This window comes from Oratosquilla oratoria, chromosome 12 (genome assembly GCF_046742065.1).
Source record: "Oratosquilla oratoria isolate Oo_2021 chromosome 12, ASM4674206v1, whole genome shotgun sequence".
Lineage (NCBI taxonomy): Eukaryota > Metazoa > Arthropoda > Malacostraca > Stomatopoda > Squillidae > Oratosquilla > Oratosquilla oratoria.
In genome coordinates, this window is record NC_134788.1 from 47,302,720 (window position 1) to 47,363,667 (window position 60,948).

Here is a 60,948-nt window from a genome sequence, read left to right on the forward strand (position 1 = left end):
AAATTTCTGAAGTTTGATGAAACTTTTGAACCTACTAAACATAGTGTAGAACTTGCCAATGGCAGCAGAACATCCGGCATTGTATCAGGAAAGGGTACAGCTATTGTGAAACTGTATGATGTTGATGGTACTGCTCAGAATGTGGAATTAGGGAGTACACTTTACATACCTACCTACAAGCAAGACATATTTTCAGTGAAAGCAGCTACTGATAAAGGTGCCAGTGTCATATTCACTCCAGATCATGCTGAATTAATTGCTCCCAATGGTACAAAATTTAGAATAATTACTAATCAGCTGTATTTCTTGAATATGCTTGAAGGATGGTAACCATAGCCTGGAAGAGTGGCACAAGATTTTAGGACATTGTAATGTCAAAGATGTGTTAAAGTTACAAGATACTGTGGATGGTATGAAAATCTCTAAGAAAGAAAAATTCAATTGTGAAATATGTACACTTGGTAAGATGACACAACACAGAAATAGAATGGCAGATGAAAAAGCAAAGAAAAAGCTTGATCTTGTACACTGTGTTTTAGCTGGACCTATTGATCCCCCTGCAAGAGATGATTTTAGGTATTCAATTTCTTTTGTAGATGACTATTCTGGTGCAGAGTGTATCTACTGAAGAAGAAGAGTGATACCCTGTCAGCCACCAAAAGATATTTAGCAGATATTGCCCCATATGGTACAGTTAAGCAGATCAGGACTGACAATGGAACAGAGTTTACTTCATCTGACTTTAGGAATTTAATGGTTAAAAATCACATCAAACAGGAATTTTCAGCACCTTACTCGCCCCACCAGAATGGAACCGTTGAATGCTCTTGGCGAACTTTATATGAGATGGCAAGATTTCTCTTGTTAGATGGCAAGTTACCAAAGATGATGTGGACCTATGCAGTTAAGGCAGCAGCATACATACGAAATAGATGCTACAACCCAAGAACTGGAAAGACACCTTTTGAGATGATCACTGGACACAAACCAAATCTGAAGAACATGCACATATTTGGGACGATATGTTATGCATATATGCAGAATAAAAAGAAGTTGGATGCATGCTCAGAGAGGAGTATTTGTTGGCTATGATACACAGAGTCCAGCATACCTCATATATTTTCCTGAGCAAAATGACGTAAGAAGAGTAAGGTGTGTAAAATTCAGCGAGACATTTGAAAGCGAGAAGCAGGAGATACCTCAAGTTGTAGCAGATGACATATCTTCAATGTTAAAGCTACCTGAAGAAGAAGAGACCAAGCAAACAGAAGAAACCAAGCAATCAGAAGAAGCAGAGCAACCAGAAGAGCCCAAGCAGGCAAGGTACCCTCAACGACTGTGAAGCAAACCCAGATATCTGGAAGACTATGTGACAGAAGAGGAAGATGTATCAGAAATTGCAAAGTGCTCAGTTGACTACTGCTACACAGTCGCTGATGTTCCGCAGACATATGAAGATGCTCTACTATCTCAAGAATCTCACCAGTGGCAAGAAGCAATGAAGGAAGAAATATCAGCACTTGAAGATAATAACACTTATGAACTGACATTGCCTCCTAAAGATCACAAAGTTGTTGGAGGTAAATGGGTTTATGCCAAGAAATTAGGGCCAGATGGTTCAGAAAAGTTTAAGGCAAGATATGTGGCAAAAGGATACTCACAAGTTAAAGACATTGATTGTAGTGAAACTTTTTCCCCGACTGTGTGTCATACCTCAATTAGGATGTTAATACATTTAGCAGTGCAGAATGAAATGAAAGTACACCAAATGGATGTAAAAACAGCATATCTTAATGCAGATTTAGACTGTGAGATATACATGCAACAGCCAAAAGTTTTTGTAAAAATAAATGAAAATGGTGAAAATTTAGTTTGTAAGTTAAAGAAATCTCTGTATGGGCTAAAACAAAGTGGAAGAAATTGGAACAATATGGTTCATAAATTTCTCATTGAACTAAATTTCATTCAATCTAAGGCTGATCCCTGTCTATACTCAAAGCATGAAGAGACAATGTTACAATGATTCTAATTTGGGTTGGTGATTTAATTATTGCAGCTTGCAATGGTGATTTACTACATGTCATTAAGAAATCACTCAATACTAAGTTTAAAATGAAGGATATGAATGGTACAGTAAGAATGAGTCAAAGAAAATACTGTAATAAAATTCTTGAGATATTTCCAATGAATGAGAGTAACCCTAAATCTACTCCATGTGATGTAAGTAAATTTGTCTCAAGTGATTCTACTGAATTAACTGATGCAAGACTTTATAGAGAGATAGTTGGAAGCCTTATCTATGTTATGATTGCTACTAGACCTGATTTAAGCTATGTTGTGACAAAACTATCTCAATCAATGGCCAAGACCACAAAAGCTCATCTCAATATGGCAAAGCATGTGGTAAAGTATATTAAAAGTACAGTGGATTACTGTCTTACATTTAAGAAGTCTGATACACCATTGAATTTATTTGGTTATTGAGATTCAGATTGGGGAATGTCAGAAGATAGGAAAAGTATCAGCGGATATAGTTTTCAGCTTTGTGGACATGGCCCACTAATCTCTTGGAAGAGTAAAAGACAGAATGTAGTGGGACTTTCAACCTGTGAAGCTGAATATATGGCAATGACTTGTGCTGTACAAGAAGCAAAATTTTTGAAACAATTATTTTATACATACATACATACATATACCAAGGCTTTCTCCCCCTTACTAGGGAGGTAGCCAAAAAGGAAAAGGCGTAAAATCATTCCCACCCATTTCATCCCCGAAAACACTCCACACCCCTCCACCCTCCCTCACATCTTAGCACCTCCTGGATGACAGGTCATCCCTGCACCTTGTCCACTGCCCTGGGTCAGAAGCAGTGTCGCAAGACACAGCACATCCACAGCAAGGCCGCTTCATTAAATTGGCAACCCCCCCATATAAAGGAGAAGACGGGGAGAAATCCCTTCAGGCTGCTTCAAAAATTTTGCTAACATACACTACCTCATCCCCCATCCATTCCATCTCATGCATCACATCATCTTTCATATACAACCATTCTCCATTCACCCCTGTCTTCTGTCCTCTCCCGTCCTTCCTCAACAGACATTCCCCTCTTCCCCAAAGACCCCTTCACCCCATCCATCCATCTCATCCTAAGACGTCCCCTCATGTTCACTCCCTCCACATCTGCCTTCCATACCTCTTTTACTAGTCTTTCTTCACTCATTCTTTCCATGTGTCCAAACCATCCTAATACTCTTTCATCAACCCTATCTCCCAATTCCCTTTCCACCCCTGTTCTCCTCCTCACCTCCTCATTTCTTACTCTATCTAGCCTAGTAACCCCCATCATACTTCTCAGACACTTCATCTCAAACACATTCAAGCTCCTTCTCTCTTCCTCTCTTATGTTCCATGTTTCTGCTCCATACAGTGCTGTTGGCACAATCACTCCTTCATAACGTCTCCTCTTAGATTCCATTCCCAAATGTCTATTCCTCATTACACTTTTTAATCCACCAAGGCATTTACTCGCTTCTCTCAATCTACATTCTACCTCCACCTTTTCCTGCCACATTTGCCCCCAAGCATCTAAAACTATCCACTTCCTCCAGTTGCTCTCCCTTAATGCTCACTTCCAGATTACTGCCACTTTCACCCCTTGTACATCTCATCACCTTACTTTTACCCACATTTATCTTCAGCTTTCTTCTATCACACACTCTCCCAAACTCTGTCACCAACTTCCTCAATCCCTCCTCTGACCCTGCCACAAGCGCAGTGTCGTCCGCAAACAGCAACTGGCTCACCTCCCACCTTTCTCCATTTTCTTTAACCATCTCCAATCCCTGACCCATTTACCTCTCGCACTACCCCATCCATGTATAAGTTGAACAGCCAGGGTAACATAATGCATCCTTGTCGAAGTCCCACCTTTACCTCAAACCACTCACTCTCTCCATTTCTAATCCTGACACAAGCTCTACTACTCTCGTAAAAACTCTTGACAGCTCCGAGAAGCTTTCCTCCTATCCCGTATATCCACATAACCTCCCACAGTGCCTTTCTGTCTACCCTGTCATAAGCCTTTTCCAGATCCATAAAGGCCCAAAAAACATCCTTCCCCTTTCCTATAGCTTTCTCACATATCTGTCTTACCACAAAGATCTGATCTACACACCCTCTACCTGTCCTAAATCCACACTGTTCCTCACCAATTACTCCCTCTGGTCCCCCTAATCCTCTTAATCAAGATCCTCCCATAAGCCTTCCCAACTACACTTAACAAGCTAATCCCTCTGAAACTACTACATTCACACTTGTCCCCCTTTCCCTTGTAAAGTGGAACTATACAAGCACTCCTCCAGTCCTCCGGCACTCTACCTTCTCTCCACCAAACATTAAATAACCTCACCAACCAGTCCACCAACACTGTACCTCCTTTTTTAAGACATTCTGCATGACATCCATCCAGACCAGGTGCCTTACCTGCTTTCATCATCCCAACAGCCGCCCTCACTTCATCCTTCCTTATTTCTCCTCCATTTTCCTCACTCATCACGGTCATCTTCTTAGCATTTCCCACTGCAGCTATCTTTCCCTCACTATCCTCCTTCACATTTAGCAACTCCCTAAAATATTCTGCCCATCTTCCCCTCACTGCCTTATGATATGACAAATTTTACATGCAGATAATAAGGGTGCAATAGCATTTGCAAAGAATCCAGTTCACCACCAGAGAACAAAACACATTGATATGAAGTATCACTTCATAAGGTCACAGGTTGAAGATGGCACAATAAATTTGGTATATATTCCCTCTGAGGAGAACATTGCTGATATATTTACTAAACCTGTCTCTAAACAGAAGGTGACAAAATTCAGGCTAATCAGAGGAGATATATAGCTTAAGTTGAAGGGCGAGTGTTGAGATTTAAACTTAAAGATATAATTTTACTATATATTTTTGTATAGTATTCTGTAATTTGGGTAATATGTAAATTCACATTACTATATTTTTGTATAGTTGGGATGCATAAAATGAGGTTTGAATATAAATATTATTTTGTTTATTATGTATCGTACTGCACATGGCATTTCTCTTTTGTTGACGCAACTGCCCTCTAGCGGTTGTTCATATAATATTTGTTGTTATTGTTGTGAACTTGAAGCCGACAATACAGAGAAGAGAAGCAGCACGTGTGTATTCTTTTACCCCACAGTACCTCCTATATTAGGTTACCAACGAGTGCAAACAGTTCAACAAACAGGAAAAGTGTACATTAAATACTGGTACAACAAAAAATGTAGTGAGGCAAAAGATAGAAGAGACAAAGCTTGGAAAAGATGGAAAAAAAAATGGGTAATGGGAAATATATATCAAACTAAGAAATGAATATGAGAAAATACTCAGGAAAGAAAAATAAAACTATGAAAAAGACATAATAGACAAATGTAAGGATCAACCAAAATTAGTGAGAATGCAGAGTTGCACAGGTCACACTGGAAAGGCTTCTCTCCTGTGTGGGTCCTCTTATGCTTTGTGAGATGACCCTTGCATGAGAAAGCAGAATCACACAGGTCACACTGTGTAGGTTCAATAAAGGTGGTAAAGAAACGGTGGAGTGTTCACTTGTTCACAACTTTTAATCTCACAGCGAAAATAATAGTATGTGTCTCACACTCTCTCACTCAAGTTACTAGAATACCCACTTGTCTCTGTCTGTCACTGCGTGACGCTTTCACGCTGTTCGCGTGCCCAAGGCAGTTGCTAATTTTAATTTTCCACAATTATTCCTTGCACAAAGAATTTTACATTCATATGTATTTCAGTGACACAATAATTCAAATTTTGATATTAATAATTTCATTTATTCAACTTTTGCATTATAAAATAAATAATAATTACTTAATAGGCAAAATGGCAATTTGTAAGTTCTCGAACATTCACGCTGACACGCATGTACATACACACATACAGAATTCTAACAACACATTTATTTGAATCTCCTGCATGTCTACACGCCTATAATCTATACACAATGTTAACAGAAATTAGAATACAATAACTGGAGAGGCTTCTCTCCTGTGTGGATCCTCATATGCTGTGCAAGATGACCCTTTTGTGAGAAAGTAAAATTGCACAGGTCACATTGGAAAGGCTTCTCTCCTGTGTGGGACTTTATATGCTTTAACATAAGAACATAAGAACATAAGAAATAAAGGAGACTGCAAAAGACCATAAGGCCTACACTAGGCAGCTCCGTATCCATCACCACCTGTCATCCCCATCCATAAAGTTGTCTAAATCGAATTTTTAAAACAACTGATAGTTTCAGCGCTTACTACATGGTTACTAAGTTTATTCCATTCATCGACCACCCTATTAGTAAACCAATTCTTGCCTATTTCCTTCTTAAATCTAAATTTGTCCAGTTTGTACCCATTTACTGCGAGTCCTGCCCTGTTGTTTTATTATGATGACCTTGTTTGCATCACCCTTGTTATAGCCTTTGATCCACTTGAACACTTCTATTAGATCACCCCGCACTCTGCGTCTTTCCAGAGAGTGTAAGTTTAGGTGCCTAAGCCTCTCTTCGTAAGGCAAATTTCCGAGTCCTTGTATCATTTGGTCCATTCTTCTCTGTACTGATTCTAATGAATTTACGTCCAGTCTGTAGGACGGAGACCAAAACTGTACCGCATAGTCCAAGGATGGGTCTAACTATCGCTAGGTAGAGTTTAATAATTACCTCTGCACTTCTATTCGTTTACCGTCCTAGCAATGAAGCCTAATGCCCTGTAGCTTTATATTTCTGGCGCTAATACACTGCTTCCTGGTTTAAGGTCCGGACTCACCAGAACTCCCAAGTCCCTCTCGCACTCAGATTTTTTCTAAAAACGTGTTATCTAAGTTGTATCTATTTTCGGGGTTTGTGTAGCCCTACGTTTAACACGCTACACTTAGAGATATTGAAGTTCATTTTGCCACTTCACCGACCATGTTAACAGCTTATTAAGGTCATCCTGCAGAATCTGGGCGTCGTCTCCTGACCTAATTAGGCGTCCTATTTTAGTGTCGTCCGCAAACTTACTAACATCACTATTTAACCCTTCGTCTAAGTCGTTTATATACATAATGAACAACAAGGGACCCAAAACCGAGCCCTGGGGAACCCCGCTAGTAACATTGCCCCACCTAGATTTTATTCCATTTATGGTGACCCGTTGCTTTCTGTTACTAATCCAAGCTCTAATCCATTCTAACACTTTCCTCCTATGCCATGGGCTTTGATTTTATTTAGTAGTCTCTGGTGTGGCACTTTGTCGAACGCTTTGCTAAAGTCAAGGTAAATAACATCGTAATTTTCATTGTTGTCTGCCGCCTTATATACCTTAGTGTAAAAGGATAGAAGATTAGTCACACATGGCTTACCCTTGGAGAAACCATGCTGTGAATCACGAATAAAATTGTGTCTTTCGATGTGGTCTCTGAGTCTATTTACTATTATTGATTCAAGCATTTTTTCCTATAACCGATGTCAAACTGATTGGCCTGTAGTTGCATATAGACGATCTATCTCCCTTCTTAAAAACAGGAAAAACGTTTCCCTGCCTCCAAGCAGTTGGAACAGAACCAGTGTCCTACCGATTTATTGAATATTTCAGTTAACTGGTCGCAGATTTCAAATTTACACTCTTTAAGCACTCTCGGAAAAAATTCGTCAGGATCCGGGGATTTTGTAGCTTAAGTCTTTCAACCTGCTTGACTACTTCCTCTTTACTAATGCTGATATTAGTTAGACTACTTTCTTCATCCCCTCTGAAAATCGGATCGCAGTCAGGTACTTTATCTAACCTCTCATCAGTAAATACCGATAGAAAATAATTGTTAAACTCCTCACTCATTTTTTCTTCCGATTCAATCATGACATTTTCATTGTTTTTAATTGGTCCTATTCTTTCTTTATTTTTTGTTCTATAAGAGGTGAAAGAAACCCTTTGGGTTGGATTTTGCTTGACTGGCAACCTTGATTTCATAATTACGTTTCGCTGAACGTGTATTCCTTTTAACCAGCTTTGCCATTTCGTTATATCTTGATCCAAGGTGTGATTCCCCGTTTTCATTTTACGTAAAGTCCTCTTTTCATTCCGATCTCATGTTTCAATCTGTCCGTCATCCATTTGTGAGATAATCCTTGTGTGAGAAAGCAGAGTCACACAGGTCACATTGGAAAGGCTTCTCTCCTGTGTGGGTCCTCATATACTCTGTGAAATGACCCTTCCGTGAGAAAGCAGAATCACACAGGCCACACTGGAAAGGCTTCTCTCCTGTGTGGGTCCCCATATGCCGTGTGAGATCACCCTTTTGTGAGAAAGTAGATTCACACTGGTCACACTAGAAAGGCTTCTCTCCTGTGTGGATCCTCATATACTTAGTGAGATAACTCTTCCTTGAGAAAACAGAATCTCATAGGCCACACTGGAGAGGCTTCTCTCCTCTGTGGGTCCTCATATGCCGTTTGAGACTACCCTTCTGTGAGAAAGTAGATTCACACAGGTCACACTGGAAAGGCTTCTCTCCTGTGTGGGTCCTCATGTGGTCTGTGAGATTACTCTTGTGTGAGAAAGCAGAATCACACAGGTCACACTGGAAAGGCTTCTCTCCTGTGTGGGTCTTCATATGGTCTGTGAGACTACTCTTGTGTGAGAAAGCAGAATCACACATGTCACACTGGAAAGGCTTCTCTCCTGTGTGGGTCCTCATATGCATTGCGAGACTACCCTTTTGTGAGAAAGCAGAATCACACAGGTCACACTGGAAAGGCTTCTCTCCTGTGTGGGTCCTCATATGCATTGCGAGACTACCCTTGCGTGAGAAAGCAGAATCACACAGGTCACACTGGAAAGGCTTCTCTCCTGTGTGGGTCCTCATATGTCGTTTGAGACTACCCTTCTGTGAGAAAGTAGATTCACACAGGTCACACTGGAAAGGCTTCTCTCCTGTGTGGGTCCTCATGTGGTCTGTGAGATTACTCTTGTGTGAGAAAGCAGAATCACACAGGTCACACTGGAAAGGCTTCTTTCCTGAGTGGGTCTTCATATGGTCTGTGAGACTACTCTTGTGTGAGAAAGCAGAATCACACATGTCACACTGGAAAGGCTTCTCTCCTGTGTGGGTCCTCATATGCATTGCGAGACTAATCTTTTGTGAGAAAGCAGAATCACACAGGTCACACTGGAAAGGCTTCTCTCCTGTGTGGGTCTTCATATGCATTGCGAGACTACCCTTGTGTGAGAAAGCAGAATCACACAGGTCACACTGGAAAGGCTTCTCTCCTGTGTGGGTCCTCATATGTCGTTTGAGACTACCCTTCTGTGAGAAAGTAGATTCACACAGGTCACACTGGAAAGGCTTCTCTCCTGTGTGGGTCCTCATGTGGTCTGTGAGATTACTCTTGTGTGAGAAAGCAGAATCACACAGGTCACACTGGAAAGGCTTCTCTCCTGTGTGGGTCTTCATATGGTCTGTGAGACTACTCTTGTGTGAGAAAGCAGAATCACACAGATCACACTGGAAAGGCTTCTCTCCTGTGTGGGTCCTCATATGCATTGCGAGACTACCCTTTTGTGAGAAAGCAGAATCACACAGGTCACACTGGAAAGGCTTCTCTCCTGTGTGGGTCCTCATATGACTAGTGAGAGAACTCTTCCATGAGAAAGTAGAATCACACAGGCCACACTGGTGAGACTTCTCTCCTGCATGGGTCCTCATATGGCGTGTGAGACTACCCTTGTGTGAGAAAGTTGATTCACACAGGTCACACTGGAAAGACTTCTCTCTTGTGTGGGTGCTCATATGCTGTGTGAGAGTATCCTTTTGTGAGAAAGCAGAATCACATAGGTCACACTGGAAAGGCCTCTCTCCTGTGTGGGTCCTCATATGCCTAGAGAGAGAACTCTTTTGTGAGAAAGCAGAATCGCACAGGCCACACTGGAAAGGCTTTTCTCCTGTGTGGGTCCTCATATGGTGTGTGAGATGACCCTTTAGTGAGAAAGCAGAATCACACATGTCACACTGGAAAGGCTTCTCCCCTGTGTGGGTCCTTATATGCCTAGTGAGAAAACTCTTTTCTGAGAAAGCAGAATCACATATGCCACACTGGAAAAGCTTCTTTACTGTCTGGGTCCTCATAAGCTGAGCAAGAGAAGCCATTTCCAATAAAGGAGAACACACAGGTCACACTGGAAAGGCTTTTCTCTTGTGTGTGTCCATGTATCTTTTGTGAGAGCATCCTTTTTTGAGAAAGCTGAATCACACAAGTTACACTGGAAAGGATTTTCTCTCGTGGGCCATCAAGTTATTTTTTAGGTGACAGTTTTGTGTGAAAGCTTTATCACATAAGTCACACTGGAATGGCTTTTCTCCAGTGTGGAGAAAGCTACATTGCACAGGTCACATTGGAAAGGCTCATCATGTACTTTGTGAGAGAATCCTTTTTTGAAAAGGCACAACTGCACAGGTTAGACTGGAAAGGCTTCCCTTCAGTGTGGGTCATTATGTGATATCTAAAATAACCAGTGATACAATTGTGGCACAGATGTCACACTGGGTCTTTTTCATCGTATGACAAGTACAGAATCTATAGATAGCTCATCCAAAGCAGTGGTGATATTTACCTTCAACCTGTAAAAAAAGAAAGAAAAACATGTAATCATAACATTGACATCTGTCTCTGAAAGTGTGCAATATACTTTAATAAGATAGTGGAAGATTTGCACACAATATATTTCATACTCAATTTTGTACTTAAAGAGACCCTTTGTACATGCCATGACCTATCATAGAATAGAGTGAAACACAAACAGATATCCTGCTATCATATATTCCATTCTACTTTGTCATTAGAAATGAGGTGAAAATGATCCTATAGCTATATGCATACTCATTCCCCCACAACCACAATGACTCAAATTTTGCTCTAGGCTTTTCATCGTGTCATGAAATTTGGAAGTGGTCAGTGGCCAGGTGGAGAACACAGTCATATTTCAATACAACTTCATAACATACCATGTTTGGACTCACAAGATCTGAACCTAAACATGACCAACTCAAGGAAGGTTTATTCAGCTCATCTGACTCAAATAAGTTATACAAGTCACATCGTTTAAGACACACACACACACACACAATTCAACGAACGGACGGCTTAGAGGACGTTCTGAAGAAAAAGTGAAATTTCGTGGATCCCAAAGCAAAGGAAGTACCTATTGTATTTACAGGGTGGGGGGAAATTGCTCCTGGTGTAGGGGAAAGTAAGGAAAAAGGAGAAGGGGAGAGATTACTGAGGGAAATGGAAGGAAATGAGGAAGGTGAGGACTTGGCCCAGGCAGGCAGACGCCATCTAAACAAACGAGGTGCGTACCAATTTAGCGATGACGAAATGTCTAACAAAAATGTAAAGATTAGAAGTATAAATAAGAGCAATACAGTAGAAGGTGATGAGAATATTTTCCAGGGATTTAAAGAGGGTGGGGGGGACACAACCCCCCCCCCCCGATTAACAAGACTAGAAGAGAAGCTCGATAAGATGATCGAGCACTGGGAATTTAGGTTCGGTCACGTTAACAACATTGTGCAGAGAGTTGAAAAATTGGAAGAACTAGAGAAGGCGGACAAAAACTTAACTAAGGAAATTGAAGAATTAAAAAAAGTTAAAAGAAGTAAAAGAAGAGAATAAAGTCTTAAAGGAGAATAATAAGGAGAACAAGGAGGGTTGGAAAAAATCCAAGAAAACAGCAAAGTTGCATTTACTGACATAATCAAACAGCAAATGAAAGAACAAACTGAAGACTCAGTTATTAAAGTGATGAGACAGAAGGAGAATATAGTAAGAGACTTAGCAGATAGAAAGAAATGTATAATTATATTAGGAATGGAAGAGAAACATAACCCAGATAGAACCACAAGAATCAAAGAGGAAAATGAAAAAGTAAGAAATTTACTATAATTAGTTCAGGAAGATGAGCCAGAAATTATGAAACAAACCAAAGAGAAATTCAGGCTCGGGAAAAATAGTACAGGCAAGACCAGACCAATTAAGATTAAATTCAGGTCACAAACTACGGCTGAGAATATCTTATCCAAAACAGGGAAACTAGCAACAAGTGAACAATATAAAAAGGTATGGATAAAAAGGGAAATGAATAAAGAGGAAAGAGAGGAGGAAATAAGGAAAAGACATGAAGCTAAGAAAAAAAACGAGACCAGAACGGAGAAAGAAAAACAAGAATTCTACTGGAGAGTAGTGACTATGAAATTGAAGAAATGGAACATAACAGAGAGAAACACAAAAGAAACAGAGAATACAATGGAAATAACAGAAAGTTAAGAGTATCCTACACAAATATAGATGGATTAATAACAATACTGAATGAACTGAACAAATATCTGAAAGAAAAAGATCCGGACATAATGGGAATTGTTGAAACAAAATTAAAAGGTTCACTACCACCCAACAGCATAGGACACAATACATATAATTATTGGATTAGAAACAGAGAGAAAAAACAAGGGGGTGGAGTTATGTTCCTGACTAAGAAGGATATAAGCGTGAAGAATGTCACATATGGAAACAATACAGTAGAGATGATTATGATAGAAGTAGAAGATAGAGATAAGAAGAGCAGAAAATTTGTAATAAACTACGTGCCCCCAAAAACAGCCTCGTGGGAAGAGAATGAACATAAAAGTATGTTAGAAGACACAAGAATAACACTAAACAAGATAATGGAAGATGGAGGAAGAATAGTTATGATGGGCAACTATAATTGCAAAGAAATATGCTGGGAAGAGATGACCGTAAAGGGTGGAGAAGACTCATGGGGTAGTGTTCTACTTGAGATGATTACTGACCACACAATGACACAATGGATCCAAGAGAACACCAGGTATAGAAATGAAGAAGAACCATCGAGACTAGACCTAATATTCACATCAGAACCTGAAATAGTGGAAAAGATAGAATACCAGGCATCAATAAGCAAAAGTGACCACATATTGGTAGAACTAGAACTAAATGAGAAAAAATACATGAAAAGAAATTAACAATATAGAAAAGGAAGATTGATGTATGAAAAAGCAAATTTTGATAAAATAAGAGAATTCTTCCAAAATGAAAACTGGGAAAGAATACACAAAGATGATACAACAGTAGAAGAGAAATGGAATATTTTGACACAAATCTATAAAAAGGGAGTAGAAAAGTATGTCCCAAGACAAAAACAGGAAAAAGAATATATAAAGTGCTGGTACAATAAAAGTTGTAGGGAGATAAAAGACAAGAGAGACAAAGCTTGGGCCAAATGGAAGAAAAACAAAAGACCAGAAAAATGGAAAATATATAGTTGTTATAGAAATGAATATGTACAAGCGTGCAGAGAGGAAAAGAGAAAATATGAAAAAGATGTCATAGAAAAATGTAAAGATCAACCAAAACTATTCTACAGATTTGTAAACAAACTGAAAAACAAACAAGATTTGGAGAAATTAAGACAAGGAGGAATTGAATACACAGAGGAAATTGAAATGGCGGAAATTATGAACAAACATTTTAAATCTGTGTTTACAAGGGAGACCATACAACCTGAAGAGATTGAATGGAAAGAAAAAGTCCCCCCTATGAAAGAAATAGAAGTAACAAAGAATGAAATATTGAAACACTTGAGTAATCTTGATGTCAGAAAATTGCATGGACCAGATGAAATGGCAAACTGGATTTTGAAAGAATGCAGGAATGAACTGGCAGATATAATACATAGCATAATAATCAGTTCATTGAAAGAAGGTAAAGTTCCAGAAGATTGGAAAAAAGCAAATATAGTACCTATATATAAAGGGGGAAATAAAGAAGACCCTAACAACTATAGGCCAGTCTCTCTAACAAGTACAATAGCAAAAATTTGTGAAAGTATTGTAAAAAAAAAAAAAAAAAAATAGATGGGTAAAATATTTAGAAAAAAAACAACGTGCTAAATCCAAGACAATTTGGATTCAGACAAGAACGATCATGCGTCACCAATTTAATATGTTTCTATTCAAGGCTAATAGATATAATACAAGAAAGAGATGGATGGGCTGATTGCGCATTTCTAGACCTAAAAAAAGCTTCTGACAAAGTACCACATAAAAAGTTGCTTAAGAAATTAGAAACTGAAGGAGGAATACAGGGCAAACTACTAAATTGGATGGAAGACTTTTTGCAAGAAAGAAAAATGAGAGTAGTGATAAGAGACCAACACTCAAAATGGGATGAAGTAATAAGCGGTGTTCCACAAGGAATGGTTCTGGCCCCAATAATGTTTGCTATATATATTAATGATATGGAGAAAGGAATTGAAAGCTATATGAGCTTCTTTGCAGATGATGCAAAACTATTGAAAAAAGTGAACACAGAAGAAGATTGTGAATCACTACAGAGAGATCTAAACAAAGTACAGGAATGGAGTAGGAAGTGGGAAATGGAGCTCAATACAAAGAAGTATAGTATAATGGAAGTTGGAAAAAGTAAAAACAGAATAACAGGATCATATAAATTGGGAGAAGAAGGAATAAAAAAAGTAGAAAATTAAAAGGACCTGGGAGTCATTGTTATGAATAATATGTCACCTGAGAAACATATAAATAAGATTTTTGGAGAAACCTATAATTTAATAAGAACAATCAAAGTTGCTTTTACATATCTGGATGAAGAAATGGTGAAGAAAATTCTAATCACCCTGATAAGACCAAGATTGGAATATGCGGCAACGATATGGTCACCAAGTACAAAAAAATGTATAAAAAAACTTGAAAGAATACAAAGAGCAATTACAAAATTGGCACCTACACTCACAAAACTATCATATGAAGAGAGACTAGCAAAACTTGAGCTACAGACACTAGAGCAAAGAGAGAGAGGAGATTTGATAGCTATTTACAGAATCATGAAAGGCATAGAAATTACTGATAGAGAGAATCTAATAAAATGGGATGACAGAAATACAAGAGGACATGGAAAGAAAATAAAAAAGGATACCTATAGAAGAGACCTGAAAAAGAACAGCTTTCCTCACAGAGTAATAGACAGTTGGAACAAGTTAGATGAGAAAGTGGTGTGTGCAAAAACAATACATGAATTTAAAAATAGTTTAGATAAAATGAGATATGAAAACGGGACACCACGAGCATAGCTCCCCTTCTCGTAAAATACAATTAGGTAAATACACTCACTATCCGAGTTACGACCTAGATTGGTTCCGACCAACCGGTCGTAAGTCGAAACGGTCGTAACTCGGACCGTATACATTCGAGGTGTAAAAAAAAAAAAAAATCCACTTTTTGGTTGTACACAAACTACAGTCTGGAACAGAGTGCAGCGCTTTTTTGATAAGTTGGAGGAAACACCTAGTTGGTAATGTATTGGTATAGGGGAGATTTGTTTATCGAGTGACCGAAAGGATATAATAAGAGTAAATCACTTGGTAGTTAAAATATAAAATGGATGATGAAGAAGATAGATAAAAATAGTGAACCAATGAAGAAAAGATTAGATGTTAGCAGGGTCGAATCAATGACAGACATCATCCCAAAAAAAGAGAGTTGCAACAGGAAAACGCCCAAGAGGAATCAAAGGTATGAAAATATATCATTTTCAGGGTTTGCAAAAGAAAATGGAATACTAGGTAGAGGTATAGATTAGGAAAGGGAAACAAAGTATGAAAATATTCTAAGAAATCAAGAGATTACAGAACTAGTAAATGAAATTATAGATCTGAAAGCTGAATACAGGGCAATATATAAAGAAGTGAATGTGTTGAATAAAACAAAATGCTGAAATTAGCAGGGACCTTAATGACCTAAAAAAAGAATTAAACATAGTCAAAAGTGAGAAAGGAAGAATGAAAAATTAAGATACTAACAAAAGTGAGGCTTTCAAAAAAGAAGTAAAAGAACAAATACTAGCGGTGACCGAGAAAGTTGGAGAAACCATAAAAGAGAAAAATATTTAAGAAATAAAAAATCAATGGAAAGTGGAACAAAAAATAATAATAATAATAGATAAATGAATAAATAAATAAATAAATTAATAAATTGTTCAAGTGGAAGAAAATGCAAAAGAAACAGTCATTAAAGTAATTAAAGAGAAAGAAAATTGGGTCAGAGACATAGTTGATAAAAGAGTGTATAGTAGTTTATAGTATTAAAGAAAAACACAATGTAGCTAGATCAATCAATCAAATCAGCCATTCTGAGTCCACTGCTGAACAAAGGCCTCTTTCATAGTGCTCCATGACTTGCACAACCACGCCATCCTCTGCCATGTCACTCCTGCAAACTTCTCAGTCTCGTCTCTCTACCTTTTGTCTGGTCAACCTCTTCCATGATTCCTATCTCGTGGCGTCCACCCAGTAATACACTTGCTCCATCGCTCTATCAGTCGTTCACACAAACTTACCTGCCCAATTCCACTTCTTCTCTTTTACTGCCTCCACAATATCTTTCACTCTAGTCTGCTCTCTCACCCAACTTGCTTTCTTTCAGTCTCTCAGCACTATTCCCATCATTGATCTCTCCATTCTCCTCTGTGTAGTCCTTAGCATTATTTCCATTGCCTTCGTCAGTTTCCAAGTCTCACGCGTGTAGATTATTGCTGGTACAATGCATTGATCGTAAACTTTACGTTTCGAACATAAAGGTAGAGAGCCTCTAGGATTTTATTATACTTACCAAACTCTTTCCAACCAATTGTAATGCGTCTTTTTATTTCATTGTCATGATCGTTTGTCACTTTCACCATCTGACCTAAATAATTATACTCTTCAACTTCTTCAAGACTCTTACCATCAAGTACAATCTCTTTACTTTGAACTTTCGTGTTGAACATTACTTTGTTTTTACTTTTATTCATTTTTAAACCTACTTTAAGACTTTCTTTGTATAGATTGCTCAGCATATCTTACAAGTCTTCTGCTCTTTCTGAAATAAGAATAATGTCATCCTCAAATATTAGGTGGTTCAAATATTCGCCATTAATCTTTAAACCTTTATTTTCCCAACTCAACCTTCTGAAAATATCTTCCAAGCAAGCTGCAAGTAATTTGGGTGAAATTGTATCACCTTGCCGTACTCCTTTCTCGATCTTGATATTTTTTGTATCTTTATGTAGTCGAATTATAGTGGTACCTTTCGCATAAATCTTTCCTAAAACCCTTACAATCTGTTTGTACCCTACTTATGTAGCGAGTTTAGTATTGCTAATTGTTCTACCGAGTCAAAGGTCTTCTTTTAATATACAAAAGCTAAACACAGAGGTATATTGTATTCTGTAGTTTTCTCGATTAGTTGGTTTATCACCTGCAAATGGTCTAGAGTCAAGTATCTGTTCCTAAAGCCTGCCTATTCTCTCAGTTGGTTTTCATCTAAAACTTTACCTAGTCTATTTGTAAGGTTCTTGGAGAATACTTTATTTACATTTGATAGTAAGCTAATTGGTCGATAGTTACTAAGGTCCTTCTGGTCTCCTTTTTAATGGAGCAAAATCACTATAACATTGCACCACACATTAGGAATGCTTTCTTGATGTAAGCACTGGGTATACAACTGAGTTAATTTAATATCAATTAATCTACCTGCGTCATTCAAGAGATCTATTGATATACCATCTTCCCCATGTGCTTTTCCTTGTTTCATAGTTTTTAGAGCAAATTCTACTTCTTCCTTTGTAATCTCTGGTACACTACTAATGTCTACACATGAATTTACTGACTCAACTACAGTCTTTGATGAGTAAAGCTCTTGGTAAAATTCTTTTACTCTTTTTACCATTCTGTCTCTGCATTTAACGATTTCTCCATTTCTATCTTTCACATGTATCATTTGTTGTCTTCCTAAAGCATGTCTGTGCTCGGTCATTTGAATACTTTTACCTTTCTGAATAGTTTCCTCTATTTCATCCATGTTTCTTTTTCTTTTCTCTAATCTCTGCCTTTTGTTGATAAGCTTGTTTAGTTCTACTCTTTATTTTTCATCTCTCCTGCTTTAAATTTGCATGGTCCTTCTTCTTTTAATTAGATAATTTGTAGCTTTGGAGTATTTGTTTTCTCTAATGTTTTTTGTATTTCCTACTTTCTCTGTTGATTCCCTAATGATATTCAATAAATTCAAATTAATATCTTCCACGGTGTCCTCATTAGTCCTTAGAGCTTTGAATCTATTTTTCATTTCTAACTGAAATTTCCTCTTATCATCCTTAACCTTAGCAAGACTGATTTTCTTTCTTAAAATCAGTTAATTTCTCTTGGCTCTGAAACTGAATTTAGCTGTGCAATCTACCTTTCTATGGTCAGTACCTATGTTAACTCTATTTATCACTGTAACATTACTAACGCTTATACTCTCATCTCCTAAAATGAAGTCTATTTCATTCTTTATTGTTCCATTTGGACTTCTCCATATCCCTTTACAATCTACTCGCTTTTGGAAGAAAGTGTTCATTATCCTCATGTTGTGGTTTTCTGCAAAATTGACTAACATCTCACCTCTGTCATTTCTTTCACCAACTCCAAACTTCCCAATGCATATCTCATCTCCCATCTTCTTATCATCACAGAAAGACTCAATTTCATCGTCTGAACTCTGCCCATAAGCACAGGAGGTAATGTGGTTGGACCTTTAGGAGACAATGACCCACCAGGAACACCTGGTTTTCTTTTGGTTGTGCTGTTCATATTGGCTATGATGGGGGGTTGGCAGTAATCTCACCTCAGTACCAACTGGTTTCTGGTGAGATATTTCTCTGTTGTCATCTTATTATATTTGGTGAAGCCCTATATCTATAGGGTGCCCAAAGGTCCACACCGTCATTATGAATTTCCCTGTTCGCCACCTGGGACATGCCAATTAGCAGTGGGTCCTGTGACTGTGAATGTGAGCTGCTCTTTGTCTGATCTTTCTTACAAAACCTGTTCGATATGGGTGACCCTGCAGAGATTTTCTCTCTATCGACATGGCTTTTGTAGTCATTAAGATTCTCAAGCCTATCTACCAAGTCAAGGTGTCAACTCTTGGATAGCTAGATACTTAAGAGAAAAAGAGAAAGAAATAGCAAAAGTAACTCTGAAAGAGATACAGGAGGAGGGGCAAGAAATGGAAAAGGAAATAGAGGAAGTGCATAGAATGGGACTATACTCTAAAGAAAAAATATAGACAACTAAAATTTAAACCAAGTCTTCAAATGATAACAGAAATACTAACAAAAACAGCAAAGTTGACAAAAAGCGAAAATTACAAATACATATATGGATAAAAAGAGAAATGAGTGATGAGGAAAAAGAGAGGGAAAAGACACTATGAAATGAAGCAAATGAAAAAAAATGAAAGAATAACAGACACCGCAAAGAGCGAGTTTTTTGGGAGAGTACTGGACCTGAGGCTGAGAACAAAGGGAAAAAAAGAGGAAAAAGGAAAAAATTAAAAGTAGCATATACCAACATAGATGGGATGATTTCAGGACTAAATGAATTAAACAACTCTCTGGCAGAAGAGAAACCGGATATAATGGGTACCGGGGAGATGAAATTAAAAGGTCCACTTTCACCACTGTCACCACCACTATCGGTCCTCGACCGTTTACACTTCTATTAGTCTCGTAATTCCACTCACAAGGCCCCTTGCCTTCGTTACGTCAGTTTCACTAATTTTAAGTTCATCTTATTCAGAAGGCCCCATGCCTTGTGCTTCTCATACTTCAGTCGAGTCCTTAGGTTAAGTAAAGTGATTTACTTCTTTTTCTTTTCTTCTCACTAGTTTACTCTGTCTTTGGTTACACGATCTCTCTCCGTCTGCCTCGAGATCTCTATACCATAAGCCAAGCCACCTTCGTCTGACGTCACTAATTTTTCTAATCCAATCTCCTCTTACTTCTCAAATAAATGTCACTCCTTATGGGTGTGACTTTGAATTCATGCACCAATAACATTTCTCCTCCTCCACCTTTTTCCTCCAATCCGGAAAGCTGTTACATTGTCACAAGCAATATCGTTTACCTCAGCATTTGTTAAATGAAAAATAGCTTTGTGCTCACAGCATGTATGTTACATCAGCAATTATTACAACAGTCACCTCCCGTTGGCCATGTTTACACAGATTGAACGGCGTCTCCAGTCTTGTTTATAAAAACAGTCAAATCCGAGCTACCGCGAGTCTGCCTCAGCTATTGTTGCTTGTCGGCGACTAAACAACCCGCGGACTCAGCATTTCAATACCCTAGTGTTTCATAACATTATTAGCATTCGTACTCCGGTCCTCTTCATCTACTGAAGTTTCTACCTCCATCTACCGGCCTCTTACATCCACTACCACCAAATACTGTGGGACAAGGTTTATATAATCACTGGATAAGAAATAGAGAAGAAACAGGGTGGAGTCATGTTTTTAACTAAGAAAGGCTTAAATGTGACAGAGATAACAGAAGGAATAATATGCAATTGATTATGATACACACATACATACATATACCAAAGGCTTTCCCACTACACAGATGGTAGCCAAAAAGAAAAAGGCATAGAAACCACTCCCACCCATTCTATTTCCTATATATTCCACTCCCCTCCACCCTCCCTCTTATCTTGGCACCTCCTGGATGGCGGCTCATCCCTGCATCCTGTCCACTGCCCTGGGTCAAAAGCAGTGTCACAAGACGCAGCATATCCACAGCAAGGCCACTTCATAAATTCGGCGACCCCTCTCTGTCCCCTCATGCAGAAAAGGAGAAGACGGGGAAAAATCCCTTCAGGCTGTGTCAAGTTTTTTTTCTCATACATACTTCCTCAACCCCCCATCCCCCACTTACTCCCCCTCATGCATCACAGTATCATCTATACACAACCCCTCTCCGTTCACCCCTATCTTCTGTTCTCTACTGTTCCATGTTTCTGCCCTGTACAATGCTGTTGGCACAATCACTCCTTCATATAACCCCCTCTTAGCATCTATTCCCAGATGTCTATTTCTCATTACACTTTTAAATCCACCAAGGCATTTACTTGCTTCTCTCAATCTACATTCTACTTCCACCCTTTCCTGCCACATTCGCACCCAAGTACCCAAAATTATCCACTTTCTCCAGTCTTTCACCCTTAATGCTCACTTCTAGCCTGCTGTCACTCTCTCCCCTTGTACATCTCATCACCTTACTTTTACACACATTTATCTTCAGCTTCCTTCTCTCACACCTTCTCAAACTGTCACCAACTTCCTCAATCCCTCCTCTGATCCTGCTACAAGTGCAGTGTCATCAGCAAACAACAACTGCACCTTTTATCTTTTCTTCTCTACTTGATTCGCCTTCTTTTCTCTTTTAATTTCCAAAACATCTTTATATTGTTTTCAAAATTTTTTGTCATACTTTTACCCCATTTCACATCTGCTCTCCTCTTTGCTTCCTTTATTTTATGCTTAACTTCCCTTCTCTTTACTTTGTAACTCTCATACAATTCCCTTGTCCTTATTTGCAGCCAATCTATGAATGCCTGCTTCTTGTCTTCTACACATTTCTTTGCTTCCTCACCCCACCACTCACTACCCTTTCTTCTATTTCCTCCCGCCCTCCTTGTTCCACACACCATCTTTGCACACCTTATGATTCCTTCCTTGAACTATCTCCATTCCTCCTCCACTCCTAGTTCTACTCTATCCTTTACTCCATCCCACTCCTCTTTCAGCTTCTTATACTCACTCTCCTTTTTTTCCTCATTTAAGCAGTTCACTCTAAGTACCTCCCTACATTCTGCCCTTTTCCTCTTTCTCCACCTATTCTCCATTATGATAAAAGTTGAAAACAATGACATGAAAAGTAGAAAATTTGTAGTGATATATGTGCCCCCAAAAACATATTCTTGGACTGAGAGTGACTATTCCAAAATGTCAGAAGATACAGAGCATGCATTAAATGAAATACTGAAAGGAGGAAACTTAGTAATTATGGATTACTTTAACTCTAAAGAAATATGTTGGGAGATGACAGTGAAAGGTGGAGAGGACCTTTGGGTAAATATAGTACTGGACATGACCACTGAATACACAAAGGGTAAAAGAAAATACCCGGTATAGAAATAATGAAGAACTGTCAAAACTCGACGTAATATTTACATCTGACCCTGAAATTGTGAATGAAATGGAATACAAGACACCAACTGGGAAGAGTGACTACATACTAATTGAGTTTGAACTACCGTAAAAGAGGAAATTTATTTAGGAGGAAATAAGAAACACAGAAAAGGAAGACTAATGTACAACAAAGCAGATTTTGAAAAACTCAGAAAATTCTTTCAAAAAGTGAATTGGGAAAACTTCTTTAATGAAGAAATAAAGATGGAGGAGAAATGTATAATATTAAAAGAAATATATAATGAAGTAGACAAATATGTACCAAAACATAAACAGGAAAAGGTGTACATTAAATACTGGTACAACAAAAAATGTAGTGAGGCAAAAGATAGAAGAGACAAAGCTTGGAGAAGATGGGAAAAAAAAATGGGTAATGGGAAATATATATCAAACTAAGAAATAAATATGAAAAAATACTCAGGGAAGAAAAATAAAACTATGAAAAAGCCACAATAGACAAATGTAAGGATCAACCTAAATTATTCTACGGATATGTAAATGATAAATTAAAAATATACAGAAAATAGTGAAACTGAATCAAGGTAATGTGGAATATATAGAAGATGTAGAAATTGCTGAAATTATGAACAAACATTTTGAATCTGTATTCACATATGAAACTACATACAATTGGGATGAAGGAAAGGGAGAATGATCCCCCAAATGAAAGAAATAATTGTGACAGAAAGAAATAAGGGACCAAATAATAAACCTTGATGTCAGGAAATCACACAGCCAAGATGGAATTTTAAACTGGATACTAAAAGAATGTATAAATAAACTAATAGTCAAAATATATAAGATAATAGATTGCTCACAAGATTGGAAAAATGCCAATATTTAAAGGGGGAGATAAGGAAGACCCAACAAACTATAGACCAGTCTCCCTTATAAGCACAATTGCTAAAATATATGAAAATTTGATCAAAAGTAGATGGAGTAAACATCTGTAAGAAAACAATATACTGAATCCCAAACAAACTGGCCTTAGACAAGGAAGATCATGTCCCACAAACTTCATTTGTTTTATTTAAGGTTAATAGATATAATTCAAGAAAGGGACGGATGGGCAGATTGTGCTTTCCTGGATTTACAAAAGGCTTTTGACAAAGTACCACACAAAAAGCTATTAAGAAAACTCAAAACAACAAGTGTGCAAGGAAAGTTATTGAAATTGATGGAAGATTTCTTTGCACGGGAGGAAAATGAGGGTGGTACATAAGAGATCAATGAAGAAATGATAAATGGAGTCCCATATGGTTCAGTATTAGCTCCAATAATGTTTGATATATATATATATATATATATATATACGAGAAATCACATAAACTCATGATTCTAAATATGCGGAAAACCACCATGAAAACAGAAAAAGCACTTTCGTCTATTCAGACATCCTCAGGGTACATAGAAACGAAAAAGGACACAAGAATATATACACAGAGTATCAGGAAGGGAACTGTGAAAGGTTGTGAGGCTCTATTGTCAACCTGACCCGTTTGCGGCAGCAGATGTTTGGGCTACTACCTTTTTCACAATAAAATTGTCCAGTTTATATGTACCATGACTTAAATTTATGTTATTGACAAATGTATCTTTGATCAGAATGGATTCTATTATATTTCTAGTCAAATATGACTTATTTTTAACAATTTCTTTAGCACCCTCCCAATTTATGCAATGATTAAAATCCCTTAGGTGAATAAATAATGCATTAGAAATTTGCCCACTCTTGACGCTATACTGATGTTGTTTTAACCTTACTTTTAATACTTTTCCAGTCTGAACAATTTAGCATTTGTCGCAATTTTTACATGGCACTGAGTATATAAGGAAGAAGGATGTATATACCACCCAAGCCTTGCTGTTGGACCTCCATAGCCAATCATATGTAATCATGAGTGTCATGGGACTCTGTCAATCAATGTTTAACCTGCAGGGCCATGACTCCTGTCTTTAGTTTAAACACATACATACATACATATACCAAGGCTTTTTCCCCCTTACCAGGGAGGTAGCCAAAAAGGACAAGGCATAAAATCATTCCCACCCATTCCATTCCTGAAAAAACTCCACACCCCTCCACCCTCCCTCCCATCTTAGCACCTTCTAGATGACGGGTCATCCCTGCACCCTGTCCACTGCCCTGGGTCAGAAGCAGTGTCGCAAGACACAGCACATCCACAGCAAGGCCACTTCATTAAATCGGTGACCCCCCTCTCCGTCCCCCCATATAAAGGAGAGGACGGGGAGAAATCCCTTCGGGCTGCGTCAAAATTTTGCTCACACACACTACCTCATCCCCCATTCCCCCGTCCATTCCACCTCATGCATCACAACACTTTCCATATACAACCATTCTCCATTCACCCGTCTTCTGTTCTCTCCCGTCCTTCCTCAACAGACATTCCCCTATTCCCCAAAGTCCCCTTTACCCCATCCATCCATCTCATCCTAGGACGTCCCCTCATGTTCACTCCCTCCACATCTGCCTTCCACACCTCCTTTACTAGTCTTCACTCATTCTTTCCATGCGTCCAAACCATCCTAATATTCTTTCATCAACCCTATCTCCCAGCTCCCTTTCCACCCCTGTTCTCCTTACCTCCTCATTTCTTACTCTATCTAGCCTAGTAACCCCCATCATACTTCTCAGACACTTCATCTCAAACACATTCAAGCTCCTTCTCTCTTCCTCTCTTATGTTCCATGTTTCTGCTCCATACAGTGCTGTTGGCACAATCACTCCTTCATACAGTCTCCTCTTAGCATCCATTCCCAAATGTCTATTCCTCATTACACTTTTTAATCCACCAAGGCATTTACTCGCTTCTCTCAATCTACATTCTACCTCCACCTTCACTCCACCTTTTCCTGCCACATTTGCACCCAAGTATCTAAAACTATCCACTTCCTCCAGTTGCTCTCCCTTAATGCTCACTTCCAGATTACTGCCACTTTCACCCCATGTACATCTCATCACCTTACTTTTACCCACATTTATCTTCAGCTTTCTTCTATCACACACTCTCCCAAACTCTGTCACCAACTTCCTCAATCCCTCCTCCGATCCTGCCACAAGCGCAGTGTTGTCCGCAAACAACAGCTGCCTTCTCCATTTTCCTTAAACATCTCCAATCCCTGACCCACTACCCTTGCATTTACCTCTTGCACTACCCCATCCATGTATAAGTTGAACAGCCAGGGTGACATAACGCATCCTTGACGAAGTCCCACCTTTACCTCAAACCACTCACTCTCTCCATTTCTAATCCTGACACATGCTCTACTACTCTCATAAGAACTCTTGACAGCTCCCAGAAGTTTTCCTCCTATCCCGTATATCCGCATAACCTCCCACAGTGCCTTTCTGTCTACCCTGTCGTAAGCCTTTTCCAGATCCATAAAGGCCCAAAAAACATCCTTCCCCTTTCCTATAGCTTTCTCACATATCTGTCTTACCACAAAGATCTGATCTACACAACCTCTACCTGTCCTAAACCCACACTGTTCCTCACCAATTACTCCCTCTGTTCCTCTCCTAATCCTCTCAATCAAGATCCTCCCATAAGCTTTCCCAACTACATAACTACATATAACAAGCTAATCCCTCTGAAACTACTACATTCACACTTGTCCCCCTTTCCCTTGTAAAGTGGAACTATACAAGCACTCCTCCAGTCCTCCGGCACTCTACCTTCTCTCCAGCACACATTAAATAACCTCACCAACCAGTCCACCATCACTATACCTCCTTTTTTAAGACATTCTGCATGGCATCCATCCAGACCAGGTGCCTTACCTGCTTTCATCATCTTAACTGCTGCCTTCACTTCATCCTTCCTTATTTCTCCTCCATTTTCCTCACTCATCACTCTCATTTTCTTAGCATTTCCCACTGCAGCTATCTTTCCCTCCCTATCCTCCTTCACATTAAGCAACTCCCTAAAATATTCTGCCCATCTTCCCCTTACTGCCTTCTCCTCCATTATCATCTCTCCATCTGCACCTTTTACCTTTTATTCTCTACTTGATTCGCCTCCTCTTCCTCTCTTAATTTCTTTCCAAAACATCTTTCTATTACTTTCAAAATTTTCTGTCATACTCTTACCCCATTTTACATCTGCTCTCCTCTTTGCCTCCTTTACCTTTTTCTTTACTTCTCTTTTCTTTTCTTTGTACATCTCATATGACTCCCTCATCCTATTTTGTAACCAATCTGTGTAAGCGCGCTTCTTCTCTTCTACAACCTTCTTAATTTTCTCATCCCACCATTCACTACCCTTCCTTCTATTTCCTCCTGTCCTTCTTGTTCCACACACCATCCATGCACATTTTGTGACTCCCTCCTTGAACCATCCCCATTCCTTCTCCACACCTACCTCTACTCTATCCTTCACTCCCTCCCACTCCTCCTTCAGCTTCTTCATGTACTCCTTCTCCTTTTCCTCTTCATTTAAAGAGTTCACTCTAAGCACCTCCCTACCTTTTGTCCCTTTCCTCTTTCTCCATCTGTCCTCCACTCTCAACTTACCTTCCACCAGAAAATGATCTGATATTCCCCCACCCTCTCCCCTAGCACATGTACATCCTTGACTCTTCCTATCATAATCCTATTTACCACTATATAGTCCATTAACGCTCTACCACCCTTCCCTCCACCACCCTCTCCCATGTGTACTTATGCTTGACTTTCTTCCGAAACACTGTATTTGCTATCATCAACTCTCTTTCTAGACACATTTCCACCATCAACTCTCCACTACAATTCTTTCCTGGAACTCCACATTTCCCAACCACTCCATCAATTGGCTCCTTTCCTACCCTAGCATTAAGGTCTCCCAGTACCATTACATTTACACTTCTCCCTAAACCCTCTATGCACTCATTTAAATCTATCCAAAAGGCCTCCCTTTCTTCTACACTCTTCTCACTGCCAGGCCCATATGCACTTACAAAGACCCACATCTCCTTTCTCAGTTTCACCTTCATCCACATTATCCTTGAGGAAACCTCCTTCCACTCCACTACATGTTTACCTATCTCTTCACTTACTAGTATAGCCACCCCTTCCCTCTCTCGCCCTCTCTTCACTCCTGATAACCTCCCACTTACACTCCCAAACTTACAATCACCCTTCTCTTTCAGCTTTGTTTCACTCAAAGCCAACACATCCATCTTTCTTCTCACAAACATACTACCTATCTCTTCCCTTTTACTCTCATCTGTACCACATCCACGCACATTAAAAGACCCAAACCTTAGGGTGCTGGTCCGAGAACTTCCAGCCCCTCTTATGCCTCTGCCTTTACTTTTAGGAATTTCCCCTGTGGGGCTACAAGGAGAAGGATGCCTAGTCCCAATCCCCGTCCCTTTCTTCTCGCCTCTTACGATCCAAGTGGGAATACTTGGTGGCAGTATTCTTTTCCCCCACCACAGAAAAAGAAATACTCAGAGAAATGGTACAGTATAGCAACAAGGGGTTGGGGGACAGCATAACGGAGGGACAGTCGTAGTATAAAAGTGTCATCATTTCTCTATGAACAGAGTTTTCCTCTATCATAGACAAAATGATGTGTGGCTCTGGTCCATAGGGGCGCCCCATATAGACCCTAAAGTATTGACTGCATGCTACTTTGCCACAATAACAAGCAGCCAATACCCCAGACGGGTATAATGGTAGGTTATGTATGTGTGGGACTGGGTAGGCTAGGTTAGGTTTAGTTTAGTTTGTTAGATTAGAATTACCCACTCATCTTTTACTTACCCCTCCCAAAAAAACAATTCCCAACTTCCAGGCTCCCGTTCCCAAAATGAGGGATGACTGTAAATAATGGAATATGTGTGGATTAACCTCTTCCATAAGATGACACCTACATAGGTGTCATGAGATGCAAGTAGGCATTTGAGGATGCCAAAATCAGCATCTTGATATTTATTTTGTAGTTATAGAGAAGTTATCCCCGACTTCTTTGAAATAGCTTGATCATATTTTTTGTGTTTATCATTACTCAGTGTGAAAGAGAATGAGTAATGCAGTGGTGACTTTATACTTCAACATGCAAGTATAGCAATGTATCATTGTACATAAGACATCCAATGCTGCGCGCAAGAATCAGAGTCATATTGAACAGGCTAATGGCTTCATTGATTCGAGCTTTCCAGAACATTCCCCTAGTTATCTTAAACTTTTGTTAAATCTGCTTTCTGCTAAATGGGGATTCACTAAATTGGGCTTCTACTGTAGTACAATTCAAAAGGAGACTTGATCAATTCTGGGTGAATCAGGGAATTTAATATGATTTTGTGGATGGAAGGTCTTATACTAGCAGACACACATGGTCAAGGTCAATTGGGGGGGCGACACAAAGGACACAAATCAGAGGAATGACGTACCTAAGCTGGATTTGATTTAGTCATATGACCTGTGTCCAGTATCTATGTAAAATTATGTAAGGGAGGGTATAACTACTCATATTAGAATGCAATGACCTGTAATTAATGCAATGTGGACTTGTGGAGTGAATATATATTTTACTCAAAAGAATACTATAATAAGTGCAAAGTGAATTCACTGCAAACTTCATGATTTTTTTTTTTTTTCGTACTGCAGAAGACAAGATGGAGCTCCATACCCCAATGAGAATGTAAGAACAATTTAAACAAATACGATATACACACTGATACATATAAATATGCTTGCAAGTCTTCATTTTTTTTTTATAAATCTAAAGTACTTGTATATGGGGGCTCAAAATACTCAAAATTATGAGTTAGACAATGATATAGGTAAAAATTGCAGCTGTGTGACCAGCAAATATCTTTATGATGTAATTTTGGAGGTCTCAATTTTCAAGAAATCTCTACCATCATTACTTCATTTTCTAAATTTAGGCATAGAGTTCAAAATACTTGATGATAACAGCTAGACAATGATAGGGGTAAGGATTGTAGCTGTGAGATCAGATCTGATCTGAGCTGACCTAACCTACCCACTGGTATATATGAAATGTTCAACCCAGCTCATTTTTTGGGTAAAATTTTAGAAATGCACACCTATGCAATATAGCATTAGAAAAGTAATTAATTTTATAAATTATAATACATCAACATAATATATGTTATTCTTGATGCAAAGCAATAACAGAAAAAGTTGCTAAAAGCTATACATAAACACAATGAGGCACTTCAACTGCTTAAGACACCATCTGGTAAAATTCTATTTCTGCACATCTACACAATATAGCAGTAGAAAATTAATTATTAATTTTGTAAATTAAAACAGATCAACATATGTAACTTTCTTAGCGGAAATCATTAACAAAAAAGTTGTTAAAACCTATTTACTAATGAGCGAAGTTGCGGCGGCTCAATGATATGCCGTTTGTTTTGATAGATGCCGAGGACGAAGAAATGAAAGGATGATAAATTAATATATTCTATTCCAACCTAACCTGTATTTAGTAATTCAGTACCTTAAATTCTAACGATCATCCTGGTCACCGTCACGGATGATGACTGCCTGATTATTATTGTACCTCGGGCAATTAACAGACGGAGGCAGAGCCCCGAATTCTCTCACAAAGTCCAAGGAAGCCCTACTGTCTTTGTAACGGCACTTTTCATGTCACCGGAGTCAGAGAACACCCGGTCCACAACATGAAAGCTATCGTCTGATAGTGACTGCACTGGCATGGTGTCTGGACTGTACTCTAGTGGCTTCATTCATTAGTCAATTTGCTTGTAGCAAGATTTTTTTTTTTCCACCAAGAAAATCGCCTAATATGTTCATGTTGTATTATAATTTACATTTCTTTTATTTAATTTTCTAATGCTATATCGCATAGGTGTGCACAACTAAAATAATACCCACCATCTTTGGACAAAGGCACGACGCACCAACACCCCAGAACAAAGACCACACATGACACCCAGAGTCACAATCCCCTATATCAAAGGAGCATCGGAGGTTACTGCCAGAGTTTTACGAGAGAACGGAGTGCAAATGGCACATAAACCCCTCAATACCTTAAATCAAAATCTCACCAAGGTCAAAGACTCTGAAGAGCATACACAACTGGCCGGTGTAGTTTACCGCATAGGCTACACGGATTGTGACACGGAATACGTAGGAGAAACGACAGTTATTCAATTTCTTTATTTTGTTTGGTTCTTATTTCCATTTGCCTGATTTTAATTTAGTCGTTTGTTCTTGACACTTCATTTCGGACATTTGGTCCACCTCCATTTGCGTCTTTGTCTTATGTTCTGGTGTTTTTACGCTTGTGTTACGTATTGATGCTTTTTATACACTTGTTCTATGTTCACAGCCATATGACTTATTCTATTTCATTTGTATATTTCATTCTATTTTTGATTGGTACCAATATTTCGTTTCAATTGTAGTGTATCTAATATTGTAAAGAGGTTTGCATTGTACATGTAATTGAGAGTGTGAACCATTCCCAGGTTTACCACTTTGACGATTTATATTTGAGTTCACAATCTTGTAACCATTATACCCCCTGTAGACGATTCCAGGACGGGAATCGAAACGTCGGGCAAATAAACTCTTCACTTGAGTCTGGTGTTTACAATTTTCCAATGTGGATACCAGACTCCAAATCTTCACGTACACATATTTTTCCCTATTTCTACTTTCTACTCTATGTTTTACATTATGTAATTAATATCTCGTATCATACATTTCGCTATTTATATATCATATTCTATTTTCTATTTCTAGTTTTTATTCGTATTTTCATGTAAATTTTCTGTGGGTGTGCTGTGTCTTGCTGCATTGCTTCTGACCCAAGGTGGTAGGTAAGATGCAGGAATGACTGAGAATATGGTGACACCGTCTGGGATCCACACACTAACAATGGCATATACATATTAGTCCACACAAAATAAAGCAGCAAGATGGATCAGACGTGATTACAGACACACTACATCAGTTACTAGGCTAAAGAAAGACATTGAAATTGAAGAAACAAAAAAAGACGAATACACAAATAACAAATGATGTACACAAGCACAAACGATTTAGTCAACATAAAAAAAAGAAACTTACACTATAACTAGACAGTCAGCAAACGGCCCGTTCGCTCTCCTTCTAGACGGTGACAGTTGACCCCGTGCCGGGGTGCCAACTGTACACCCGTATCCGTATCACATTCACCCCCCCCCCCTTGGTCTCGAGATCAACCTATTCTTCGTCTCCTGCTGCGTAGTCCTGCAGCCATTTTGGAGGACGTCTCTCACGTTGCGTTCGTCGAGGTGTTGCTCCCCCATCCACTGCAGCGTCGTGACTTTATCCCTTTTCCGTCATCCACCACATGGCAAAGATCCAGTATATGTCGCGGCACTCCTTCGACAGAGATGTTGTTCCGTGAATTTACCTCCGTCAGTCACGATCCCCCTCGTCCACTGTAATGTGCACTTACCATCCTTCGGCTTCACCCATACCTCCTCCCCCACCTATACTGAGGCAGCGCCCTCTTCGTTCGACAAGGTGTCACGCCAGAGACTACTAAATAAAACCAAAGCCCATGGCATAGATAGAAAAGTGTCTGAATGGATTAGAGCTTGGATCAGTAACTGAAAACAGCGGGTCACCATAAATGGAGTAAAATCCAGGTGGGGCAATGTTACTATCGGGCTCCCCAGGGCTCGGTTTTGGGTCCTTTGTTGTTCATTATGTACATAAGCGACTTAGACGATGGGATAAATAGTGATGTTAGTAAGTTCGCGGATGACACCGAAATAGGACGCCTAGTTAGGTCAGGAGACGACGCAGAGTTTCTGCAAGATGATTTTAACAAATTGTTCACATGGTCGGTGAAATGGCAAATGACCTTCAATGTCTCTAAGTGTAGCGATTTCCTCCTCCAGGAATTCCTCACTGCATATCCTGTAGGCACGCAGGAAGAAGCCCATGACTACCCCCTTTTTCGTCCTCTCATTATGTGCCGACAGGTAGTGTATGAAGTCGTCACGGTTCGTAGGCTTTCTGTAAACCCTGAATTGGAGGCCCTCAGTTGTCTTTATTAACAGGGTATCCAGAAACGGGAGCTTTCCCTCTTCTTCCTCTTCCATAGTGAATTGGATCTGCGGATTCACTCTATTTAATTGTCTCCTGATGTCATCCAGGTCTGTCCTGTTTGGAGCGATTATAAGCACATCGTCCACGTACCTGAGCCATATTGCCCTCCTGGAGGAGGAAATCGAATACGTCATCGCGGCCTTCTTGAAACTTGGCTACCCCAAGGGATTGATCCTGAGCTTAAGACGAAGAGCGGGAGAAATCATCCACATAAGCAAATTAAAAGAAAGAGAGGGCAACGCCACCAACAGAACATCGTACATGGCGCTTCCTAACTCCGAGAAGATAGGAGGTATTAATAGAATGCTCAGGAGCACGGAAGTAAAAGCAGCGATAACATCGGGAACGAAGATCGGTGATATACTAAAAAGCGGAACCAAGATGAGGGGGAGTGAGGACAGCGTCGTGTATAAGATCCCATGCACATCATGCGATAAAGCATATTATGGAGAGACGAAGAGGGGGCTTAACACAAGGATCAGGGAACCCAAGGCCGACCTCCGTCACCATAGGCTCACCAACGCAATGGTGGTGCATGTAGACGAATCTGGGCACCTCCCACAATGGAACCGAGCCGAAATATTACACAAAGCTGCTTACATCACTACTCATCCTAACATCAACGGTAAGGCTGGAAGCTTCACCTGGGCTAAATCCTGGGCAAGTATAGCGCTTTACGATTGGCTGTCTCAACGGGCCAATCAGAACACAGCATTCTACACTCGCATACCACCTTGAGCCCCAAAGCATGTATATAAACTCTGCACGTATCCAGTGAGCTCATTCCTTTAAGAAATTCAATAGACGAAACGTCGGCAGACGGGTTTACACCACCCGCCCGCCTGCCCCCCCCCCCCCCCTCGCACCGCCACTGGATCAACTCTACAGGATTTCAAACCCAACCTGGAGAAAAGCAGGCTACTCAGACCCCACCTGTGGCTTAACAGGAACGCGCTCTACACACGGGAAGTGAACTCTACTCACTTCCCGTAAGGTACACACACACACCTCTCACGAACATAGCCACGCCACACGCACAAACATCTACACTTCCTTTTTTTTCGACTAAAATTCGCTTCCTTTCTAACTTTCTCTTATACTACATCTTCTCACTTCAGTTTACCTCCCACCAAAGATTTTTCCGTTTTTCCACCTCTCTCTACTACTACGCCTCCTACCATTATCTAGACTTTCGTTGGTGATCCTAATCCCAATCCCTGCGTCGGCGCCCCCGTCCAAGCTCCCAGTCCATTTCTCCCGAGCCACGACCACCAACTGCCCCAAATCGCTCGCTAATTCGCCCGGTGGCAATAGCCCTCTTTTATACGCTACTATCTTTTCATTTTCTTACAGACATTCTTCCCCTCCCACAAAAACCGATCCCGCGTAAGCGAGTGGTCTTTCCTAGGAATTTAGAATTCAGAATTCCTTTGAGAAAGTCAATAGACGAAACGTCAGGAACAAAAGCTTCACTTCCAGTCCATGTTTCCTTTGCCGTGTTGATGTCATAGATCCAAACTCCAAAAGGAACAGTAAACAAAAGAAAAGTATGGTAGTTGTAGCTTCAGGAGCTCTTGCTGGATTAGGAACATCCAATTTTGCCTTCTTTGCTGATTTAAAGGTTTCTATGAATAGGCTGAATGAGAAAATTGCAAAAAATGATAATTTATAAACAAGTGTAAAGAACATTGAGGAGTTGATATCTGAAATTACAGATTATTTAGAGAGTCTCAGTTTAAAACAATCTGAACAAAAGAAAACAATACCTTTTTCTCATTACCTGATGCAATGCATTTGAAATCAACCGAGATGCAATCTCAGTTGGAATCCTTTGTGCCAGATTTAGTTCTTGCAAATTCTGGTCAAGTCACATCCTCTCTTCTCCCAATACCTCAACTTATAAGAATAACTAACTCAGCAAAGAGGGATTGGAATTTTAAACCTTTCTTTGATGATGTCAATGTGGCATTCTATTTCCCATTATTAACTGCATGTTCAAATGTTTCCTCAGTGATAACAGAAGTTCCTTTTTCTTCTGATTTTAGATACATGTACAAACTGATACCCTTCCCTATAAAGGTAAATAATTCACTATATGAAGTGGATATTCCAGTTGTAGATCCACTTAATTATCCTTTCTATAGACAACCTAAAGGAGAGCACAATATCTAATGATAAACTTGAAAGTTGTAAGATCACTAACAAGAATCATCATCTTTGTCATTCTTCCCTTTTTGTGTTCCATGAACCTTTGAAAAACTTGTGAAGCTTTGCTTGTCAGAAATGTGTCTGTAATGAATAATTGTCATTACAGGAAGATTGTGGTAAACCAGATTTCTCATAGTAACATGGAAGGTTCCCGTTATTTATTTTTCCCAAATAAAACAAGGGTTTTGGTTGTTTGTCCAGGTTTAAGTCCTGAATTAGATTAAGTTGAAGGTCTTATCTCAGTCTTTGACAACTGTGAAATACATGTACACACATTTTCCACTATTGCTAATACCCTTAGTACCATGCATTTGACTGAACATTTAAATCTCACAAACTTCAACATCACATTACCTGAAAACTCCCCCTTTGAAAATTAGGAGATCAATGTTAAGATCTTCCTCAAATGATTCCTCTACCAATTATATAATAATTCTCAGTGTCCTCATTTCTTCAATAGTAATTGCTGCTCTAACTTCAATTTTTATATTCAGGAAGATGTCGACATTTAATACTATTCAACACATACCTGCTTGAATTGTTTTTCTTTTAAAGGTGTTACAAATATTTATGCATTTTGGATAGCTTGCTTATTTCTTTGTTATGCATGACATATGTTTTGATGACACCATCCATTGAAGGATAATACTTTTAACACTTTTGTCAGTTTATGCAAATAGAGTTTTAAATAGCTTCTTGTATATGATATTTTTCAAGTATATATTTCAGTAAAGCCCTGTATGAGGGTAGTAGAAAAAGGTTGGTCAAGATGACCAAGAGTAGTTGCTGAGCCCTGTAAGAGGCTGGTAGATAAAGGTAGACAAGGTAGATAGAGGGGTAGGTGGTGAGAATTTCATTTTTATGTGTTGAATGTTTGGTAAATAATAGCTGTAAAGGAGTTGCATAATCTCACTCCTCATTTAAAGTTTATAAACAACTGCCAGGGACCCAATTTTATTGCTGTATTATGTTAATCCAACAAAAAGCCACTCATGGATCAATATTGTGATTGCTTGAGTAAGCAGTATTGCTTATGATGTTTGTAACAGTCTTTCTGATTGGAGAATGGAATGGGTGGAGAAATTTTTATTGGTTCATGGGGGTAGAGTCACACCTTTAGGGGAGGCATTTAGATGTATGAGTAGAGATCATTGGACTGGGGAAGTCATGACCTTGATGCAAAGTGGTTTAGGGGGTAAATTGAGGATTCCAGTTGGGAGTCCCTTGGTGTAAATTGACAAGCCAAGTGTAATATTATTCAAGAAGAAAAGGAAACATTCACCTCTGTTTAATTCACCTTTGTAAACATTACCTACTTTCTACAGAAAGATATGGTGAATGACATTCTTACGTAAGACAGTGATGAAAAGAAAGTTGAAAGTGAAAGAACAAATACAAAACCATAGAAGGGAACACTAACAATAAAGTAAACTGTAGTTACTACAGTATTTGCTATGGAGGTGACGGGAGTAACAGTAGGCTAATGTAAAATGATCTAGACCCTAATTTTACATGGAGCCAAGAATGGGAAATGAAGTTCAATATAAGAAATTACAAAGTACTGGGGATGACAGCTGCAAACGACTATCTTTATACTATTCCTTGGAAGGTGAACCCATTACAAAAGTAAATGAGATTGAACGGGTCAGGGTTCGTATCCCATGGCGGAGCTTCTAAAAATGTTCAATCTGTCTTAAAACATACACAACTTGTCGGAGGGCTCGCCTAATACGGGATTAGATGAAAATGAGACTAGATCTTCCAATGTTACGTGAAGCGTGGTCGGGGACTTGTACAGTCCTTTTGAACCATCACCATGTAGCATGGTCGCTAGCGTCTTGGCCTCGTGATTATCGACGCACGGGTCAGGGTTCGTATCCCATGGCGGAGCTTCTAAAAATGTTCAATCTGTCTTAAAACATACACAACTTGTCGGAGGGCTCGCCTAATACGGGATTAGATGAAAATGAGACTAGATCTTCCAATGTTACGTGAAGCGTGGTCGGGGACTAGTACAGTCCTTTTGAACCATCACCATGTAGCATGGTCGCTAGCGTCTTGGCCTCGTGATTATCGACGCACGGGTCAGGGTTCGTATCCCATGGCGGAGCTTCTAAGAATGTTCAATACATACATATATATACATATATATATATATATATATATATATACATATATATGTATTGTCTTATAATGTCACCATATGACATTGTTTTGACAGTTACTTTGGGCATGGCTTTACCAAAGTGAAAAACTGGCCAGAACGCGTTTTCACACTACTTAGTGCTTCATCAGTGGCTAGACTGTGAATATCTGATTGAATTATTGTGTTTATATATTGTTGGTGGTGGTCTGATATTACATTTTGGGGCTTCTGATTGGCTAGTGGGCTGGACTGGGACTCCCAAGCTATTCTACTTCCTCATTGGTCGGCTGTTGTGTGACGTCATCAGTATTGTGCCTTCTTTCAGTGGGCTTAGATCTCCTTACGCTAGGGAGGGCTTCTAAATCCCTAGTTTGTATATTAAGATTGGGAGATGTTTCTTTAATAAAGAGAGCTTCGAGGATAGGTAGCCTTCTATGGTCTTGATTTGTTGCCAGCACTTCTGTGTTTTCTATTAGAGTTTCTTTATTTAAATTTCTTTTGTGAGCAGAGTGATGGTGGTTTCTGGGAGCTCCTGAAGAGAGGTGGTATGATAACCGGCGTGAGAGCTTCATTGTTGTCATGCCAATATAGTTTGAAGGTTGGGATGCACAGTTCCCAAGTTTACACGTGTACCTATATATGACGTGAGTTCTCTGAAGGTCACTTTTACTTTCTCTTATATTATTCTTTAGTAGCAGTTGAGATGTCTTTTTATTTTGATAATATATAATCAGTTGTACTTTAGAGTTTTCTTCTTTAGGTTTAATATTTCACAGTGACTAAGAGCTCTTCTAATATAAGCGCTGATGGTAGAATCTTTGTATCTTTGGGGACATTCGCTAGTCCCATTTAGGCAATGTCCTGAATTAGATGCTTTTATGTACACAGATGTGTCATATGTGCCTTCATCTCTCTGTTTTACTAATGTGTCTAAAAAGGGAAGGGACCCATTTATGCTGTGCTCAATTGTAAAATTGATGTTTGGAATGTTGCACCAAAGAAGCCCCCTTTATGTGCCCTAGAGGAAATAAATATTGCCAAACCGATGGTGTTGCAATGGGATCACCACTTGGAGTACTTTTTGCTAACTTTTTTATGGGTAGCATCGAAAATGAAATTTTCGCAAATCTGCAAAAACCTCACATTTACTGCAGATATATAGACGATATTTTCGTCAAAGCTGAAAATTGCCAACAAATAGACGATCTAAAAGAACGATTAATAGAGACATCTGGCATCAATTTTACAATTGAGCACAGCATAAATGGGTCCCTTCCCTTTTTAGACACATTAGTAAAGATACAAAGATTCTACCATCAGCGCTTATATTAGAAGAGCTCTTAGTCACTGTAATAATTGGGAAACAGTACATAATGAGTTAGAAAGAGCTTCTCAGACCCTTATGAATAATGGATTCGCCAATAAGGATATAGAGCGAATCACAAAAAGAACTTTAGATCTAAAGTACAACTGATTATATATTATCAAAATAAAAAGACATCTCAACTGCTACTAAAGAATAATATAAGAGAAAGTAAAAGTGACCTTCAGAGAACTCACGTCATATATAGGTACACGTGTAAACTTGGGAACTGTGCATCCCAACCTTCAAACTATATTGGCATGACAACAATGAAGCTCTCACGCCGGTTATCATACCACCTCTCTTCAGGAGCTCCCAGAAACCACCATCACGAAGCTCTCTTTATTAAAGAAAAATCTCCCAATCTTAATATACAAACTAGGGATTTAGAAGCCCTCCCTAGCGTAAGGAGATCTAAGCCCACTGAAAGAATGCAAAATACTGATGACGTCACACAACAGCCGACCAATGAGGAAGTAGATTAGCTTGGGAGTCCCAGTCCAGCCCACTAGCCAATCAGAAGCCCCAAAATGTAATATCAGATATATAAACACAATAATTCAATCAGATATTCACAGTCTAGCCACTGATGAAGCACTAAGTAGTGTGAAAACGCGTTCTGGCCAGTTTTTCACTTTGGTAAAGCCATGCCCAAAGTAACTGACAAAACAATGTCATATGGTGACATTATAAGACAACTTCATATATACAATGAATATATATATATATATATATATATATATATATATATATATATATATATATATATATGTATATATATATATACATATGTATATACATTATATATATATATACATACATATATACATATATATACATATATATATTACCTATATATATACATATATATACATACATATATATACATTTTCTAAACAGAAATGTAGTAGCACATTTGTAAATTACACACAGGAACCCACAGTCGGAGAAAGAATAAACTTCGAATAAAGAAAAATCCTATATTTCGGCTATCAACTGTAGCCCTCTTCAGGAAAGTACATAAGATAGAGAACAGAGGGGACTTATAAACTACAGTAAGAAGAGATGTGGACAGTTGACCTCACTCATGCGCGGGGCAAACTGGGGTGGCGGAGGAGGGAGGAGGTGAGGAAAGGGGAGGATGTAGCGTTCGCACCAACTTGCTTACTGCTGCGCGTGAGATTATATCAGGTGTCCACTGCCCTTTAGATATTTTAATATTAGGGCATTCCTCAATTAATGCTGATTCGACTATTTTCCTCCTGAAACCGCAGTGGGACTTGAACACTAATCTGGCCTTACCCCAGTCGAAAGAATGATTCTTATTTTTGACATGAAGAAATACAGCCGAATTTTCTTGCCCATACCTAATTGACCTTTTATGTTCTGCCAATCTAGTGTTCAGGTCTCTCCCGGTTTGACCCAAGTAAACAAAATCACAATCTTTGCAGGGCAAACAATAAACACCAGGTGACTCAACTTCCTTCGGTTTTTGTTGAACGTTCACAATTTGCTTATGCACGGTGTTAGGATAGTGATAGGCAATAGTGAGACGTTCATGAGGAAACAATTTAGTAGAAGAACTGATGGTATTATTAAATGGAATTTTTAAAATGTCCTTAAAGGAGCGGTGAAAACTTGAGGGGACGGAAGTTTTAAAATGGTTGGCCCTAGCCTTACTGAGGGCTTGGTCCAGAAACCAAGGTGGATAAGCCAACTTCTCAAGTTGACATTTGATCACCTCAATCTCATGGTCCAGAAATTGAGGACTGTAAATCCTGAAAGCCCTCAAGAAAAGGCCAGGCAACACTTTTCTTAACATTGTCAGGGTGATTGCTAAAAAAGTGGAGATAACTGCCTGAATGGGTGGGCTTACGGTACACTGTAAAGAATAAATTATCATCAGTTCTTCTTAACAAAATATCCAAGAAAGGGATTTGGTGTCCTTCTTCCCATTCAACTTTAAATTTAAGATTCGGGGTCAATTGGTTCAATTTATCATGGAACACTTCAAATGGGCCCCAACTGTCATCCCATGCCGAAAAGATATCGTCTACGTACCTGAGCCAAATCATTTCGGGCGGTTTGATGCTGGGCAAAAGGGTACACTCAAAATACTCCATGTACAAATTGGCCAAAACAGGAGACAAATTGGAACCCATACTGCAACCGAATTTTTGACGGAAGAATTGGTCTTGAAAGGAGAAAACATTTGAAGAAACACACAGGCGAACTAAAGCAAGAATTTTGTTGACAGGGAGGGGGAAAATGTCTTGAAACGGTTGCAGTTTGGTTTCCAAAAAAGTAAGTACATCATCAACATTAATATTTTTACCGCTCCTTTAAGGACATTTTAAAAATTCCATTTAATAATACCATCAGTTCTTCTACTAAATTATTTCCTCATAAACGTCTCACTATTGCCTATCACTATCCTAACACCGTGCGTAAGCAAATTGTGAACGTTCAACAAAAACCGAAGGAAGTTGAGTCACCTGGTGTTTATTGTTTGCCCTGCAAAGATTGTGATTTTGTTTACTTGGGTCAAACCGGGAGAGACCTGAACACTAGATTGGCAGAACATAAAAGGTCAATTAGGTATGGGCAAGAAAATTCGGCTGTATTTCTTCATGTCAAAAATAAGAATCATTCTTTCGACTGGGGTAAGGCCAGATTAGTGTTCAAGTCCCACTGCGGTTTCAGGAGGAAAATAGTCGAATCAGCATTAATTGAGGAATGCCCTAATATTAATATCTCTAAAGGGCAGTGGACACCTGACATAATCTCACGCGCAGCAGTAAGCAAGTTGGTGCGGACGCTACATCCTCCCCTCTCCTCACCTCCTCCCTCCTCCGCCACCCCAGTTTGCCCCGCGCATGAGTGAGGTCAACTGTCCACATCTCTTCTTACTGTAGTTTATAAGTCCCCTCTGTTCTCTATCTTATGTACTTTCCTGAAGAGGACTACAGTTGATAGCCGAAATATAGGATTTTTCTTTATTCGAAGTTTATTCTTTCTCCGACTATGGGTTCCTTTGTGTAATATATATATATACATATACATACATATATACATATATATATATATAATGTATATATATTATACATATATATATATATGTATATGTTTATATATATATATGTATTTATATATATATACATGTATATATTTATATATATACATATATATATTTATATATATATACATTATATATATATATATGTATATATATATATATATAATATATATATATACATATACAGGTTGACTATCACTAATCCGGCAACTTTGGGACCGAGAGAGTGCCAGATTATCCATTTTTCCGGATTAGTGATTAACCAAAAATACAGGAAACATAGTAATTAATCACCTCATTTTAAATCTAAAATACCCCTAATATAAGCACATGTTGGTTAATAAAGAAAAGACAAATATCAAATAAATTCAAGTGAAACTTTATTGAAATAAAGTACAGTACAAGTAAAATAAAATGAATGGTTCCTTACATACAAAAAACATAAGTGGTTCACTTAGGCTACACAGGGAAATTCATCACTGCTACTTCCAAAGTAATGTTATTGATTACTTACAAAAAAAAATGAATTCAATTATAATATGAGTACTGTACAATTAAAATAAATGGTAATGTTACACAAGAAAGGACATCACTAGAACTGTAAGTGGTTACAATGTAGGCTACACACGGAAATCATAAGTTGGCAGCGAGAGAGTCTATCAGCTGATCAGGCCAAGAGAAAGAGAAAGAGAGAGATTGTCACTACTATTATTATTTGCGTAAAATTATAAAATATATTCAAGTTTGATGAAATACAATCATATAGTAAACGTAACCTATGTAATGAAGATCATCACTGAAACATATCATTTAGGCTGTCGGAATCTTCATTGTCATCTAGACGTAATGGTGTTGGTGACGTTAGCAACACTCCTGGGTTGCCAGACGTAGAAGGCACTGCTTTTTCGCTAGACACATCTGCTGAATGTTTTTTAGCAATATTTTTTAATATATCTTGCAAACTTTGTTGCTTCATTTATTTAGGCCTTTCTTTGATCAATTTATCCTGCAACAGGTAAATATTCATTATTTCTTGCTCAGTTATAAAACTCCGCTGCTCTAAACCTTTCAGCAGTTCACCTGTCAGCTGAATTAAATGTTCAATAGAAATTCTTTCTGTTACTTTTTCCTTATTTTCAGCACTACTTTCTCTTTCACTGGTTTGTTTTTCTGGGCTTATAACCATTTCTACAATTTCTGAGTCAGTATAATGATGAACAACAGGGGCACTGGCATCAACATCCATCCATTCATCAATGTTATCGTCATCCATCTTCGACTCGCTGTTAGCAAAAAGCCGAGTAACTTTTCTTTCTGTTTCTTTATATCATACACTGTTGATGATCCAATGCCATAGAATTCACACACGCTTCTCACAGACACACCTTTATCAAGTTTTTTCAAAAGTTCAACCTTTTCTGATATTGACAATGATTTATGTTTACGCTTGTCACTTCCTTTATTCACTGGGGCCATGGTAGGGGATATAACTTTCTTTTTTTTTACCAAAGTGTAAAAATCACGAGAGGAAAAGATTGCTGGATGCTGGTGTTTACAATTCCTGCTCAAATTTGTTTTTGTAGGACACAGCGCCACCAAATGCTAGCGGCCAGTAGCGAAAATAATCCCGGATAACTGATTGTTCCGGATTAATGATTGCCGGATGAGTGATGGTCAACCTGTATATATATATTATATATGTATATATATACATATAAATATATATACATATTAACTCTGTAAAAATTAGTTATTAGTTGTCAACATTAATTCTAGCTTCTAACTCCTTATTTCTTCTCTCTTCTGTTTTTGGCATTCACCCACTCTCTATACTCAGTACCTAAAACTTATTGAATTTCCATATAATTTGTAGTTTTTCACTCTCATACACATATCCAAAGGATATTCTCCTAAATGGTTTCTATGTTTGATTTTTATTTGATTCACTGGACTAAAACCTCATTTAGTCTGCACTAGAGACAAGAGAGGCTCCCCCAGTATCCATAAACTTTTCCAAGTCTCAGAACCTCAGTCTGAAGAGCAAATACTACCATTAGTGTTAGATTTTGTATAATTTTGTATCTAACTTTTTCTTGCAACATCAAACTAAATATTTCTGTATCATCAGCAAGAAAATCATGACAGTTAAGACAAAAGGCAGTAACATGTTTACTACTTACTAAAAAAATCACAATGTGAAATAGTGCAGGATATCAAACACTGACCATTCTTGTACCTCATCCTCAGGTAATCTGCCCTGTAATTGGGTGTGGCATTCTTCATTATTTCATCCAGCCATTCACTGGCAGCTACCAATTCATTTTCACTTCATACCCTTTGCTTCATTTGAATCTAATAAGATGCATCAGTTCTATGCAATTCTGTTATTTGAATATTTTTTTACATTTGTAAATTTACAAATAGCTACAGATTACAGAATACAACCATGTCTGTGTGCACTATTTACTGAACATAGTTGTTACCTTGTTTCCTGTTTACTTTTCAATTGAAATACAAAGTTGGGATGGGGCTTTCCAACAGCTCCCTTTTGTTTTATCATAAATTTTAACTTATGATTTTTGCTTTGGTATTATTTCAGTGTTCCTCTTTTATCCAGATATATCTACTATTCCAAGGGCTTGTAATAGACATTTTTTCATTAGTATATTCTTTGCTCCTTTTGTTATATTTGAAATGTTGGTTTCTGTAGGAAATTCAACTAATTTTCTTCTTTTCCAAAATAGAATTTGAAAAAAAGGGACTATCAAGTATTCAGTCATCAGGCATCAGTTTTTAATTAGAGGGTACAAAACTGATAACATACTTCTTGATTTATTTCACTGGATTGAACAAGTATTGGTGATGTATAACTACTGAATGTACAAAAGATCTCAAAACTATATGTAAAATTATGAAATTGTACACTTACATTTCAAAGGTCATTGACAGACTTTCACAATCACATTCCTTTTGTTTTGAATTCATTATTATGTAATTAAAGGATTGGCATCTTTAATTGAAATATATAAATTTCATTTTGAAAACCTTGTGCACACAATTTTTTACTTTGTAAGCTAGTTGTGAAACATGCACACGAACATATGCAAAAATCTAACAGAGAATATTTTTCATTGCAAAGGTCACATTGGAATGGCTTCTTTCCAGTATGAGTCACTATGTGATGACTGAGACCTCTTTTGTGAGAAAGCATAATCACAAAGGTCACACTGGAAAGGCTACTGTCCTGTGTGCGGCATCACATTATATTTAGTCACACTGGAAAGGCTTCTCTCCTGTGTGGGTCTTCATATGCTTTGTGAGATTAATCTTAAGTGAGAAAGCAGAATTGCACAGGTCACACTGGAAAGGCTTCTCTCTTGAGTGGGTCCTCATATGACGTGTGAGATTACTTTTGTGTGAGAAAGCAGAATCACACATGTCACACTGGAAAGGCTTCTCTCCTGTGTGGGTCTTCATATGCTCTGTGAGTTGATTCTTCCGTGAGAAAGCAGAATCACACTGGTCACACTGGAAAGGCTTCTCTCCTGTGTGGACCCTCATATGCTGTGTGAGATAACCCTTTTGTGAGAAAGCAGAATTGCACAGGCTGCACTGGAAAGGCTTCTCTCTTGTGTGGGTTCTTATATGGCTTGTGAGAGCACCCCTTTGTGAGAAAGCAGAATCACACAGGCTACACTGGAAAGGCTTCTCTCCTGTGTGGGTCACCATATGCTGTGCGAGAGCATCCTTTCGTGAGAAAGCAGAATTGCACTGGTCACACTGGAAAGGCTTTTCTCCTGTGTGGCTCACCATATGCTGTGTGAGAGCATCCTTTCTTGGGAAAGCAGAATCGCACAGGTCACACTGGTAGGGCTTCTCTCCTGTGTGGGTCCTCATATGCTGTGTGAGACTACCCTTTTCTGAGAAAGCAGAATCACATAGGTCACACGGGAAAGGCTTCTCTCCTGTGTGGGTCCTCATATGCTTTGTGAGAGCATACTTTTGTGAGAAAGCAGAAAGACACAGGTCACACTGGAAAGGCCTCTCTCCTGTGTGGGTCCTCATATGCCTAGTGAGAGAACCCTTTAGTGAGAAAGCAGAATCACACTGGCCACACTGGAAAACCTTCTTTCCTGTGTGGGTCTTCATATGCTGTGCGAGAGAAACCATTTCTGATAAAGCAGAAGCACACAGGTCACACTCGAAAGGCTTCTCTCCTGTGTGGGTCCTCATATACTGTGCGGGAGAAACGTTTTCTGATAAAGCAGAAGCATGCAGGTCACACTGGAAAGGCTTCTCTCTTGTGTGTGTCCTTGTATGCTTTGTGAGAGCAACCTTTTTTGAGAAAGCTGAATCACACAAGTCACACTGGAAAGGATTTTCTTCTCTCGTTGGCCATCAAGTTATTTTTAAGGTGACAGTTTTGTGCGAAAGCTTTATCCCATAAGTCTCACTGGAATGGCTTTTCTCTAGTGTGGATTATCATATGAAATATTAAGTGATTTTTTTTTTGTGGGAAAGCTACATTGCACAGGTCACATTGGAAAGGCTTCACTCATGTGTGGCTCATCATATACTTTGTGAGAGAATCCTTTTGTGAAAAGGCACAACTGCACAAGTCACACTGGAAAGGCTTCCCTTCAGTGTGGGTCATTATGCGATATCTAAAATAACCAGTGGAGGTATAATTGTGGCACAGATGTCACACTGGGTCCTTTTCATTGTATGACAAGTACAGAATCTATAGATAGCTCATCCAAAGCAGTGGTGATATACCTTCAACCTGTAAAAAAAGAAAGAAAAAATGTAATCATAATATTGACATCTGTCTCTGAAAGTGTGCAATATACTTTAATAAGATAGTGGAAGTTTTGCACACAAAATATTTCATACTCAATTTTGTACTTAAAGAGACCCTTTGTACATGCCATGACCTATCATAGAATAGGGTGAAACACTAACAGATGTCCTGCTATCATATATTCCATTCTACTTTGTCTGTAGTAGAGCTTGTGTCAGGATTGGAAATGGAGAGAGTGAATGGTTCGAGGTAAAGGTGGGACTTTGTCAAGGATGCGATATGTCGCCCTGGCTGTTCAACTTATACATGGATGGGGTGGTGCGAAAGGTAAATGCAAGGGTAGTGGGAAAGGAATTGGAGATGGTTAAAGAAAATGGAGAAAAGTGGGAGGTGAGTCAGCTGTTGTTTGCGGACGACACTGCGCTTGTGGCAGGATCGGAGGAGGGATTGAGGAAGTTGGTGGCAGAGTTTGGGAGAGTATGTGATAGAAGAAAGCTAAAGATAAATGTGGGTAAAAGTAAGGTGATGAGATGTACAAGGGGTGAAAGTGGCAGTAGACTGGAAGTGAGCATTAAGGGAGAGCGACTGGAGGAAGTGGATAGTTTTAGATACTTGGGTGCAAATGTGGCAGGGAAAGGTGGAGTGAATGTGGAGGTAGAATGTAGATTGAGAGAAGCGAGTAAATGCCTTGGTGGATTAAAGAGTGTAATGAGGAATAGACATTTGGGAATGGATGCTATAGGGGGGACTGTATGAAGGAGTGATTGTGCCAACAGCACTGTATGGGGCAGAAACGTGGAACATAAGAGAAGAAGAGAGAAGGAGTTTGAATGTGTTTGAGATGAGGTGTCTGAGAAGTATGATAGGGGTTACTAAGCTAGAGTGAGAAATGAGGAGGTGAGGAGGAGAACAGGGGTGGAAAAGGAGCTGGGAGATAGGGTTGATGAAAGAATATTAGGATGGTTTGGACACATGGAAAGAATGAGTGAAGAAAGACTAGTAAAAGAGGTGTGGAAGGCAGATGTGGAGGGAGTGAACATGAGGGGACGTCCTAGGATGAGGTGGATGGATGGGGTGAAGGGGGCTTTGGGGAAGAGGGGAATGTCTGTTGAGGAAGGACGGGAGAGGACAGAAGACAGGGGTGAATGGAGAATGGTTGTATATGGATGATGTTGTGACTGCATGAGGTGGAATGGGCGGGTGGATGGGGGGTGAGGTGGTATGTGAGAGCAAAATTTGATGCAGCCCGAAGGGATTTCTCCCCGTCCTCTCATTTTATGCAATGGGGGGACGGAGAGGGGGGGACGCCGATTTAATGAAGCGGCCTTGCTGTGGATGTGCTGTGTCTTGCGACACTGCTTCTGACCCAGGGCAGTGGACAAGGTGCAGGGATGACCCGTCTTTCAGGAGGTGCTAAGATAAGAGGGAGGGTGGAGGGGTGTGGAGTGTATTCAGGGATGGAATGGGTGGGAATGATTTTATGCCTTTTTCTTTTTGGCTACCCCCCTTGTAAGGGGGAAAAAGCCTTGGTATATGTATGTACTTTGTCATTAGAAATGAGGTGAAAATGATCCTATAGCTATATGCATACTCATTCCCCCACAACCACAATGACTCAAATTTTGCTCTAGGCTTTTCATCGTGTCATGAGATTTGGAAGTGGGCAATGGCCCAGCTGGTCAATACAGTCATATTTCAACACAACTTCATAACATAGCATGTTCGGGCTCACAAGACCTGAATCTAAACATGACCAACTCAAGGAAGGTTTATTCAGCTCATCTGACTCAAATAAGTTATACAAGTCACATCGTTTAAGACACACAAACTACAGTCTGGAATGGAGTGCAGCGCTTTTTTGATAAGTTGGAGGAAACACCTAATTAGTATTGTATTGGTATAAGGGAGCTTTGTTTATCAAGTGACCGAAATGATATAATAGAGTAAATCACTTAGTGGTTATAATATAAAATGGAGGATCATGAAGAAGATAGACAAAAATAGGGAACCAATGAAGAAAAGATTAGATGTTAGCAGGGTTGAATCAATGATAGGCATCATCCCAAAAAAACAGTTGCAACATGAAAACGCCCAAGAGGAATCAAAGATATGAAAATATAGCATTTTCAGGGTTTGCAAAAGAAAGTGAAATATTAGGTAGAGATATAGATTTGGAAAGGGAAACAATGTATAAAAATATTCTAAGAAATCAGGAGATCACAGAACTAATAAATGAAATTATAAATCTGAAAGCAGAATACAGGGCAATGTATAAAGAAATGAATGTGTTGAAAAAACAAAATGCTGAAACTAGCAGGGAGCTTGATGATCTAAAAAAGGAATTAAACATAGTCAAAAGTACGAACGAAAAAATGAAAAATTAAGATACTAACAAAATTGAGGCTTTGAAAAAAAAAAAAAAAAAAATACAAGCAGTGACCGAGAATTATGTAAGGGAGGGTATAACTACTCATATTAGAATGTAATGAATTGTAATTAATGCAATGTGGACTTGTGAAGTGAATATAAGAAATATTTTACTCAAAAGAGTACTATAATAAGTGCAAAGTGAATTCACTGTGAACTTCATAAGTATTTTAGTTTCGTACTGCAGAAGACAAGATTCTGGATTCTGGATTCCTAGGAGAGACCACCCGCTTGCGCGGGATCGTTTTTTGTGGGAGGGGAAGAATGTCTGTAAGATAATGAAAAGACTAGCGTATAAAAGAGGGCTATTGCCACCGGGCGATTTGCGAGCGATTAGGGGCTTGTTGGTGGTCATGACTCGGGAAGACAAGATGAAGCTCCATACCCAAGCCAATAAGAATGTAAGAACAATGTAAGCATATAGGATACACACACTAATACATATAAATATGCTTACCAGTCTTCATTTTTTATATAAGTTTAAAGTACTTGTATATGGGGATCAAAATACTCAAAATTATGAGTTACACAATTATATAGGTAAGAATTGCAGCTGTGTGACCAGCAAACATCTTTTTGATATACAAAAATTTTGCAGGTTTCAATTTTCAAGAAATCTCTATCAGCATTACTGTTAATTTTCTATACTTATACATAGGGCTCAAAATACTCAATGATAACAGCTAGACAATGATAGGGGTACGGATTCCAGCTGTGAGATCAGATCTGATCTGACCTGACCTAAGCTACCCACTAGTATGTATAAAATATTCACCCAGCTCATTTTTTTGTAAAATTTTAGAAGTGCACACCTATGCAGTATAGCAATAGAAAAGTAATTCATTTTATAAATTATTATATATCAACATAACATATGTTATTCTTGATGCAAAGCAATAACAGAGAAACTTGCTAAAAGCTGTACATAAACAAATTTAGGCAATTCAACTGCTTGAGTCACCATTTGGTAAAATCTTATTTGTGCACATCTACACAATATGGCGATAGAAAAAAATATTAATTTTGTTATTATAATAGATAAACATATCCACACAACTGTAACACTTTATATATGGCCCATGTGTTCCTATTGATAAATGTTGTGATATGAACGATGGTTTACTTCATTTCCTGCGCAAGTGCATAGTTGTATAGATATTAAATATGAAAAATATGGAATTTGGGTTACCTCGCTTACCAGAACGATCTGAGGGAGCCATGTGGGAAAACGGGGTTTTTGGGTGGGGAGGAGCAATAAATGGATTAATGGGCGTTTGCAAGAGCACAGAATTATGATATTTATACCCACTAATGTCACGGTAATACAAATAATTCACCCTTATTTGCGGGAGTGTGCCTTGTTTTGGGGCTCATACATGGCAGCCATGTTGGTGTTTACAAGGGGAAGCGAAGTATCGCTAAATTTAGCGAAGCCCACTCCGGTCTATAGATGGCAGCCATTTTGTTATTTACAAGCGGCACCGACGAATCGCTAAATATCTTCCTATCGTCTGTAAATTTTGCGAAGCCCACTGCGGGAGCGCATTGGCTGACCTCTCTCCGTAATGTAATGATCTCTAATAGACATAGACGTAGACAGAGAAGGGTCCCGGAAGAGGCTATTGAGCCTGTGACTCCGGCTCTAAATGACTAAAACTTAGGTCATATGGGGTCTAGTGGTCACTGTGGTCTAGGTGTTTGTTAATTATTTGAGCTGTGTAATCGAATATTTGATCTTGATGTTTCCATACACTATCCAATCTCTTTTCAAAACTCACAACTGAATTTGCATTCACAACATGATCAGGAAGACTATTCCAGTTGTTCACAACACGACTGCAGAAAGTGAATTTCCTGACGTCCAATCTTGGGCGCTGCTAGTAGATCCTCTTGGTGTGTCCTCGAGTCACTGAACCGGCAAGTTCAATAAATAATCCCCTGCTCACTTCACTATCATATAAATTGTTCACAATTTTAAAAGTTTCTATCATGTCCCCTCTTGATCTACGGTATGATAGTGTAGGAAGGTCTAATTTCCTCAATCGTTCAGGGTAAGGCAAATCCTTCAGGCTAGGGACCAACTTTGTTGCTCTTCTTTGAACTACTTCCACAGCCTCAATGTCCTTTTTCTTGTATGGACACCATACCTGATTAGCGTATTCCAAATGTGGTCGGACTAGTGCAGTGTATAATGACTTGAATATGGTCTCGTTCAATGTTACGAAAGTTCTTCTTATTAGCCCAACTAGTCTATTTGCCTTCTTGATTTTCTCAGCCAAGTGTGCTGTGAACTTCAGCTCGTCATCAATTACAACTCCCAGATCTTTCTCTACTTTGATTCCTGTCAATTCTTCTTCCATAGAATATTTCCTATTGTCCACATTTGATTTCCCGATTCTCATCACACAGCACTTCTTGGGATGAAATCTCATCAGCCACTTCTCTGACCAGCTTCTCATCCTCACGAGATCTTCTTGCAATTTCTCACAGTCCTGGCTTTCATGAATCCTCCTGAATACTTTTGTGTCGTCTGCATACAAGAATAATTCGCTGTCGATTACAGAATCTGGCAAGTCATTAATATATTAAACAAACAGTAGCGGACCCAACACAGATCCCTGAGGTACACCGCTGACCACGTCCTTCCATTCCGACTCAACTCCATTGACAATCACTCTTTGTTTTCTACCATTGAGAAAGTCTGCTATCCATAACAAAATGTTTCCTCTGATGTTATAACTCTTGATCTTCTCAACTAGCCTTCTGTGGGGGACAGTGTCGAAGGCCTTCATGAAATTGCAGTATGCAACATCGACAGCTCCTCCTTCATCTAAAATCTGAGTCCATCTGTCCAAGACCGTGATCATTTGTAGTACCGTCGAACGCCCCTCCACAAATCCATACTGTTTGTTACTAATCAGCTTATTGCCCTTGAGATGTTCCAAAATCCTTTTCCTAATTTTTGATTCCAATAACTTGCATATGACACATGTTAAGCTAACTGGTCTATAATTACCTGGGTCGCTTCTGTCACCTTTTTTGTATGTTGCCGAGATGTTCGCTAGTTTCCAATCTATGGGTAGTAGTCTTTCGCTCAAAAGTGATAGATTAAAGATCTTACAAAGCGGATATGCAATTACATCTTTCGTCTCTTTCAGAATTCGAGGATGAAGCCGTTCCGGCCCAGGGGATTTATTCCTTTGTAGTTTATCTATAACACTGATAATATCCTCGCTAGAGAATTCAATCTGTGATAGCATTGGAATATCCTTGACCTCCACCTCTGGTATTAACCCTTCTGGTTCCTTGGTAAACACTGAGCTAAAAAAGTCTGCAAGTACTGTTGCCTTTTCATTGTCATCTTTAGTTTTAGAAGTTTTATTCAAATCTTTATACAGATTACATATACTGACTGAAGCTTTTGTTTTAGACTGGACATACTTCCAAAATATCTTTGGGTTAGACTTGACGTTTTGCGTAATAGTCTTCTCCACGTTCTTAACAGAAGACCTAGTTTCAGCTCTTACCTGATTATTAATCCGTCTGTATTCCTCATATAATTTGTCATACTCGCCCTGATTAATTTCTCTACCTTCCTTCATTTTTTTCAATCGCATCCAAAATCTTTGTTTTTTCTTAATCTTTGCCCACAGCTTTCTATTCATTGGCAAATTATGATTTGTTCTCTTCCTTAATTCCCCACTGCTTTTAAGTTCTCTCCTTGGAATACATTTGTCTATTGACTCTTGTAGTTTACTTTTAAATCTGCACCACATGTCCTCGATATCATCGGTATCCAAATACTCATCCCAATTAATATTCAATATTCCGTTCAGCTTGCAATAATCCGCCTTTTCAAAAAGATACACAAGTTCCTTACCATTTTTTCCCTGTGGTTCCATGTTGCATCTGAAAATTACACATCCATGATCACTCCAAATGATCACTACAAATGGTACAATAGGAAATAAATAGTGAGCCTTAGCGGAAATCAATAACAAAAAAGTTGTTAAAACCTATTTACCGGTACTAATGAACGAAGCTGCGGCGGCAGCTCAATGATATGCCGTTTGTTTTGATAGATGCCAAGGTCGAAGAAATGAAAGGATGATAAATTCATCTGGGACAATTTATAGTTTCACTCAACCATAGAATTTGATAGGAAGGCTTGCGCGGCTGGAGTGGACTTCGCTAAATGTGACAAATCTAGCGAGACATTTTTCGAATCGTTGGTAAAAACAAAGATGGCTACCTCTGGTCTCCGGTCCTAAAATGTGATTTTTATTTATTTTTAAGTGTTATTGTTCATTTTATACCTGTTTTGCAACGCACATTACTCCATTTATTAGTCTTCCCCACCCAAAAAACCCGATTTCCCACACGAATCGTTGGTAAAAACAAAGATGGCTACCTCTGGTCTCCGGTCCTAAAATGTGATTTTTATTTATTTTTAAGTGTTATTGTTCATTTTATACCTGTTTTGCAACGCACATTACTCCATTTATTAGTCTTCCCCACCCAAAAAACCCGATTTCCCACACGTCCCCTCAAATCGTTTGGGAGATATAGGCATAAGTGCATAAATTCAATACTTAATTACTTCAAAAGTACGTATTTGCGACGGAAATTATTTATACCATCGTTCATATTACAACATTTCTCACCAGAAACACTTAAGTCAAATATCAAATTCTATGGTTGAGTGAAACTATAAATTGTCCGATCATCCTGGTCATCGTCACGGATGTAGACGGCCTGAATATTATTGTACCTTGGGCAATCAACAGACGAAGGCAGAGCCCGGAGTTCTCTCACAAATACCAAGGAAGCCTTACTGTCTTTGTAACAGCACTTATTCACGTCACCTGCGTCAGAAACATCCGGTCCACAGCGTGAAAGCTATCGTCTGGATTGGCATGGTGTCCGGACTGTATCCTAGCGGCTTCGTTCATTAGTAAATTTGCTTGTAGCAAGGTTTTTTGTTTTTTTATTTCCACCAAGAATATCCCCTAACATGTTCATGTATTATAATTTATATAAAAAATTGTATTTAATTATCTATTGCTATATCGCATAGGTGTGCACAACTAAAATAATACCCACCATTTGCTTTGGTAGATGCAGAGGTTGAATAAATTAAAGTGTGGCAAATTTGTCCAATTCAACATAACCTGCATTAAGTAATGAGGTACCTGTAATTCTAGAGGTCATCAGGGTTGTCAGTCATCCCCGACCTCTGATTCCACCATAACAATGGTGGGGTCTAAAGCCAAGAAACTCCCTAAAATATTCTGCCCATCTTCCCCTTACTGCCTTCTCTTCCATTATCATCTCTCCATCTGCACCTTTACCTTTTCTTTTCTACTTGATTCGCCTCCTCTTCCTCTCTTAATTTCTTTCCAAAACATCTTTTTATTACTTTCAAAATTTTCTGTCATACTCTTACCCCACTTCACATCTGCTCTCCTCTTTGCCTCCTTTACCTTTTGCTTTACTTCTCTTTTCTTTGTACCTCTCATATGACTCCCTCGTCCTATTTTGTAACCAACCTGTGAAAGCTCGCTTCTTCTCTTCTACAACCTTCTTTATTTCCTCATCCCACCATTCACTACCCTTCCTTCTATTTCTTCCCGTCCTTCTTGTTCCACACACCATCCATGCACACTTTGTGACTCCCTCCTTGAAACATCCCCATTCCTCCTCCACTCCTAGCTCTACTCTATCCTTCACTCCCTCCCACTCCTCCTTCAGCTTCTTCTTGTACTCCTTCTCCTTTTCATTTTCATTTAAAGAGTTCACTCTAAGCACCTCCCTACCTTTTGTCCCTTTCCTCTTTCTCCATCTATCCTCCACTCTCAACTTACCTTCCACCAAAAACTGATCTGATATTCCCCCACCCTCTCCCTCCTTATATATTTCTTTAGAAATGTTCCATTTCTCTTCCAACTTTGTTTCATCATTTGCAAATTTTTCCCAACTAGCATTAAAAAAATCTAAGTCTTACAAAGTTAATTTTGTTGTACATTCATCTTCTTTCTCTCTGTTTCTCGTTTCTTCTCACAATATTTTGTTCCTTAAGCTCGAACTCTGTTAGTATGTGGTCACTCTTTTCAATAGGTGTTGTATAGTTTATTTCTTCCACAGTTTCAGGCCCAGAAGTGAATATCAAGTCTAGTCTTGATGGTTCTTTGTTTTGTCTATATTTAGTGTAAAGTGTCTGACTATTATTAGTGGATGTGCCTTGACATGATGTATGGACTGAATTTATAATTATGTAGTTTGGTAGGTATAAGGAAATGGTTAATGGTTTGTGGCGACACTGTGCCTCTTTCGGTAACTTTCCGTTGGGCAGTGGCGCGATATGTGTATGCCTGAGTCAGATGTTTATGATTTGGGGGCGTGGATGTCAGTAAGATTGGAGATATTGCAAAAAGGCCAGTGCCTGTCGGGCACCTTGCATGCATATAGAGCACTTGTCAGGCATGTAATATGTTGTAATGGTATTTGGATACACCCATCTATCAAGTCATGGGCATCTGGGTCGACCCCATGCTCTGCTTTGTTCCGGAGTTCGTTGAGCCACGAATGTAAGGCTCAGTTTCCTCGGAACCATGATAAGGCCCCGGCTATTTCCAAGCGATACATTCGATAGTGGACTATATCGCTGTGGTTCTTATCTCCCCCAGATCATAGAACAAGCTCGAGACTTTGCAAAACCGGGCCTTCAGCACAAATAACTGAAGCCCCTGCATGGAGCCGCATGGAGAATCTTGAACACGAAACGGGAATTGCCTCTTTTTCGCCTACTGGAGGAGAGGCTTTCTTCCTGTCTTCTCGTCCCACTTCTGACCTGCCCAAGAGAGATTGAATTCAAGGGTTCCCTCCGGGGTGCTCTAGACGTCAAGGGCGACCCCACCGGTCACTCCTGAAAGCCTCATGCAGTGAGTGCGATCCACGAGCATTGCAAACTTTATGGGACCGCAGTGAAACAGCCCATCCACAACTGCCAGCAAGAGTGAAGAGCAACTGCCATTCTTCGTGTAAATCTCAGCCCACCACTCATCGAGGCAGGGGTGCGCGGCACCTCAACGTCTCCTGTTGAGGGGTGCCCTCCCTTGATCTATGGACACCATCACCACAAACAGTGACATCACGTGGACACGACCTGTTTCATGTGTGAACTATTCCAGACCATCGTTAGGTCCGTGTGGCTGACAGCCCGGAAAAAAAAAAATTACTTCGTTTGGTAACCTCTCCACTACGTGAATATTGCTCCTCATGACACCAATCACTACGGCATTAAAAGGGCCGAACTTAGTTTTAAAATTTCTTGCCAGGAGAGGCAACTAACCCCTCTTGAATCCCTTTCTGGACACCTATTGGAAATATCCAGAGCTGGCCACCAGACCGTAAACCCGTTAATCGTTAATTGACGAAGTTAGGAAATTAACTAACGGATTAACTTCTAAGTTCACTTTGAAAATAACGGACTGATTAACTACCGTTAATTTGGCAACTTCCGTTAATAGTCGGTTAACTTCATACGTAAACCTTCCCTCATTTTCAGATTTTTAGTACAGATTCTTATAAAGATATGACAATATAATTTAATAAGTCATTGTAACGCTTTCCAACAACAACAAAAATACTGTTTAGCGAAAAATAAATCCGTGCCTCGATGGATAAATCACGGAAAATTAATAAACGAAAATAGTATAAAGATATATCTGTCGGAGCGCATAACACGTTTCCTTTTTGCTAATATAAGTTCACCACCAGTAGACCTATGTACAGCAGGTCTGACGTACAGTAGCTATGCTAAAATGGGCCTGGTGGGAGTTTTGCCCGACTGCATACTTGTTTTATTGCGGTTTGCTTTTGTGCACATATATGATTCTTTTCCTCCGAAAACTTCAGAGCAAAAGAAAATACGAGTCCTATGCCGTCTCTAGCCTTGGGGTCTACCACTCTGTAGTGATTTTTTTTCCTCCTTTATTTCGTTTTCTGTCCTACTGATACTGAATTTGTACCCATTTTTTCGACAGAGATCAGTTTCTTATCTGATTTATGTTGCTCAAATGACATATCTATATTTAAGATAAATGCAATTAATCTGATTCCACCCGGCTAAGAGCTAGGCAATGATCATCATTAGCACACACATATACATACCAAAGGCTTTCTCCCCCTCGTAAGGGAAGTAGAAAAAAAAAGCATAGGCATAAAATCCACTCCCACCTATTCCATCCACACACACTCCACTCCCAATCACCCCCTTCCCTCCTTCTTGGCTCCTGGATGACTGGTCATTCCTGCATCTCGCCCACTGCCCTGGGTCAGAAGCAGTATAGCAAGACACAGCACATCCACAGCAAGGCAACTTCATTTAATCGGCGGTCCCCTCTCCGTCCCCTTATCCAGAAATGGAGAAGACGGGGATTAATTCCTTTGGGCTGTGCCAAATTATTATTCACACATACTTCCTCATCTCCCACCCACTTTCATGCATCACAGCATTATCCATACACAGCCATTCTCTATTCACCCCTATCCCGTTCTTCCTCAACAAGCATCCCCCTCTTTCTTAATGCCCCTTTTACCCCATCCATCTCACCCTTATGTTTCGCCTTGACTCATTTCTAAAAAAAAAAAATGACGTCATTTACCATAGTCAATATGGATTTCAACGAAATCTTTCAACGTCTACAGCAGTAATGGAATTAATTGAAGAGATAACTAACAATATAGAACAAAAGAAAAAGACAGCCGGCATATTTATTGATCTTAAAAAGGCATTTGACACAGTAAATCATGAAATCCTAATTCGAAAGGCCGAATACTATGGGCTAAGAGGTAAAGTTAATGACTGGTTAAAAAGTTATCTAAAAAACAGGAAACAATATGTGGCCATTGAGGAAGAAAGATCACACATTCTACCAGTTACATGCGGAGTACCTCAAGGTTCAGTTCTAGGACCCAAACTATTCTTACTATACATTAATGACATTACAAATGTATCCAACCTTATGAAATTTATACTGTTCGCCGACGATACCACCATTCTATGCTCCGATACAAATTCCGACAAACTGATCAAGACAATTAATGAAGGATTATGTCAACTATCCAACTGGTTTTCAGCCAATAAGCTATCCTTAAACGTATAAAAAAACTAACTACCTGCTTTTCTACAAAAATAATGAAAGTACTAAGCCGATCAAAATAAACAACGAAATTATTGAAAAAGCGTCCGTCAGTAAATTCCTAGGCGTGTATTTAGACGATCAACTTAATTGGAAACATCATATAAATCACGTGATAAATAAGATATCCAAAACTTTAGGAATTATGCATAAAATGAGAAATATCCTCAATGAAAATACCCTACGTACCATTTATTGTAGTCTACTACTACCATACTTAAACTATTGTTCAGAAATTTGGGGTAATACTTATCAAACTAATCTTCAACGCATAATTACCTCTCAAAAAAGGGCACTGCGTATAATCTGCAATGTAGGTCGTTTTGAACATACAAGTAATTTATTTAAAAAACTAAATCTACTCAAATTCAATGACTTAATAAAGTACAAAACTGCCATTGTAATGCACCAAATCTACAATAAACACATGAATCAAAACATATTGAAATTTTACTCAACTTACGAAACTCGCTATGCGACTAGGCAAACAAACGACTTCTTTAAAACTCAATACAGAACAACCAAAAAAAGCCAATGCTTATCTATTATAGGTGTTAACACATGGAATAAACTGGAAAAGGATTTACCTAAGACAAAATGTTTATCATCATTCAAACGATACTTAAAAAAGTCTTTAATCTATAAGTATTAGTATATTGAACACTTCAGGTCCATTTCATGGTTGTATTCATGGAGAAACTGTCATGTATTGCCCAAGTCTGCCGCTCTTTTTTTTTTTTTTTTTTTTACTATTCCAGCAGGTCACGGTGACCCAGATCTGCGCATTAAGCAATTATTGTCCCGTCAGCAATCGACCTGACCTCTCACCTCTCACCTGACCCCCACAAGTTGCGATGCTCGCTCGTGCCCCCGATTTCTACGTGAGGTCGGAGTTAGCGGACGTCGTGACGCATGTCATTGTGTGTGTGTATATATGTGTATGCATGTATGTGTGTATATATGTGTGTAGATGTGTATGTACCATACTAACATGTAACAAAAATAAATAAATAAAAATAATTTTTTTCCTTAAGGGAGAGCAACTCCCCATAAGCTTTGCTTCTCGCTCTCCCTTTTCAACTACCAATTTTTTAAAAAAAAAAAAAAAAAAAAAAAAAAAAAAAAAAGTATATATGTATGTCTAATTGTATTTAATATTGTTGAATAAACCTATAATAATAATCCTTGGTCGCCCCCTTATGTTCATTCCGTCTACCTCTTCCTTCCACACCCCTTTTACTTGTTTTTCTTTACTCATTCTTTCTATGTGTCCAAACCATCCCAATACTCTTTCATCAATCCGATCTCCAAACTCCATTTCCACCGCCGCTCTCCTCCTCACCTCGTTTCTCACTTTATCCAGCCTAGTAACCCCTATCATACTTCTCAGGCACCTCATCTTAAACACATTCAGAGTCCTTTCTTCCTCTCTTATGTTCCATGTTTCTGTCCTTTACAGTGCTGTCAGTACAATCACTCCTTCATACAATCTCCTCTTTGCATCCATTCCCAGATGTCCATTTCTCATTACACTTTTTAATCCCCAAGGCATTTACTCGCTTCTCTCAATCTGCATTCTACCTCTACCTCCACTCCCTTTCCCGCCAATTTCGCCCCCAGATATCTAAAACTATCCACTTCCTTCAGTCTCTCTTCCTCACTTCCAGTCTTCTGCCACATTCTCCCCTTGTACATTTCATCACCTTACTTTTACCCACATTTACCTTCAATTTCCTTCTTTCGCACACCTTCTTAAAATCTGTCACTAACTTCTTTAATCCCTCCCTTGATCCTGTTACAAACGCAGCGTCGTCAGCAAACAACTGGCTTACCTCCCACTTTTCTCCAATTTAACCTTCTCCAATCCCCTGCATTTACCTCTCGCACCACCCCATCCATGTATAAATTGAACAGCCAAGGTGACATAACACATCCCTGGCGAAGTCCCACCTTCAACTCAAACCACTCACTCTCGCCATTTCTGATTCTAACACAAGCTCTACTACTCTTGTAAAAACTCTTGACTGCTCTTAACAGGTTTTCTCCTATATGTCTACAATACCTCCCACAGTGTCTTCCTGTCTACCCTACCATAAGCCTTTTCTAAGTCCATAAAAGCCCAAAAAAGCATCCTTAACTTTTCCTAAAGCCTTCTCACACATTTGCCTTACCACGAAAACCTGATATATGCAACCCATACCTGCCCTAAACCCACACTGTTCCTTATCAATTACTCCCCTGTTCCTCTCCTAGTCTAAATGAAAACCCTCCCATAAGCCTTCCTAATCATACTCAACAAACCGATCCAGTGGCCAGCCCCCCATTAGCCCCCAACTGAAATGAGCAAATTGAAATTTTAAAACACTCATTGAAATAATTTTATTAAGTGGAATTTTTAATTGCCAGGGCTAAAGATTTGTCAGCCACTAGTGCTAGCCCAACCATTAACCCCCTCCCCTTCTGAAATGAGGATAATATATGTGTATTATCATATTACTATTAGCACCCCAAAAATTTGCTCAGCCCCCCTTAGCTTCCCCAATTAAAAATTCCTGGCGCCGCCGCTTTCTCTTTCTCCCAATATGATATCCGGACTCCAGATTTTCAAGTATCTAGACGGGCTCCCTTTGTTTACATCGAAACGATGCGCGCGCATCCAAATAGTCAAGAAATTTCTTATTTACATTGCTCGTCGTGAAGGCATTTACACAGTTCACACATCAGTGATGAAAAAATATTTTCTCAAAATATTCGAAACTGTTACTTCAAATATGTCTCGAACGTGTTGCGGAGTTGACTGTGTGAATAGGAAAACCGTGGAAAAGGAGAAATTGACATTTTACAAGATGCCGAAAGGATTGGCGCCGCTGGAGAATGCAGACCATGTATGAAATGCTTTAATCTGAGAGGAGCTTTTTATTTCAGGTTTATTTGCCATTAATATGAACTTACCTGGAATCAGTCATGGCACACAACTGATAATGCGTGTATGATAAATCAGTTAACTAAAAGATAGTGGTCGTGGCCTAAAGTAAAACTTTAACTGTTGTCCCTCAAGTGTCATCTGTACTATTATATCATTTCTATACATAAAATATTATTTCGACGAATCATTAAGAAAAGTTGTGTTACAGAAATATATGTATATACACATACATATACCAAAGGCTTTTTCCCCCAACATGGGGGGTAGCCAAAAAGAAAAAGGCATAGAAACAACTCCCACGCATTCCATTTCCTATATGTTCCACTCCCCTCCACCCTCCTCCCTCCCTCTTATCTTGGCACCTCCTGGATGACGGGTCATCCCTGCATCCTGTCCACTGCCCTGGGTCAGAAGCAGTGCCGCAAGACACAGCACATCCACAGCAAGGCCGCTTAATAAATTCGGTGACCCCCCTCTCCGTCCCCCATGCAG

General features: G+C 39.0%; 2 protein-coding genes across 6 annotated transcripts; both read right to left on the bottom strand.

The window, feature by feature from the left end:
* Positions 1-8,183: 8,183 nt before the first annotated feature.
* LOC143030744 (uncharacterized) lies at positions 8,184-30,655 on the bottom strand. Of its 2 annotated transcripts, none has more exons than XM_076193948.1 (2): positions 30,248-30,655; positions 8,184-10,681 (listed from the first exon to the last, which is right to left on the bottom strand). In XM_076193948.1, exon 2 carries the CDS (start codon positions 10,208-10,210, stop codon positions 8,465-8,467), a length of 1,746 nt encoding a protein of 581 aa, XP_076050063.1. In that variant the 5' UTR covers positions 10,211-10,681; positions 30,248-30,655; the 3' UTR covers positions 8,184-8,464. The 2 variants fall into 2 exon arrangements, with proteins under 2 accessions (XP_076050063.1, XP_076050062.1); XM_076193947.1 differs by lacking the exon at positions 30,248-30,655 and adding an exon at positions 29,677-29,894.
* Positions 30,656-41,461: 10,806 nt separating this feature from the next.
* On the bottom strand, positions 41,462-49,727 carry LOC143031668 (uncharacterized). 4 transcript variants are annotated; one of them, XM_076195787.1, is made up of 2 exons: positions 49,665-49,727; positions 41,462-45,882 (listed from the first exon to the last, which is right to left on the bottom strand). In XM_076195787.1, exon 2 carries the CDS (start codon positions 45,330-45,332, stop codon positions 44,367-44,369), a length of 966 nt encoding a protein of 321 aa, XP_076051902.1. In that variant the 5' UTR covers positions 45,333-45,882; positions 49,665-49,727; the 3' UTR covers positions 41,462-44,366. The 4 variants fall into 4 exon arrangements, with proteins under 4 accessions (XP_076051902.1, XP_076051903.1, XP_076051899.1 ...); XM_076195788.1 differs by having other exon boundaries at positions 49,637-49,714; XM_076195784.1 differs by having other exon boundaries at positions 49,526-49,713.
* Positions 49,728-60,948: the final 11,221 nt, after the last annotated feature.

Bases quoted from the DNA above. Each gene is read 5' to 3' on its own strand.
- LOC143031668 (XM_076195787.1), bottom strand. From the start codon at position 45,332: ATGAGGACCCACACAGGAGAGAAGCCTTTCGAGTGTGACCTGTGTGCT.
- LOC143030744 (XM_076193948.1), bottom strand. From the start codon at position 10,210: ATGGCTTCTCTTGCTCAGCTTATGAGGACCCAGACAGTAAAGAAGCTT.